The sequence below is a fragment of the Cupressus sempervirens genome, chromosome 5, assembly GCF_028749045.1.
Source record: "Cupressus sempervirens isolate cs-2001-9-10 chromosome 5, ASM2874904v1, whole genome shotgun sequence".
NCBI classification, from domain to species: Eukaryota; Viridiplantae; Streptophyta; class Pinopsida; order Cupressales; family Cupressaceae; genus Cupressus; species Cupressus sempervirens.
The window spans coordinates 236348878-236420966 of NC_143122.1; the positions used below are offsets into that span (position 1 = coordinate 236348878).

Sequence of the window (72089 nt, forward strand, 5' to 3'; positions counted from 1 at the left end):
TTTAACAATTATAGTAGTGATGAAACCTCTTAACATTCATTTTGTAAATCCTCTAACAAGGTGGCATTTCTAGATTGAAGTGTCTTAAGACCTCTAACAAGGCCAATCCTAATAGGGTCGTTCAAATTCTTTAACAGGGTCACACCTAACAGTTTATTTTGTAACCTTTAATAGGGTTGACTCTTAACAAGGCTCACTTCAGAAGAGTGAAAAGTTGTAAGTAGTTGCATTGGTGTTTTTCCCAAATTGGGTTTCCATGTTAAGTCTTGGTTCTCTTGTGTTCATGTTATTTTCTTACTACTTTATCTTTCTACAACTAAGTTACTAAAGTTAAATACACATTAATATCTCAAGATTACTTTGTCAACTGAGTTATAGTGAATATCTAGTTCTAATTGAGCTAGGATTTGAGTTAATAAGAAGTTTTTATTGGCATTTAAGGGATTTGGAGTTGTTTTAGTGGTAACTGATTCACCCCCACATAGTTACTCCTCTTATATCTCCAATAGTAATATCAAAGCTAAGGGGATATGGTTTGAAGGGGACTCACTAAATATTCTAAATTGTCTTTCTAAAGCTTTAGTTCCTTCATGGTCCATTGGCAATATCATCAAGGAAGAAAAATATCTTTTAGTTAAATTTGATAATGTTTACATATCCTACTTATTTAGAGAGGTGGATACAGTAGTAGACTCATTTGCCAACATGATAGTTAAAAAGGGAATCATCTTGTCATAAAGCCATGTCAATGAGGTTAATTATGAAACTAAGGGGCTTATTAATAATGATAAGATATGATCAAGAAAAAATGGAGTCCTTTTATTTATTTCTATTTAGAATGAAAGCATTTTGGGAAAAAAAATGTAATAATTTTGGGAAGTGTTTGAGCTGGAATGGTGTGATAACAATTTTATCACACATTTTATGGGTAGTTTTAGTTTCATTTCTTCTTGGTGAGGCTTCATCGATTGTAAATAATTTTGAGAACTTGGCTCTGCAACTTGTTAAACATGATAGAAAATTAGGAAAAGGGAACCTAATAGCTATAAGAAATGGATGAAAGAGAAGGAAATGTGGGAGAAATCAGTAGAAGGAGGTCTCACTTCTTATATGGAGAAGATGAAAATGGTGAAACTAGAGGTCATAGATTTTTTCTTAAGAAGTTGGAACAATGATGAAGAGAACCTAGGAGGGAGAAAATTGCAACTCAATGTTACGATTATGGTAGAAATTATAAGGGTCAGTGAAAAAGGTAAGCTTTTCTTCTAGAATCTTAAGTATTCTGAAATGACTGTTAAGAAATTCCCCAATGAAACAAATGGTTATTTGATTAAAGGGGAGGGTGGTATTAATGTTATTGTATCTATTAAGATACTATTACCACATTTTGTTTGCCCTGCCAAGTTTCAAAATTCAAATGTTACTTGTCCAATGGCTAGTTCCCACAGTTAGTATTATTTTAATGCGGCCCACAAAATTCTCTGCCGTTAGATCGAGGCAGATCAACAAATGGTTCCATCGCGCTATGGGAAAGTTGCGTAGGATTTACGATGGTGACATAATGCCTTGACGACACGTTGCGTTGGTGGGTCCACTTTCAGCGAATGCGTCCCATTGTTCAGCGGTCAGAAAAGTTCTGCGGCACCATAGGCGCTATGTCACTATCGCACGTTGGCTGGGAAATCTCCATAGTGACATAGCGCCCGCCCAGCCAGAAGATGTTTTACGGTGAGTCCCAATATCGGCGGCAAGGTTCGCAGTGACAAAAAAAATCAGCGGTAGGAATTTCAGGCAATCAGTTGGGTCCCATTTGTACTTCACCTGTATAGTCAGAAGCTCGGTGCCATGGTGGCGAATCAGAAGGAGCCATGTGCAAATCAGAGGACATGTCATCGGCTAGGTGCTATGGTGCTATGGGAATTTGACCTTGATTTTCTCATAAGGACATGGCGCCTAGCTGACACGTGGCCCCCCGTGGGGTCAAGTCTTGGAATCTACCAGGTCAGCGCTTCAAATGACCAATTGAGAGATGTTGAGTGTATGAATCAAAACATAATTGCATCGTGGGACTAGGTTGCGAGCGTTTTCAGTGGTGTTAGAGGTTAAGATCTCCACCGTCAGATCCGCAAAGATCATTGACAGGCACCATCATGCTATGGGGAAGTTACATGAGGTTTACCATAGAGACATGGCACCCTTTCGCCACGTGTTGGCAGGGCCCAGTTACAACAGGGTATGTCAGACAAATGTCGCCAGGTGTCATTCAGGTGTAGGGCATTCTGTAGAGGTGGCGCCAAATACGACGGGCCTACGGTGAAGCAAGCATGACACATGATGAGTCTTCACGATCATCAGATCTGCGGAGATCGATGGCAAGTGCCATTGCGCTATGGAGAAAATGCACGCTCTTTACATTGGCAATATAGCACCCTATTGATGCTTGTCTCGCTGGCCTGGTCAAGGCTGGCGGTTAGCGGCTAGCGATTATGGTTAATAATAACAGTTCAAAGGTGGCGCAGTTAGTTAAGTAAAGGTAGTCAACCATGGTAAGACTCCCTAGGTGGCAAAATAAAGAGAGATGATTGGCCAAACTGGTTTGTATAGCCTGGTTGACTTTTTGACTTTGACAGATTCATGACACCAAGAATGATAAGAGATCAAGTTTTGTCGCGAATCTGATCGTGTGATTAATTGCCACCAACTCAGAATGAATACCAGATGCAAAAGGACACTCCATCCATCCAATCAATCCATCTATTGTGTCAGGATCATTCATTGGCACCACTTTTGTCTACTCGAGGCATTTCTCAAAAAAATATCAAATTTTTACTCAAAACCACCAGATCTTTGATCGGATTTTTAGGGCAAGAAGTTGTTACCAGTACTTGAGTAGTTAATGCAGAGCCAATGTCCTCAGTTATGCCTGAACTATAAAGGCAATTTTGTAATCTTTTCCAAGGGTTGACTCTTTCTGATTTCTCTGATATTGCTCTGCAACTCTCAGTGTAACATTCCCTATGCCTCTGAACTGAATGATTCTCTATTTTATCTCCTTCAGCCATTAATGTGTATGTGCATCCCTTTTGCCTCTCATTGGTGTATTATTGAGATTTGTAGCCTACATACTGTATCTATTTTTGCCTACTGGGTAATATATGAGTGAGATTCCTCTTTCCTTGTGTTATTTAGTTTGGTTTCCTGATCTGCATGTGGTTATTAGATCAAAACAAGTCTGTATGTGTATATCCTTAGTTTCATTCTGGTTCAATAGTGCATACATGGGCAAAAATGTGTCTGAACACTCTATTTTGGTGCATCACCTTCGTAGTTTAGGTAGGGTAGAGTTGTTTTTTGCATCTCCTTCTTCCCCTTTTCCTTCCGAGAGTAGCTAGGTGCACCCTAATGATAAGAGGAAGCCCGCCTTCTCCGAAGACTCAACCTCATAGTTCAAGTCCTACAGCTTGGAGGTTGTTTCCATGTTTCACTAGGTTGTCCTCATGCATAGGCCTTGGCCAAGGGTGCAAAACTAAGTGACAATAGTTTTTGGCACGCCCTGTGGGACTACAACAAAAAGATCAAACAAAAATTTAAAGACCACTTGTGTCAAAGAAGAAAGAGTTTCAAGATTAATACTGAAGAGGTAGTGCTGGCTTTAGTATTCAAGCCTTCAAGAGGCCGATTCTTCAAAGTACTTGGTGACTCTGAACATCAACAAATCTGGTTCCAGGCCAAAGTTGCAGAAATTCATGCCCAGAGCTGAAACAAGGGCATCTTCTAGAGGTAAATTTCAATATCAAGAGCTTTCTCTTTCAAATCCTAGAAGAAGGAGGACTAGAACTTCATTATCACCAGCTAGGGGTGTAATAACAGTTAATATACCTGTAAGGTCTGTCTCTACTCCTCCTACTGTTCGAATTCAGCCTAGATTGCCATCAACACTCATCAATAGAACACTTGTTTACATGGCACAGCCAAGAGTTCATGCCTTTGCCACCTTTAATGGTGGAAGTCCTCTATTGTTAGCCCAAAGACATGATATACCAGTATCTGCACTAAAGAGTATACCTGATTTTACTGGTGAAACTTCCATCTCCCCTTTAGAGCATATCCAAGAAGTAGCAAATGTCTGTAATATTCATGGTATTACAGAGGATGATGTTGCCGTTAGACTTCTAGCCTCATCTTTAAAAGGAAAAGCATTACATTGGTATAGAGGCTTAGCTCATGGTTCTATAACTAATTGGGATGAACTAGGAGTAGGATTATGCAAACATTTTGAGGATAGAAGTGACTATCTGTCACTTTTAGAGCAGCTAACTACAATAAAAAGAGCCCCCCATGAATGTATGACTGATTTTAATTATAGATTCCAAAAGACATGGGATAGAATACCTACTGTAGTGAAACCTACCCTTGGTAATGCCTTCTTGCATTACCTTAGAGCTTTTAACAGTGATATTGCCACTACAATCCAAACTATGGGAGGAGATACCTTTCCTAATGCTTATGAGATAGCCATAAAAGCCGAGAACATCCTGATACCAGGAGGAAAGTTGGCCCTAAGGCCCCCTATGCCTTTGTTTCCTAATGTTCCCAACCACCAACCAGCAATAGCCCCTCTTCCTACAACTTCTACATCACAAGCCCTTACTCTAGTTCCCCAAGCTTCCACATCCTCAAATGGGATAGATGAACACAAAGAAATGCTCCAAGGTCTAGTGTTGAATACAGATAAAAGAGAGAAGACTCTAGATAAAAAAATTGCAAGAGCAGGCGAGGGAGTTAAAGGACCAAGGGAAGAGATTAGAGGATAGTTTTTCTCTAATACAAAAAATGAGTAACAAGGTGGTGGCCTTGGAAAAGTAGCAAGCTCAAAGTGGCAAGCCTGCTCAATTGCAATATCAAGCTCCAAGTGGTGGTAGGCTTCCTAATCAGTGGAATGGCTCGTTTGATCAGGGTAGGCAAAATAGGCATGCTTTTGCTTCAAGCTCAAATCAGAACAAAGCTATAGTCCTTCTTGCAACTATTCTCATGCCTATTGCATGTGCCAGAAGGCAAAATCTTATATGGCTCTAACTGTACAAGAACCTGCAGCAAAGCAGTCATACAAGGGGGATCATCCCAAGGAGGCCTCATATATTCAAGGACGTGATGATTGCTCTTTCATGAATCATCAGGTTGGGGAGCATTGTAATGTAATCCAGGATTTTGTTTCTCATAACACAAGAAGCAAGAAGAGAGCTATGGAACATGCTGCACCTCCTTCTCCTAACTAGGCCTCAACTTCAAGTGCTACACCTCATGCACATGCAGCAAATGAACAAACAAGTACTTCATAGCAGCAAAAGCAAGATCCAAGAAAGAAGGATGCAGGTAATCCTTATGTTGCTCCACCTCAACCTCTCATAAGTGCAGCTCCCAAAGTTTCTACCAAAGTTCCTAATACACCTTTCAGTGTGGTGGAGAAAATGAAGAAGACCAATGTGAATATTTCTATGTGGGATGCTGTTGCTACCATACCAATGCAGAAGAGGATGCTGCAACAAGAATTAGAGAAGATTGAACCCAAGGATCAGCCATCTACCATGGAGAATGCCACAAGTCTAGTACAACCAGCATGGGAGGTGGAGACAAATAAAAAGGTTAGACCTCCTCCATTCTATGTTTCTCTGATTATAGGAGGCAAGTTAGTCCACAATTGCATGATAGATTCAGGGGATAGTAGCTCAGTAATGCCTAGGTGTGTTGCTGATGCTTTAGGAATGAAATATGAGCCCATTGTTAGGGATGTGTTACAATTCGATGGTAGTACTGTCAAAACTATAGGTATCCTTAGGAATGTGGAGATGGCCCTACATTCATGCCCTGGTTTCACTTTGATTCAAGATATATCTGTTGCTGAAGTCAAGCCCTATTTTACTATCTGTCTTTCAAGGGACTTCACTGCTTGAATTGGTGGATTCATATCTGCTGATTGGTCATATATGTAATTTAAGACCAGATATGGAGCCAATGCCTCAATTAGAACAGAACCTCAAGCCCTTCATCACACTGAATCCTACACCCCCAACTTCATCAATATGAATTGCCCTATTCTAGAGATGGATGAAAATGGCATAGTAAATGAGCCTATCACTTCCATAGTAGAGATTCCTAATTTCTTCTTGGATGAGTGGGCAAATTCATATCAGTTTGAGCCTACGTTAGAGACTCTTGAGACAGGCCTTAGTACATATTGCATAATAGAGAAAGATGCCCAGGTTCCTGATCTTGTTGGGACTAATGATGATATAAATGGAATATGGAGTATGTATTTTGATGGATCAAGGAATAGAAATGGATCAGGGGCTAGTGTTATGCTCATCTCTCTTGCACAAATAAGATACTACTTCTCCTTTAGGCTCCAATTTAGCTACACCAATAATGTGGCCGAGTATGAATCTTTGATTCAAGGTCTCTTGCCCAAAAGAGAGGAATTCAAACCTTGAAAGTATATGGAGATAGTGAGTTGGTAGTCAACCAAGTGAGAGGCCAGAATATCACCAAAAATGGCCTACTCAAGTCTTACAAACATAGAGTTTGGGATTTTCTTGAGGGCTTCAATGCATTCAATATTCAGAGCATTCCTAGGAAAGGAAATAAACATGCTAATAGACTTGTAGTAGTGGGTGCATCTTATGATTTACCAGGGAATCTTGAGGAGGAAAGGAAGCAAAAAATAAGGGTGGTAGTGAGGTCTGCCATCCCTGACAACAACACTCATTGGAAGGTGTTTGATTCTAATGAACAAATTGTGAGTTTCTTGCAGAATGAGGCAGAATTCTCAGAAAGAAATCAGTCAAGACTACAAGATCAGTATGGTGATCAAATGCTTCATCTCAATTCTAACAAGTTGCCCAAGGGTCTCATTACCTTGGAGAGTGTCTTTAATCCTGATGATCAAACAAGAGGCAAAGGGATGAATCTAGCTGTAGAAAAGGATGGTTATGCCCCAGTTATAATTGCTAATGGAAAATCTCTGAATATGGGGAAGGTATGTTTTGAAACTGAGCAAGAAAACTTCATTCATTTATGTCAAGAATTTAATGATGTATTTGCTTGGACATATGACAACTTAAAAGGATTCGATCCTAGTTTGTTTCAGCATACCATAGATTTAATTGATAAGGCCAAACCAGTAAGGCAAAAATAGAGACCAGTGAATCCTAAGATTGAGCCCCTAATGAGAAAAGAACTATCCAAGTTGATAGAGGCCAATATAATATTTCCTATCAAACACTCATCATGGGTAGCTAACCTTGTCCCTATAAGGAAGAAGAATGGAGAAATCAGATTGTGTGTGGACTTTAGGGATCTCAATCAGGCTTCTCTTAAAGATCACCATCCTCTCCCTTCCATGGAGCAAATCCTGTCTAAGGTCAGTGGATCAAGGAGATTCTATTTTTTTGATGGATTCTCTGGTTATAACCAAGTGCTGGTTAAAGAATCTAATAGATATAAGACAACATTCACTACTAAATGGGGCACCTATGCTTATTGTAAGATGCCATTTGGATTAACAAATGCAGGTGCCACATTCCAAAAGGCAATGGAGATGGCCTTTAAAAAATTAATTGACAAGTTTGTCTTAGTATACCTTGATGATATAACTATATATTCAAAAAATGTAGAAGATCATTTTAATCATCTAAGGCAGGTATTTCTGAGATGTAGAGAGTTTGGGGTTTCCCTCAACCCAGCCAAGTGTGTCTTTGCTACAAGCCAAGGAAAACTATTGGGACACATTGTATCTGAGGATGGGCTGACCATTGATCTAGAAAGAACAAAGGCAATACTTGCCCTTCCTCTTCCTAAACACAAGAAGGGGCTGCGAAGTTTCCTTGGTAGAATAAATTTTGTAAGAAGGTTTATTCCTAATCTTGCTACCATGGTGAAACCTCTTACATCCATGCTTAAGAAAGACATGGTGTTCTCATGGACCAAGGATGAGAAGGGGAGTTTTGAAGAGATCAAGGCAGCCATAGCCTCAGCCCCTACTCTCATGAACCCAAATTTTGAGAAAGATTTCATCCTCTATACTTTAGGTGGTGAGTCAAGTATCTCTGCTGTCTTGACTCAAACAAATGGCAAGGATGAGGAGCAGCCCATAGCCTTCTTCAGTGAAGGGCTCAAGGAATATGAAGATAAGTATAGCTTTGTAGAGAAGCAAGCCCTTGCAGTCATCAGAGCCTTGAAGAAATTCAAGCACCTCTTATCCCACAATAGGATCCATTTGTTGGTGCCCCATGCCAGTGTAAAAGATTTTATGTTAAGCAAGGATATCAGTGAAAAGAGAGCTGGATGGATCACTAGGGTAATGTAATATGATGTTGATATTCAAATTACCAAGCTGGTAAGAGGGAGAGGATTGTGAAAAGAAATGTTATCAGGTCAGGATTCTGATGAAGATGCTGCTATGGTAATAAAAGAGCAGCAGGAGGAAGGAAATGTTAATGGTCCAAAGAGCTAGATAAATGATATGAAGAGCTTCTTATCAGGGGATGGATACCCTCAGGGATTGGACAGAGCTAAAAGAAGACAATATATATTGTAGTCCATTCCCTATGTTGTAATTGATGGTATCCTATTCAGAAGGGATTTTAATGGGACCCTGTTGAGATGCATTGAAGAGGATCAGGCTGAAAGGATGATTAAAGAACTTCATGATGGCCCTGATGGTGGCCATTTCTCTACAAGAACAACTGCTATGAAGATCATGAGGGCTGGCTATTATTGGCCATCTCTGTTCCATGATTGTTATAGGTATGTGAGAAAATGTGAGAAATGTGCTTTCTTTTCAGGCAAACAAAGGCTTTCAGCTCTCCCCCTTCATCCTATTTAGGTGGATCAGCCCTTTACCCAGTGGGGGTTGGATTTTATAGGCCCTATTAATCCTCCATCTAGTGCAGGTCATAAATGGATTTTGGCTGCTACTGATTATTTCACTAGATGGATAGAGGCAGTTGCCTTGAAAGATGCCACAAAACCATCAGTGGTTGAGTTCCTTGATGGGATTGTATCTAGGTTTGGTGCTCCTTCTACTATCATCTTAGACAATGCCAAATCTTTTGTTGAAACCTAGATTTGTGCATGGGCAATGAATCATAATATCTACTTGAGCACATCATCAAATTACTATCCCTAGGGTAATGGTTTGGCTGAGTCTTCCAACAAGAATCTGATCAGAATCATGAAGAGGACAATAGAAGACAACCAGAAGGTCTGGCATAAAAAATTAAGAACTACTCTGTGGGCTAATAGGATAACACCCAAGAGATCTGTTGGAATTCACCTTTGTGCTGGTATATAGTAAGGAGGCCAGACTCCCAATCTCATTGGAATTCCCATCCTTGGAGTTGGCTCATCAGTTGGAATTAATTGAAGATAGTGTCATGTCAGTAAGAATGGAAAAACTGATTGAACTGGAAGAAAAGAGAAACAAGGCTATGCAAACCCTGGAAATGCATCAGCAGTAGATGAAAAGGAGTTTTGATAAGAAGGCTAGGGCCAGAACCTTCAAAGAGGGAGATTTAGTTCTGAAGTGGGATTCAGATAGAGAAAAACCTGGAAGACATTCCAAGTTTGATGCACTATGGAGTGGTCCCTATCTAATTGCCAGTTGCAAACAGGCTAATGCATTCTAGTTAAGCAGGCCAAATGGAGAGATTTTACCCATTCTAGTTAATGGGATCTATCTAAAGCCCTATTTCTAAAAATTTGTGGATTTTTGTACATAGTTAGTCTAGTTTCTTTTCTATTATTTCCTGCTTTTCAAGAAGTACGCGTGCACATGGTTTCTCTCTTTGAGTTGCCATCTCCCTATGAGGTAGCAGATTTTGACAGTCTCAGGTTGCAGAGGAAGTTCTATTTTGTTTCCAGTTGCAGTTGCAGAGCTAGGGTTTTCAATCTCTCACAGGAACAGTTAGGGTTTTGCAAGTTCTCATATTCATATTTTTTGACCCTGTGGCCCAATAGATTTTGGCAGGCATTGGTCATGCATCGAGCAGGCTCATGCCCCCTGTGAGTCGCCAAAAATGTTACCACATTTTGTTTGCCCTGCTAAGTTTCAAATTCAAATGTTACTTGTCCAACAGCTAGTTCCCACAGTTAGTATTATTTTAATGCCAAGCCTTATAATATGTTTTGCGGCCCGCAAAATTCTCTACCGTTAGATCAAGGCAGATCAACGAATGGCACCATCGCACTATGGGGAAGTTGTGCAAGATTTACGATGGTGACATAACGCCTTGATGACACATTGTGTTGGTGGGTCCACTTTTAGCAAATACGTCCTAGTGTTTGGCAGTCGGAAAAGTTCTGCGATGTCATAGGCACTGTCGCTATCGCACGTTGGTCGAGAAATCTCCATAGCGACATAGCGCCCAGTTGGCCAGAAGATGTTTTACGGTGAGTCCCAGTATCGACGGCAAGGTTCGTGGTGATGGAAAAAATTAGCGGTAGGAACTTCAAGCAAGCAGTTGGGTCCCATTTGTACTTCACCTATACAGTCAGAAGCTTGGCGCCATGGTGGTGAATCAGAAGGACCCACGTGCAAATCAGAGGACATGTCATCGGCTGGGTGCTGTGGTGCTATGGGAATTTGACCTTGATTTTCTCATAGCGACATGGCACCTAGCTGACACGTGGCCCCCCGTGGGGTCGAGTCTTGGAATCTGTCAGGTCGACGCTTCAAATGACCAATCAAGAGATGCCGAGTGTATGAATCAGAACATACTTGCGTTGTGGGACCAAGTCATCAGTGTCATCAGTGCTGTCAAAGGTTAAGATCTCCATCGTTGGATCCACGAAGATTAATGGTAGGTGCCATCACACTATGGGGAAGTTGCGCAAGGTTTACCATAGCGACATGGCACCCTTTTGCCATGTATTGGTGGGGCCTAGTTGCAACAAGGTACGTCAGACAAATATCAGCAGGTGTCATTCAGGTGTAGGGCATTCTGCTGAGGTGGTGTTAGATATGATGGGCCTGAGATGAAGCAAGTACAACACATGACAAGTCTTTGCGATCATCAAATCTTTGAAGATCGATGGCAGGCGCCATCGCGCTATGAAGAAAATGCACGGTCTTTACGTTGGTGACATAGTGCCCTATTGATGCATGTCTCACTGGCCCGGTCAAGGCTAGCAGTTAGCAGCTAGCGGTTACGGTTAATAATAATAGTTCAAAGGTGGCTTGGTTAGTTAAGTAAAGGTGGTCAACCACGAGAAGACTCCCCAGGTGGCAGAATAAAGAGAGATGATTGGCCCAGCTGGTTTGTATAGCCTGGTTGACTTTTTGACTTCGACGGATTCATGAGACTAGGAATGATAAGAGATCAAGTTTTGCCATGAATTTGATCGTGTGATTAATTGCCACCAACTCAGAATGAATACCAAATGTAGAAGGACACTCCATCCATCCAGTCGATCCATCTACTATGTCAGGATCATTCATTGGCGCTGCTTCTGTCTACTTGAGGCATTTCTTAGAGGAATATCAAATTTTTACTCAAAACCACCAGATCTTTCATCAAATTTTTAGGGTGAGAAGTTATTACCAGTAGTTGAGCAGTTAATGCAGAGCCAATGTCCTCAGTTATGCCTGAACTATAAAGGCAATTTTGTAATCTTTTCCAAGGGTCGACTCTTTTTTATTTCTCTAATATTGCTCTGGAACTCTCAGTGTAACATTCCATGTGCCTCTGAACTGAATGATTCTTTGTTTTATCTCCTTCAGCCATTAATGTGTATGTGCATCCCTTTTTCCTCTCATTGGTGTATTGTTGAGATCTGTAGCCTACATATTGTATCTATTTTTGCCTACTGGGTAATATATGAGTGAGATTCCTCTTTCCTTGTGTTATTTAGTTTGGTTTCCTGATCTGCATGTGGTTATTAGATCAAAACAAGTCTGTATGTGTATATCCTTAGTTTCACTCTGGTTCAATAGTGCATACATGGGCAGAAATGGGTCTGAACACTCTATTTTGGTGCATCACCTCTATAGTTTAGGTAGGGCAGAGTTGTTTTTTGCATCTCCTTCTTGCCCTTTTCCTTTCGAGAGTAGCTAGGTGTGCCCTGATAGTAAGGGGAAGCCGGCCTTCTCTGGAGACTCAACCTCACAGTTCAAGTCCCACAGCTTGGAGGTTGTTTCCATGTTTCACTAGGTTGTCCTTGCACATAGGCCTTGGACAAGGCTGCAAACCTAAGTGGCAACAAATACTTTCTAGAGTCATGTTTTTATTGTTGTAATGGAATATATTTTGCTTGATGGGAGATATGATAGGGCCCATACTTACAACTTTTTACTTTTAAACCACTTCAGGTACAAAAAGGGTGTGTTTTCCTTTCTATTTATTATGTTCTTTGTCTCATAGTATTAGTTCTTTGAGGCCTGATCCCAAAAAACCCATAATGCATGAGGGTTTGATGAGAATGGTTTATAGTGATGTTTAAAAATCTATCCCTGATCTAGTTCTGAAGAACATAGTGGAACACAGTGGTAAAAATTTAGGACCAGGGGAAAAAATGGGGAACAGTAAAAGGATTTTAGGGGAATTAGGGCTGGAATCCCCTAGTTCAAACAAAATCATGAACACCAAGGTTAATTATGTTGAACTTGTCTATGAAAATGAAGAAGATAGTGAGTATGAAGTAGAGAAAGAAGAGATTGAAGGACACGATAAAGAGAAGATGGAAATGGATAACTTAGAAGAAGTTGAAAATTTTGAGTCTATAGAAAGACTATTTGGAGGTGGCAATGTCCTAAGATCCCCTCCCTCTCCATGTTCTACTCAAAATGAGATAACGTCTCCTCTACCAAAAGATAAAGATATTTGTGTTACTCAAGATGAGTTGAGTACCCTGTGACTCCTAAAATTAAAGAAAACTTATCCCCTCATAATAAAGAGGATCATGAAGAAACTAGATAAACAATTAGTCTTGTTGATTATGAAGAATCGATTGATCATGGTGTGTATATCTCTCTGGGAGATATTGAAGGGAAAGAGAATGAAGGCCTATCTCCTAGCATGAACCAATTTGAGCAAATGGATAAAGCCTTTTGGAAGGAAAAGGAGAAGAGGAAGGTGATAATTCTTATGTTTCAAGTGGTGGACGAGGAGGAGATTGATGTTAAGTTGAATGAGGATGACATCAAAAACCTAGTTGCGAATCCTCCCCGTGGTATTCTACAAATTGCTAAAGCGATTTCTCTTTATTCATTAAGATTGGACAAATGGACTTGCACTCTCAAAAAATGCTAAATTTGAAGTATACAATATTAGTAGGGAAATTTGAGGAGATGTAGAGAAAATGGACGATCAAGGGTAGAAAGAGAAGGTGGGTGAGTAGAAGGGGAAGATGGAGATAATAGAAGAGATGAGCAAGAAGATTAAAAAAAATGGAAAAAATGACTAAAGATATACTAAACAAATTCTAGGATTTGTTAGATACTACAATTGTGTGTACAGACATGATACTGAGCTACATAGATTAGGATAAGGAGGTGAATGTTGTGCTCAATCTTGAGGATTTTGTGAAGGAAGATGTTGAGGCTAGACCTAGGAAATGTACCTATTCCAACACAAAGAAGAAGCAGAAGAATGAGACCCAAACCAACCAAAAATACATCAAAGAGGTCATAAAGAAGATAAAAAGAATGCAAAAAGAATTGAAAGATAAGGTAGAAGAATTAGCCTCTCTTTTTCTACCTTATTGTTATCCCTTATTTTTTTTTGCTTTAGTTAGGTTATTAATTTTTTAGTATTGTTGGTTTTGGTACTAGTTGTTGCCAGGTTCTACTAGCTGTGGTTGTTAGTGTGTCTATTGGTTAGATTTTTGTTTCATTTTGGGACTTAAATTTTATATCTTTATGTAAAATAAATGGGGTTTTCAGTCTGTTATAAAAAAACTATTTTAGCATTGATAGAAAACATTGGTATTGTCACATAAAAGAGAAATAGTTTCATCAAACAGTATTTGAATTTACTTCAATGTTTATTATCTATAATATTTGAGTCTCACATAAAGAAACAACAATATATTTAACTTTAATAGTACACATAGACACAATATTCTATTTCTTACTTGACCAAGAAATCAACCTAGGTTTAAGGAAAAAATATACCTCCACTTGTTCTCCTCCTTTCTTCAATACATCCATCCAATCAACATATGCATAAGCCATCAATGTAAAGTTTTATTTTTTGGGGTATCACAGTCCAAAGCTTCACTGGAATCCTATTGAAATATTTCTATAACACAAAAACATGCATGATATCAAATATGATAGAAGCCAAATATAAAAGTTCATCAATCATTGATATGCATTTACTTTCATTAGCCTTAAAAGTTTATAAATGTAAGTAATATAAATTTTATTTTACTTTAATTAAATTTAGAATATTTAATTATATTATAATTAATTAAATTTAGAATATTTAATTATATTATAATTAATTAAATTTAGAATATTTAATTATATTATAATTAATTAAATATAATATATGAGTGAAATTTAAAACTATATAAAATAAAGATTAGAAAATTTAAACATATTATGATTTAATATTGTATAGATTTATATGATATTAAACATTAAATTTAACTTCAATTATAAAATTTCTTTCATAAATGTAATAGGTAACATAAACTAATTATATAATATCAAATACTTTACATTATTATGTAATTAATGTCACTTTTTTTTGGAAGGCAATAAATTTTTAATAGAAAATATTCTTAAATATTAGTTACAATTGTTTATATGTAATTACCTATCACTTTTTTGGAAGGTAATAATTTTTTTAATACTAAATATTCTTAAATATTAATTACAAATTTTTAAAATATATTTGATTAAGATTTGGATTGAAATAAATAAATAAAATTTAATTTGAAATAAATAAATAAAATTTAATTTTTAGTTAAACATCTACTAAATCAATTATTAGGAATTCTTAACTTTTAAATTATTCTTTATAATTTGGTTGGTAGAGAGAAAAAATGTTCAAAACAAATTGCAATATTTTTATTTTATTGTAGAATTATGGTTTATCATAGTTTTAAAACATTTCTAGAAATTAGTTAGAAATAATAGAAACATTGATACACATATTTTTATTTTACTTTTCTATTAGTATCTTATTTTATTTATGATGATATATTTTTTAAAAATAGAAAGAAAAAAATTGGTCAATGTGCAAAATATGGTGGTTGAAAGAATATTGTTAGATTTTTATTATCTTATCCTATTTTATACAAATAAAAAGGAAAAAGTTGTGAATGTGCAAAATGCAATGGTTGAAAGAATATTATTGGATAACTAGAGAATACATAATTGCTAGGAAGTAGATGTACACTAGCTTAATATCAATTGCAATTTTTTTTAGGTAAGCTTATTTATTTTGAAGCTTTCTTTTAACATATAATAAACATATGGACACACAAACAACAAATTCATATTAGATTCTAGTGTCAAGAAATTTATTTGTGTTATTTTGGAGATTACTTCAACCAATGTTCTATTGAATATATTAGATAAATATACCATAAAAATGTTATAGCATAAAGATAATAGAAATTACAAAAATGTTAAAAAATATGTTGAAAATATTTACATTCATAAATTGTCTATTGAAAATTCTCTTAATTTTAATAATAACTGCAACTAAATCAATTATACTGAAAATTATTTCATATATATATATATATATATATATATATATATATATTCAATTAATTAATAATTAAAATGTTATTTGTATGTTTGAAATGGAAATGACTCCCTTCATGCTAATGGAAATAGAAAGACAACATGATGCATTTAAAAATGGAGGGAGGATAAAAGATACAATTACACCGCGTTCTCATGTTGTTACTTAAATCAATTTTCAGCTTAATTTTAAGTAGTAATGTGTTCCCATGCATAATAAAAATTGTAGGAAAAGGAAAATTTAGAATCTTTTCCTACTTTTGTGGAGCAGCTATTTTTTAGCAAATGACAATAAGTTGTGGGAAAAGAGGAGGGGGAGGGGGGGGGGGGTTTGGAAATACGTTGAGTGCTTATTGAAAAAAATGACACATCTTAACCACAAATTTTTCATCCTCTTTTTATTTGCCTATATTTTACTTTTTAGAATTATTTGCAAGAGAAATGATTAAAAATTGATTTAAAAATATTTTTTAGAACAATGTTTAAAATTATGTGGAAAATATTTTGATTGATGGGGCCACAAGCTCCACAAATTGTGCCACAAAACAATGAGCAACTGCTGCTAGTAAAAATAAGCTAAGTAGCCGCAGCCATCTAGGTAGAGAAATTGTACAATTGACCACTTTTCAAAAAATCAAAAACATTCAATCTTCATGATCTTGATAGTTTGTAGTCGAAAACAACAAAAAAATTGGTAAAAATATACTACTAAATTTTTTTTAAAAAAATCAAATTTGACTTTATTTTGTCTTTTGTATGGTTTGGAGATTAGCCTGTTCCTTAAAAATGAAGGGAGGAAAAAAAAAATTAGAGAGGGAGGGAAGGTGAAATAGAAAAGACAGAGTGATTGGATAGAAATAAAGATTCTAAATTTTTTGAACACATGCTGCAAGAAATGATAGAGAATGTGTGAGTCTATTTCAAATTTAGCGGCGAGGTTAGAGCTACTGTGGTTTGATAGAAACATGTCATTCCATTTGCAGCCTCTCACGTTTAGGAAAAGATATAATAGAGAATGGAAACATCACATTCTAAAATGAGACCCTGTCGAGAAATGTGAAACAAGGCTGCCAAAATCCAATGGCAAACAAGTTTTAGATCGTTTTTAGACATTGCGGACCGTAGATCTGCGACGTCGGATTGTGCATTTCAAATTTAAAAATCCCTTCAGCTCTATTAGATAATTGAGCTGATTATGGATTGGATAACAAAATTCTATCATTTATCTCCTCTCTATAATTTAGCTGTGTATTTGGAAACTAATACCTATAATTTGGCCCCTCCGTATAAACTTAGCCCATTATTCACTGGTTCTATAAGAGTTATAGCAACTGGATATTGATTTCTTCTATAATCAAGTAACAACCTTCTCTGTGGAAAGTATCACTGAAAATGGAGGTGTTCATGGTGATGCTATTACTGGTTCCAGTTCTGGCAGTTAATGTTGAACCAGAATGCCCAATGAATCTCGACTATATTACTAGAATTCAGTGGAACCCATCAACCTGTCATTCAATTCAGACCTCTGAAGACCTTGAAACGTGTAGTGACACATTGAGAAGTTTGTTGGGAGTTGGGTTTGCTCAGCTGCTCTAGGATGAATTTATTTTTTATCTCCCCGAAAATGCCTCCACCATTGCATGCCTCACACAACTTCAGAAACGGATGACCTCTATGGGTCTTCCATCAAATTTGGTTTCTCTCTATTTCAAAAATATATCAGATTTTGTATCAAGCCCTCATCTTTGCGGTGGCATAAAAAGCAAAAGGGACTCAATGGAGAAGCTGGGGCCGACTCCATTAATGGACGAAGCCTACAGAGGAGACCTTTCTGTCTCCACTGCTTGCAGCGTATGCCATAATAGCAGACAAGTCATATTGAAGAGATTGGTGGGGAGAATTAAAAATGCCATAGCTGAAACTAATTTGCAATGCAACTCTCTGGCACTTCTGTATGCTGTTCACGTAGCCAATGAATTTGGACCCATGAGCCAAAAAGGCGCAAGCTGTATTGTGGGCCTTCCCTTTCATCCCAACAAGTGGAGAGTTTTTTTGGAGATGGTTTTATATAGCTGTGTGTGCACTGCCATGGCTATCATCTTGCTCTACACCATAGGAATTAGTTACTGGTGGTGGGTCAGCACAAAAATTAGGCATTTTCTAAGAATTCACAGAAGTCTTCTAAGGATCCACATTGGCCTAGTGTGGTTGGATATACTACCAATCAAGGACGCAACCAAGAATTTCAGCTATGCCAATTTAATAGAGCAGGGCAATTTTGGAATGGTGTGTAAGGGAAGACTTGCTGAAGATCATGAGATGGTTGCTGTGAAGAAAATGAAGTGCTCTTTCCATGAAAACTTGCACCCAGTGCAGTTAATCAATGCGCGGTGAATAGAGGAGGCAACGAACAATTTTAGTACCACCAATTTGATTGGGCAGGGGAGTTTTGGCATTGTGTACAAGGGAAAACTTCCCAATGGTTAGATGATTTCCGTAAAGAGACTGAAAAAGTTCTCTATTAATGATTTTTGGAACGAGGTGGAGATGACGAGCAGCTTTCACCACCGAAAGTTGTTGGCTCTCCATGGTTTTGGCATTGCCAGTGATGAAAAATAGGGCTGCCATGAGCAGTTTCTCATTTATGACTACCTCACTAATGGCAGCCTCGGTCAACACATCTTTGGAGGGAAAATTAGAAATGGGAGAGGACTGACGTGGGATCAGAGGAAAAAGATAATAATCGACATCGCAAAGGGGTTATGTTACCTGCACTCTGGTGTTTGGCCAGTGATATACCACAGAGACATCAAGGTTGATAATATTCTACTGGATGATGACATGAATCCCTGCATTGCAGATTTTGGGCTAGCCATAAGGGAAGGGTAGTCTCTAATTGAGTCAAAACTAGCAGGCACGCACATGGTTATTTGGCGCCGGAGTATTGCCTGACTTGACTGTGAAAATTTTAACTATTGGAGTCACTGATTATTAATCTCCTATCATAAATGATTATTAAACTGCTGAAAATAAATTCCCAGCTAATATCAAAAAATAACACAACTGCAAATTCACATATAAAATATGAAAAGAAATGCGCAACACAATGAACACAATATTTTTGGACAAATTGTCCCTAGAAAAACCCCTAAGGGAAAATCAGTTCTACAGATGAGGAATTATATTAAACCTCAGAAAATCAAGAGATACAAAATTCCTTGCCTCTTACTGGCAGAACTCTGACAACCTCCAAATTTATCCTGCTAATATTCCCCACTGCTATTCCCACGCTAACACTACGCCCTTGCTAACACTGCAAGACTGTTTGCTAACATTGCAAACATTTCTCCATACTTCATGTTCTCCAAATGCCCCCTAGACCCCCTTTTATACTACTCTCGTTGGTAAACCAACAACCGAGATTGATTTACAATTGACGATGGAGATATAAAACAACTTACCAACCCTAACAAAATTGGTTTCTAGTTACTTCTAAAAGAAGTCAATTATTTAATAAATAATTGTCCTTGCTCTAACCAATTTGTTAGCAAAAATAATTAGATACTAAATAATAGCATATGGACAAACAACTGTCCAAGCTAACAAAACTAACACTCCCTCTTAGCAAGGAAGCTGCTCTGCAGGACACCTAACTTATCTCTGAAGAAGATAAATTTTTCCTTCCCCAATGCCTTAGTCAGAATGTCTGCTACCTACTCCTCTATAGGTATGTACTTTAGCTTAACAACTCCCCTTTGTACACAATCTTTGATGAAGTGATATCTAATATCTATATGTTTAGACCTATCATGAAACACTGGATTCTTAGACAACTTGATGCAACTCTAATTGTCACAATGTATCACAGTAGTCTCAACCTTTTGACCAAACAAGGCTACTAACAACTTTCGAAGCCATATAGCTTCACATGTCGCCATGCTAGCTGCTATGTATTCGACTAAAAACCTCATCCTTAGTCTTCAAGAAGTATATCCAGGTCTTTCTAGAGAAATCATCAATAAAAGTAACATAGTACTCATATCCTCTGAGAGATTTCATCGACATCGATCCACAAACATCTGAATGTACTAGATCAAAAACACCCTTAGATCTGGTGTCACTCCTTTGAAAAGATGCTTTTGAAAACTTCCCCAACAAACATCCCTTACATACATTGTCATGCTTTGTGCTCAACTCTAGAACACCTGTCACTATCTCACAAAGAAATCTAAGTGCACCATGATGAATATGGCCCATCCTCCTATGCCATAGCTCTCCAAGATCTCTAGGATTACTGTTGCTCATAGGTGCCTTAGGAGTATCAAACTGTAATATATAAAGGCAACCACTCCTAACTCCAATAGTTATGGGTGATTTCCAATCTTTGTGCTTAATGAACACATTTGTCCCTCTAAAGAGTACATTATACCCCCTATCCTGAAGAACAGATACAGAAATGAAATTCATACCTAAGCCTGGCACATATAACACATCATGAAGTGGAATTATCTTTCCATTCTCTCTCTGAATCTGAATAGTCCCTTTCCCAAGAGGGTTGAGTTTGGACAAGTTTCCCATAGAAATTTGGATGTTAGTGTCCTCCTCCTTGTAACTGGAGAAGTAATCTCTAACTCCTGTCATATGAAATGATGCCCCACTATCTATATACCAAACACACTGTGAGGTTGAGCTAACCATACAAGCTATGAGTGCAAACTCATCTTCCATTCTATTGGAGAGTTCTTCCGCACTTGCTGAAGCTACCACCTGCTTCTTACCCTTCTTCCTCTCTGGGCAATCACTGACATAGTGACCAAACTTGTGACATCCAAAGAAATTGACCTTACAAAGGTCCTTCTTCTTCTTCTCACTTTGTGAATTTGATCCTTTTCTAGATTCCTTCTTTTCTTTCCCTTTACCTGCTAGGGAAACATTCTCTTTTTCCACCTCATTTTTCTGACTCTTGTTGGCCCCATTGACAAGACTTAGTCTAAACTCCTCCTGAGTGAAATCAGTCAATAGTCGATTCCAACTCGATAAAGTATCTCATCCACTAATAACTTGAACAAAGACACTCCATTTTTTAGTAAACCCATTTAGGGCTATTCTCACTAGCTCGTCATCACTAGGACTATCTCCAACAGCTGCTAACTCATCCTTGACAAGTCTGATCCTGGTGAGGTAACTTGTGACATCTTCTTCCTAATTCATTCGGGTATTCTTTAGCTTCTCTCTAAGAATCAGCTTCCTATTGGTGGTAGCATTCTGGTATAGATTCAGAATGGCATCCCACATCTTCTTTGCTATATCTAGCTCTGCGATATGTGGAACAATATGATCCTTGACACCATCAAGGATAATCCTCCTCGCTTTGGCATCATCCTTCCTATATGCTACAAGCTGTGTTGCATCTGTTGGTACAGGTACAACACTTGTAGCATAATCCTTGATAACATTCTCTTCCAACAATAAAGAAATTATGGCCTTCCAGACACCAAAATTTGGGGCACCATCCAATCTATCCTGATCTCTCAAACCAGTTGAAGCCATCTCAAGGGTTTAAAGCAATAATAAATCTAAAGAGATCAAAATTTCTTTCTTAGGGCAATACTCTTCTACCCTTAAATTCTCTGATACCATGTGAAAAATTTAACTATTGCAATCACTGATTATTAATCTCATATCATAAACGATTATTAAACTACTGAAAATAAATTCCTAGCTAATATTGAAAAATAAGACAACTGCAACTTCACTTATAAAATACAAAAATAAATGTGCAACACAATGAACACAATATTTTTGGACAAATTGTCCCTGGAAAAACCCCTAAGGGAAAACCAATTCTACAAATGAGGAATTATATTAAACTTCAGCAAATCAAGAGATACAAAATTCCTTGCCTCTTACTAGCAAAACTCCGACAACCTCTGAATTTATCCTACTGATATTCCCCACTGCTATTCCCACACTAACACTGTGCCCTGGCTAACACTGCAAGACTGTTTGATAACACTGCAAATGTTTCTCCAAACTTCATGTTCTCCAAATGCCCCCTAGACCCCCTTTTATACTACTCTCATTGGTAAACCAATAGCCGAGATTGATTTACAATCGATGGTGGAGATATAAAACAACTTAGCAACCCTAAAAAAACTCATTTCTAGTTGCTTCTAAAAGAAGTCAATTATTTAATAAATAATTGTCCTTTCTCTAACCAATTTGTTAGCAAAACCAATTAGATACTAAATAATAGCATATGGACAAACAGTTGTCCAAGCTAACAAAACTAACATGGACTACTCACAGATCATTGTGATGTCTACAAATTTGGAGTTCTACTATTGGAAATCAGGAGTGGCAGAAAGGTCATGGATATAACTTGCTACTTCCATATTACCGACTGGGTATGGAAGCTTTTCAAAGTGAATAAAATGGATCTAGTGATAGACTGGAGAATGCGGGAGAGGAAAGAGTTGAAAACAATGGAGAGATTTGTGAAGCTGGGCATTTTTTGTGCTCATGTGATTGTGGCATTGAGGCCGAGCATGGCAGAAGCATTGAAGATGTTGGAGGGAGAGGCTTCTATTCCCGCAATGCTAGAAAAGCCTTTGTCTATAGTAAATCACAAACCAGAGGCCGACGGCATGAATTTTCTCAAATTTTTAAATCCTTCCTTCAAATCTTCTGTCAGAGAAAAATAGGAATAGGTGGTCGTGTATGCATTCTATCCGTATGTGATGCATTCTCCTATAGCTACTGTTTTGTGGCGGCGTAGCCTGAACTGGGAAAATATTTTGTACTACCTCCATAAAGAAGTGTATAGAAAAATGAATCTCTGATGTGAGTATTTCTTCTCTGCGTTTACAATTGCAATGAGACACTTGTATGATGGCATATTTATTCAATGTACATTTTCCAGACTTGATTTCGGATCATGGGATAACAAAACATGCTTTTACCTTTTTGGGTTGGTGAAATTTAGTTCATGAAATTAGGTTAATATACAAAGCAATTGAAGTGATTTACTCTTTGTCTGCAAATGAAATTGGTTTTATTTTTGCCTTGTTTGCAAATGTTTTATTTCTTCTTATTGTATTTTTAATCTTTTGATATACGAGTTTAATATATAAAACGTGTCATTTCGACTAGTTCTGACCTTTTGAAACTTTCAAGCTTTGTATGTGAAGCTAGAACTACTAAAATGATAAAGAAATTCCATAGCAGGTAACCTACCATTAATATCATTCTAGAAATGAACAAGTATGCTAAAATATACGTATACGCCAACCTTGCATGGAAATTAATATATTTCAATGCATTCTTAGTATGTAAAACTCAAATGGTCCAATACAACCCTGTGTGTTCCCTACATCTTTCTAGTCTTGTCTATTTATCTATTATTTTATATAAAACTTTTCTTCTTATTTCTTACTATTTTGGGAAACAAATAGTTTGTTTGAATTATTATAAGGTATTTAATTTTTGGTGTTTCATTATGTCAAATTTATTGATTAGAATTTTAGTTTTAAGTAGGGGAGAGGACACAGTACTTGAAAACCCTAACTTCACGCTTATCAAAACTTCATGTAAAAATTTCAAATCGCTCCCAATTTTTTACAGTAGCTTACATGGTGAGTCGCCTACTTATGAATAAGGTTTCAAGTCCACATCACCTGTTATGATGCCACATCAGCATGCTTTTCTCCAAGTTATCCAAAACAGCCCAAAAAAGAAGTGAGACCAATGGTTGTGCATAAAGGGTACCCATAGTTGAACAGCTGATGTAGCATCACATCATTGGTTAATTTTTATAACTAAAGGTACATTTTATTCAATTTTAGGTAGTTAGCATTGTACTAACAACTTTAAAGTCACAAGTATTGGTACAATGTTGTCAAAAAAATTGGACACTAAGTCAACAAGTGTAGGTATCAAGTGAACAACTCCATTCACAACTATTGGAACTCGTTCAAGTACTAGGTCCTCTCTCCTAGTTGGAAAGGATCAATAATGTCATATGTTGACATATTTTTTGATATAATGATGCCAAGTGGGATGCCAATGCATTTTTTAAGAAATATATTTTGAATTAGATTTTTAACATTTTAGTATGTTTTTATAGATGGCAACTTTCATGCTTTTTGACATTCTTAGTTTACTTGTAAACTAATTATGTTTTTTTTTATAGATAGGAGTTTCTATATTTTTAAAACTTTTATTTTCTTTCAAATTTATTTTTCATGTTTCTAAAAGTTATAAAAAAAAGAAATGCAACTGAAAGTGTTGTAATTTATTTTGAATAATAAACAAGTTCAAGTTTCATGAAAAGTATTGTATATTTTTTCTATATTTCTTAGGTATATAATGCTATGTTATGGATAGAGATAATTCTTTGTATTTCTTTCAAATTATTTTGTTTAGAGGCATTCATGGCCATCTAAATTTTGAAAATATATTTTTAATTTTTAAAAACTAATTGATAGTCATTTTTTGTTTTTATTAGTATCTTTTTAGATTGTAAAATGTCTATTCCAATAATTAGATATTTATTGATTTAACTAGCACATGCATCTATAAGAAACCCAAGGAATACATGGATAATAAATCAAAAGTAAAATTGAAATAAATTTTACTAATATACTAAATTATATAATAATTAAAATTTTATATGCATTTTAATAAAAAAAATTATAATTCCAGTTTTGCTTTACACACTCTTTGAAATATAAAGTTTGTACAATGAGTAGTTTGGACTCATGATAGATTGAGTAAGATGATATTACCGAGTTTTAGGTTTGCCAAGTTTCTTATAGAAGGCATATTCTATATCAACCTTCCATTCAATATGTCCTCTTGCTTCCTATACATAGGGAAAGCTTGTTGGATAGTGATTTCTTGTTGCATCATTTGAGAAGAGTCAATCTCCCCTATGGAATGATAGATTGATAGATGTTTTTTAACATCCATGAGGCTAAGACTAGCCTATAGGAAAATCTTCCAACTAAACCATAAATCATATTTTATCATCAACTTGTTTCAAATTTCATATCAAACTCACTTGATTTAATTCAATCTTATCCCGATGTAAGAATTTGGTTCCTATATGTGTTTGTCACTGGGTGATTAGTAAAGATTTATTGTTAACATCAACCCAACAATTTAATTTCTAGAATGGGGATGAGTATATTATCAAAATAAATAATTACTACAACCAATTGGTTGACACAAACCAAGAAGAAGATATTAGAAACTTATAGAATACATGTGTGGTTTTTCCCATTTTTCCACAACCAACAACTATCATCTACATCTAATTGCATTTAATAAATGCTGTTGATTAAGAGTTAAAATAGGTTTCTTATAAGGGTCTTGAAACCCCAAGAGTTAAAACCTTAGATCCAACAATTCAATACAAAAATAAAATAGTACCTAAAAGAACTAGTACACCCAATACAAAACCAACAAAAAAAACCCTACATCCAAGCAACCAAAACAAGTTAATAAAATAAAAACAAACACAAGAAACCAAAAGATAAGAACTACCAGTGTGCCTGAAGGCATGACAATTCCTTGACTAGCTCCTCTTTGAGCTCTTCAATTCTATGGATGGCTTCTTTAATGTAGATTCTTGATTAGGAATAGGGCTAGCCAATCAACTTCTTCTTTCTCGTACTCATTCTGATACATTTCCCTAGACTTGTTGTATCCCCATTTGCTTTAGTTGCCTCTAGACCATGAACCAATAACTTACTAAATTTTGATCCACCTTCCCCACCATCTTACTTAGGTAATCCATAGTCACCTCCATTACCCCTTGACTACTATTGGTAACATAATTAACCAAATTCTCCATTTTGTTGATTCTTTCCTTTAGGTCCTCAAACCCTTTATCTTTATTACCCTTATCCCCAGCCTTAACCTTCTCACTCCCATCCACCACTATATTTTGGATCTCTTCCATTTTAGCCTGAATAACTCTATATTTAAGGTTTAGTGTCTTAAAGGAGTTCAAAGTCTATTTCTCCAACCATAAAGTACAAAGAGAAATACATTTCAGTGTTTGTAAAACCCCAAAGGGACGGTTGACTTTAACATCTCTAAAATTATCCTCCAACAATTTAATGTTAACCTCATCTAGGTCCAACATTTTGAGCATCAAATAGTTTCTCTCATTGTTGTCCTATTTCTTACCCCCATCACCCTCCTCACCTTCAATCTATTCTATTCTTTTATTTAATTTCTCTGCAAAGGCTTGAGGATAAATCTAGACACATGTTCAATAGATTCCCCATAATCCACTATGTGGAGGGCCTCTTTTTCAATATCCTCTTCAATCTAATCCACAAATTTTTCTTTCTTCCTATCATTCTTCTTAGCAAGAGGGATATTCCTTCTATAGAGACCAAGAAGACATAGGCGACTAAGTAGTACTAGAGGGCATTTACAAAAAGGGGGGAATAAGCGGACACCCTTTTTTTTTTTTTTTTCTGAAATCAAGTAAACCTAAACTTGGATGTGAGGTTTGAGAGTTATCCACTCAAAATGACAAGACGTGTAAAACATATAAATTGTAGTATTCTGAATCTACTTTTAAACTACTAGAGTTTTTAAAAAATGGATAAGATTTGGTGGGTCAAAATTTGTGCACACAAAAAATAGTTCCTATTTTTTTTTATAGAAAAAATAACATAGCTATTTTCATGTGCATCACAAAAGACATAGTTATATTCACTATTTTGTAGATCACTTTGGTAGGATGATAGTTAATAGAAGTTGTATATTGTTAAATAATTTTTGGATGAGAAATTTTTTTTTATAGTATGAGTTATTGATTTGACTAGATCCTAAAATTTTGGTACCTATTCATGTGCTGAGCATAACATACACCAAAACAATTGAAAATGGAAACCTTTTTTTTTTTTTAAATGTGTATAGAATCAAGTGTAGACCTATAATATATAGTTTATTTTCAATATTTTAAAGTATGTTAAAAGTTATTAAAAAAAGGTAGACATATGTCTATGAGGAATGTCAAGGCATTAGTAAAAGTAATTAAAGTTTACCATGTTAGTGTTGTCTATAAATAGAAAAATTTATATTGTTAGAAAGCTAAGAAGACGTGTAAGATTATGGCAGAAATTTTAGAGATACCCACTTGACCATTAGAAAACTTGATGAAGCCAAAGAAAAGAATTCATCTTAGAAGGTGAAAAATGTCTAAAGGAAAAAAATTCGAGGGAAAATAGTCTCCCAAGCCTTTGGGTCATTTTCCTATGCTATCACCAAGCCATAACCCAATCAAGTTTATAGGATTCAGATAACCTGACTGGGTTATGAAAATGAAAAAGTGCATCCAAAACCCAATCGGATTATTCAAAACCTAATCGAGTTATTGAAAACCTGATTGGGTTTTGAAGAACTAAATGTAGGCTTCACTCCAAAGGGTATAACTTTCACATACAGAGTTTGATGGACTCCATTAAAAATGTATTGAAAAGCTATTGAAGAGATCTACAACATGGTGTAGATAAAAAAATTCTATATCATCAAAATTTTATTTACCATCAATTTTAATTAAGCATAATATAAAATAGGTGGTTAGTATTTTCCAAATGCGTAACCAATAGGTAAACACAAATGATAACATATTTTTAATTCTCTCTCTCTCAAACACACATACAGACACTCAATCAGTAACTAAATAACTCCTAATATATTATCTCTCTTACTAACTCCTAACCTCTCACATTCTTTAACTAACTCATAACCCCTCCCTCCCTCTAACTTGTAACCTTTAAGTATTCTCTCTCTCTCTCTCTCTCTCTCTCTCTCTCTCTCTCTCTCTCTCTCTCTCTCTCTCTCTCTCTCTCTCTCTCACACACACACACACACACACACACACACACACACACACACACACATCCAATTCTCTCAATATTTCTCACTCTCTTCATCCTATCCCCAAATTTCTCTATCATATGTCCCCCTCTCTCCATCACTTCATCTCTCTCTGACTCTTTGTATCTCTCTCTGACTCTCTCTTATCATTTCCTGTCTCCCCCCCTCTCTCTCTAACCCCTTACCCATCTCTCTATGACCTCTAATTCCTAACCACCCTCTCTCTCTCTCTCTCTCTCTCTCTCTCTCTCTCTCTCTCTCTCTCTCTCTCTCTCTCTCTCTCTACATGAAGCTCCCACTTCAAGGATTAGAGGCTAGGGAGAGAGATAGAGGGGGGTTAGGGATTAGGGGTTAGAAGGAGATGGGTAAGTGGTTAGAAAGGTGTGTTTGTGTGTGTGTGTGTGTGTGTGTGTGTGTGTGTGTGTGTGTGTGTGTGTGTGTGTGTGTGTGTGTGTGTGTGTGTGTGTGTGTGAGAGAGAGAGAGAGAGAGAGAGAGAGGTTATTAGTTAGTTAGAGAGATATCTTAGGGGTTATTTAGTTAGTGATGAGTGTGTATGTATTTTAAAGAGAGAGGGGGGGTTGAGGTTAGTTGGAGAGAGAGGTTTAAGAATTATGAGTTAGATAGAGGATAAGAGTTTGTAAGAGAGAAAAGTATTAGAAGTTAAAGAGTGAAGAAATGTGTGTGTGTGTGTGTGTGTGTGTGTGTGTGAGAGAGAGAGAGAGAGAGAGAGGATTATGAGTTATATAAAGAGAGGTTAGGAGTTGGTGTGAGAATGAGAGAGGTTAAAAGTTAGTAGGAAGGAGATTAGGAGTTAGTGAGTGAATGAGTGAGTGAGTTTGTGTGTGAGAAAGAGATTGAGGGAGTGAGAGATGGAGAGAGGTGAGAGAAATATAAAAGCCATGATAATACTCTTACCTACGTATTCACTCCATGTTTGGAAAATATTGACTACCTATTTTAGACCATTATTGACTCTAATGGATGACAAATAAAATATTGATTTTCTACTATTATTCTAGTTTCATTATGTTGTATGTCTCTTCAATAGCTTTCCAATGTATTTTGAACGGAGTCAATCAGAGTCTGGATGTGAAAGTTATGGCTTCTAGAGTGAAGCCTATTTTTATTTCTTCAAAACCCGATAAGGTTTTGAAGAGCTTTTTCATCCTAGAAACCCAATTAGGAATTATTTTTTATATATTTTTACAAGTCTTGGTAATCAAGCCTAGCCACCTTTTGAAATTTTATATAACCCAATTAGGTCATTCATAACTTGAATGAATTATTGATGTTTTTGGTTTTTTTGTGGTGTCCACTAAATTGTACACCATCTTGGTGCACACACCCTCAATTGTCTCCATAATATTCAAACCCTGATAAAAAAAAGTGTCCTTAATCTCTTCTTCAAAATTTCCCCCCATCAATTCTATTTCCATCTCCTTATAGTGAACCATTTTCTTCTTTCTTTCGGTCATCTCTAGAGAAACATCTTCTAGAGATCTGCCATTATCTATTTCCCCTTACCATTACTACTACCAAGACTCAAACGGTTTCCTTTAATTTCCATAATAGATGACACTAAATATTGCTTGTTATTTTTTAACATATACTAAAAATTCAAATGCGTAATCCCTTTATACAAGTTAGGCTTGTTGGGCTTCTTTGTAAAGGCTTTGATACTCTGTGTTAATGAACAAAGCAAGTAAAAGTGAAAGTTGACACTCATCTTATACCTAAATTGGTTCGACATGATGATATGGTAGGTATGGGATCTATCACAGTGCTTTTCAAGTGTTAAAGTGAAAGTTGACCTTCCTCTTGTACCTAAATTGATTTGGCATAATGATATGGTAGGTATGGGATCTATCATAGTTCCTGTCAAGCATTATATACTCGATAATAACTTTTAACACCTTTTTCAATGCAAGTTTAATAAAAGAAACAACATACACCTACCTTTATTCCTTTACTAGTTCCCAACATCCTCTTTTAGAAATATTCTAATAGAAACATCCAAAATTTACTTGTTATGATAAAAATGCATACCTTTGGTATTCAACCCCATAATGTTCAACATGACCTCAATGTTTAGCTATGATTTCCTTTCGGCCATCATGATCATTCCAAAACACCAACCATTGATGAATTGTTATGCTATCTTTGACTTGGAGTCTTTCATCCTATTCAAAGATCAGACAATACCAGCATTTTTTAGTTTCTACTAGACCATTTTTTCTTTTATCCATTTCTTATAATTCCATGACTCTCTTATTTTTAGTTTGTCTCCCATTATACTAGACTCATAGACAAAACTCTTCAAACACACTCTCAATGCAAGATTCTCAGAAACAAAGGAAGAATGATAATACACAAATGAAAACTAAACACCCAAAAAGTGAGGCAACTATACCTTTTCTTTGGCTTTTTACTTGCCAAAGTATCATCATCATTAAATTTAGTCTTCTATTACTTTCCCTTCATTGTTAGATAGATTTGATAAGTCAATAACTTTACTATGCATCTTATCATGATTTATGAGGGATTTTAAATTTTCATTACCACATGTGCTCCATCATTTCAAGAAGTGATAGATATGTTACTAACCACCACATTTTTTAATACGTCACTGATCCTACTTGCTTCTCAACTCCATAAACTTACTTGATATCTTCAACAAATTGAGGGCATAAATACGGAGATTTGCAAAGTTGACTTGATTAGCTAAAGTTTTCCAGCTTGACTCAACAAAGCACCTTTCTAGCTAGCTATTTTTTATTAAAAATATCAAATAAAGAAGACCAAAAATAATCTAAAGGCTTGAGCCCTAGTGGAAGAGCAAGGTAGAATTTTAGGTAGTTATTAATCTTACACCCCAAGATATTCATAATCTTCACTTGTCTAGGGACTAGAGTATGGATAAATATCAAAGATTTTTTTCCCCAATTGATCAGCTGATCAAAGGTCTTAGTATAGATCTAGAGGATATCTTTGAAAGCCTTAGATTTCTTGAGAGATGACTCACCCATCTTCAATGTATCATCATTTAAAAATTATTCATGAGAGTATACCATATTAGACAAAGATGGTTTGAGCTCCACTCTCTTCCTAGTTTCAACTCTAGTATTCATAAAACAACAAAGTGTCTCCTCCATAATAACAAAAAATAATGGTAGAAATTGGGTCTCCTTGCCTTATCCCTCTTGTAGGTTTCAAAAAATTAGAGGAAGATCCATTAATAATAATGACAAAAAAAGAGTTACTAATAGCCAATTAACTAATTGGATGAAGAGATTGCAAAAACTAAAACACCTCAAAAATTTAAATAGAAAATATATTTTATAAATTTTATATCTAACTATGGTTATATATTTATGATATAATTGGATATTAATAGAATGGTTGGGCCAACTGTCTCTTTAGTGCTCCAATTTGTAGTAATCTGCTTGTTATGTGTTAGCAATATTTGTCATACTATCTGAGCCATGAGTAAGGAATGATGTGTGTTATCTTTTTGTTTAAGATAGTATTTGGAGCTGAGGAAATCAAGGAGATTATTGCAAGGGAGTTATCTCAAGGATGTTTTTGTTTAAAAATTTACTAAAGTCAATACCATTTGCGTACAACAAGAAAGATAAAGTGCTAAAGGAAGTTTGTGCATATTGTACAAGTTTTTGAAACTATCCCTTATAGAGCTTGTATAGATTTATTTTTGGGGTGACATTAATAAGTTGATTTGAGTATAAGACTTAATTCCAAGGTTTCTTAGAAACCTATAGAATACCATGTAAGATCTTCACTAAATGACACATCTTTTCCCCTTTAAATGACAATGACATTTTGAACATACTGAGAGCGTGGACTAGTAAACTTTGTAAAGTTGACTTTAGAAGTTAAAGTTTCATTGCTTGGTTAAGAAGGGCCCCTTTCTAGCCTGCCAAATTTTCATTTAATCTATTAACCAACTTAGCCCAGAAGGCCTCTAGAGGTCTCAGCTCTAAAGGAATCCACAAATAGGAGGCATGCAAGTTCTCAATTTTACAATCTAGAATTCTAGCAATCTTCTCTTATCAAGGGATAGGAGTAAATTGATAAAAAAAAAGATAGAGCTTTTGTCCCAGTTGATTAACTAACCTGATGCCATTCTATACACCTAAAGGAATTATTTAAAGCTTTTATCTTCTTTTATAATTTCCTCCCCCATCATAATCATGTCATCCAAAAACTACTCATGAGAGAAAGTAAGGTCATAAGAAGATACTTTGAAGCCAACTATTGGCCCTTTAGAGACATTAACATTGACTGATCTACCAAGGGTCTCCACCATGATCGCAAAAAAGAATGAGAGATAGAGGGTCTCCTTGTCTCAACTCTTTGAAAGGTTTGAAGTAATTAGAAGAGGACCCATTAATAATAATCGTACACAAGGATGTCCCAACCAACTGGGAATCAAGCTAAATGAAACAACCCCCCAAAAAACAATTCTTCAAAACTTTAAGCATAAAGTCCCAGTCAACTTTGTCATAAGCCTTAGATAAATCTAGCTTACGAAGAAAACCTTGAGAACTTGAATTTTAGTAGAATGAATCACCTCATCGAATTTGATAATGGAATCCAAAATTTTCTTGTTTGATACAAAACCATTTTGTTGAGGCAAAATAATAGAAGGAAAAATAAACAACAATCTAGAGGTAAGGATTTTAGAAAACACCTTATAAATAGAGTTACACAAACTTATCAGCCTAAAAGCTTCCACCATTCTAGTACCCTCCTTTTTAGGGATCAAAACAATGAAGGTAGAATTGAATTCTTTAAGCAATTTCTTGGAGCCAAAAAAATTCTTTAACTACCGCACTCACCTCTAACCCAATTGACTTCTAGAAGTGTTGAAAGAAGAACATAGGAAATTCATTGAGCCCTATGGACTTATGTCCTTCAAAAGAAAACATCACTTTATGAATTTTATCCACAGATGGAATAGAAACGAAAATTTGGTTATTATTGTCATCCAACAAAGAAGGAATAGCCGCTAGAAGCTGGTTCTAAATTTTGGGGTAAAGATTATTATCTTTTTTGAATAGTTTATAAAAGAAATCCACAAAAGACTTAGAGATTTTCCCATCCAAATTAACATCTCTTTCTCTACATATATATTCAAGATTCATTTTGAAGTTCTATGTTTACACATCTTAAGATGAAAAAACCTTGTTTTGTGATCTCCAACCTTCATCTAGAGGGCTCTTGACCGTTTTCTCCAATAAATCTCCTCTTTGGTAATAAAATCATGATACTTCTCCAAAAACTCCTTTTCCTTTTCTATATAACCATGAGAATCCCCTTCCTCTTGAATAGACTTTTGAACTTCATCCAAACCATTTTTAATAACATTTTTTTTGTAGAAAAATATCCCCAAAGGTCCCCTTGTTCAAAGATTTGACTTTTTTTTAACATGATTGAATTTTTTAGCTATCTTGAATATGGATGACCCTTCAACATTCACATTCCACCAATCCTAAATGAGATTATGAAAATTGGGGTGTTCCATAACATCCTTTCAAACTTGAAATGAAAATTATGCTTAACAGCTAAGGGGTTAGCCAATGGAGAAATCAAGAAATGCTTGGACCTTATCTTAGTGATAGACAAAATAGAATAGTGGAATCTATTAAACCAATCACCCAAAATAAGATCTCTATCAAGCCTTACCTGAATAAGGTGCTTACCCTTTCAATGATATTGGACCACATGTAGGAACAACCTTAGAGATCCACATCCAGAAAATCATGTAGATTGATGAAAAGCATAAAATCCAGCCTTCCATCTAGATGAGCTTGGGTAGAAATGTCCCCCAATTTATCATTATCATTCAAGGCTGAGTTAAAATCACCCATAACCAGCCATGGGATTTCAATGATAGAATTTTTGAAAGTCCCCAACCTTTCCTAGAAGGCTAACCTCCCATTTTTGTAATTGGGAGCATAGATATTAGAGAGAATCTAGGAGAAATTATCTCTACTATGAGAAAAATTAATAGAAATGATATTGTTTTCAGCCAAAAGGATCTCACCTTTAACAATAAAATTATTCTATAAGATAACCACACCTCTTGAGGCTCCTTCAGAATCACACCCAAAAACTTTTTCATTCTTAAAGAGAGATAAGACCTCAACTTTATCTTTAGTTATCTTAGTTTCTTGGATCAACAACACACCCGATTTGGGTATGTACAGGATCATGGTGTGCCAAAAAGTGACAATGTGAAAAAAATAGAGTTTGGAAACATCTAAAAGTGTTTCAAAATTTTCTCTAACTTTTTTCTGCCCATCTTGATACCAAAGCTGGAAAGTAGGCCCCCAAGCCTTATCGGGTATCTGATTAGATATTAGATACCCGATATAAAATTAGATATCCGATAATATTAGGTATCCGATATCAAATTAGATACTCGATGACTATGCTATTATTAAAAAAAAAAAAACTTGAGGGTTGCTATTTTGACAGCGATTTAGTGTTTTTGAGCTCAGATATCTGTTTTGCAATTGGATATGTGATAAGTAGGTTTTTTTTTAATGTTTTTAATCAATTTTAGTATAAATTTATTAAATTTTACTATAAATTTGTTAGTTTTAGTTGAATTATTTAGAATTTAGGTATTTTTTGATAGAAATTGTTAAAATTTAGGTTTTTTTAATATAAATTATGTTTTATGAATTAATAGGTTTGGTTGACCAAAATGATGATATTGAGGCAAGGAATACTGTTCCTCGTAACACCCCACCAAATGATCTAGTGCCCTCACAAAATCGTCCACCAAATGATCCTTTACCCCCTCAAAATCCTCCTCTAATAGAGGATTTGATATTTGAAAATCTCACCGAATTGAGGGCTTTGTGAACAACATATAATACTATACTCGCATTGGCTCCTATGTTATCCATGTTAAACACCATAGTGGATAACATTGAAACACTTACCGAGGAACAAAATGTTTCCCTTTGTTGGTGTGATGAAATGCATGAGATGTTTGATGATGGGTTGGACTATGATGAGGTTGTGACCCTCAATATAAGTAAAGATGATTTAGTTGCCCTTTTTGCAAAACCAAAAATGAGTTTACTAGTCAACCACAAAAAGCCCAAACTATTGATTAAATGGTGTACAAATGATGCCATACATGTGAACTTTTGGGATCATTGGTGGATGGTTTTTGACATCCCTCCACATAGCAATTTAGAGGTGCCATTTTATTTCCTTAGAAAATTGTATGCAGAATCTATGTTGGGACTCAAGGTGAACTATTAGAGCATGAAGCCCAACATGGATGTAGGAGGAGGAGCTCCTCAGGATAGACCCTCTTCCCAACGAAAGAAAGCTGGCACTTTTGTCCCCCCTACTAATGTCTCCCCCCTCCTCAAGTGCAACATCTTGATATTATTATAGAGGCTAGCTCTTACACCATTAGAGCCATCCATAAACTAAGTAGCCTATTGATATCCCACGCTAGTTTAGTCTTGCCTCCCCGTGCTGATGATGGTGGCGTGAGTTCATATCAGCTAGCTCATCACATGTTTGTGTGCATCATACTTGCATTACATGCAAGAATATTTGTCTAGGTGCCATAGGTGATCTTCTTGAGTATTAGTCTGTATTAGATGAGGATACACCAGATGCATGTGTAGAGGCTACAAACCCTGATGCGAGAGAGGAGAGGCATGCAGAGGCATGAATTCCTTTTGTGTTAGTACATGTATAAATTTTTTTGTTATGACATATGCGATTTAAAGTTAATCTTTATAATAGAGTACTTTTAATTTTTAAGCCATACTAACTTATACATGTATGTGATCTTCATTCATGTTTAGTTGATCATTGAGGAGGAGTTGAGACATCTAGAGTAGATGATGCCACACTCTCAGCTATTAAATTTAGCCTTGAGATATCTACGGTATATTATATTGTGTTTTCATTTTTTTTTCTATTTGATATTGTAGCATATATGGTTTCTAATCTTTCTTTTATCTTGCAAGTACCACCTATTCCTAGGGGACAAAGTGCAAGGTAATTAGGTGCTTTCTATTTGATTAAATATTGATGCATTCTTGTAAAATTTTTGTGGTAATGAAATTTAATTACATTCTTTATTGTATAGGGCATGGCTACTGGAAATGAGCCTATACAAATTCCACGTCATAGATGCTCAGGCATTTCCATTCGCACTGAGAGCCCCATTGTATGTATAAGTATCATTTATTTTTTATTTTCTTATTTTCATAAATAAATTCAAAACTGATTTTTTTGATATTAACAACTAGTATTTTGTATCTCATAGGAAACTCCTAGTGCACACGAGGTTGGACGGGAGAGTTTTGTATCTTTGATGATGTAGCCACTACATCCTGAGGAGCCTACACTAGTAAGTTGTAGTTTGAATTCTTGATTATATGTTATAAATTTAGCATGCTATGAATTATAATGTTATAGTTTATGTTGTAGATTCATTTGTCAAACATATTTGAACATAGGCCACAATTAGCGAGGTACAAGCATTGCGGAGGGCATACGAGAGAACTCCTAACCAGCACAAGAGGTTAATGAGAGAGTTATTTATGATGAAAGTTTAATAGTATAAATATTCATTTGAAAAAAGATCATTATGCATTTGAGTAATTTAATGTTAGATGCAAAGAATCATATAAATTTAGTAGTCTAACTTTGGATTTTTATTTTTTGTTTATTTAGGAGGCATCCGATCCACCTAGTGTAGTGAAGAGGTACATTTTGATCATCCACTGGTAGCCTAGGATAGTATAGTTGTCATAGGATGTGTAATGAGACATTTTGAGATGGCATATGCCACATTATTTACAGAAACATTGATATTATACACATTTTGATGGCATGATAAGCCACATTTTGTATATGGATCTATGTATTTTGATTTATATTTGTGTAATTTGTCTATGGATACATGTATTTTAATATATATTTTTGTCATTTATGTGCACAATGATATACATATTAATTTAGTATCTAGTATTGTTCAATTTATCGTGGATCATGTGTATTGTTCATATTTATGGAATATCATTAATTTTGATCATGTTTGTTATATTCAATTCAATTGCAATAATTTTTTAATAACATTTAAACAAACTTTATTATCAAATTTGGATGCAATGTTTAATTTTAAGTGCTATCATGACATAAACACACTTATTAACCTCCTACACAAGGTTCAGATAACCCCAAATCTAATTTTAAACTCCACCTTCAACCTTGAAACTAACTCTTGGCTTCAAATCTAATCTTAACACACTTAAGGACTCCACTCCTCAACCGTGGATTCTATTCCCAACCACAAACTCATTCCTAGACTCATAATCTTTGATAACTACCCTTCACTTTGTTACTATCCTCACACTACAACTTTTCAATTTCAACATAACCTCAAAATATCCCAACTTTAGGGACTTGATTAGATCAAACCTTTTTAACTTGGTTCCCCAATACCATATCCATATGAATAATAGCTATACATTTCTCACATTGATCAGATTACCCATACTGATCCACTTAACAAAACTTAGGAACCCAATCATCCAAAACATACCTTCTTGTTGTCCTTTGTATAGACCCAAACACAATCGTTCATAACTTTTGAACCATACTTCATTTATTCAATCCAACCATCAAGTAATGCATTCTATCATTATGGAAACTGGCTTCATTAATGCATGTTATCATTTGACACCTTGTATAAGTGTTTCCAACATTGTATGGTCGTGCTCAAACCCCTAACTAACTCTTTGCCTTCATTTTCACTTTGCAAGAAAAAGTTGCAAAAGTTGCAAAATTGAAATTTTTCAACTCTTGCAACTTTTGCAATTTTGAGAAATTTTTCCTATAACTTTAAATTCTTAATTAGAAAAATTCAGTAAACTTGGTAAGGGGTTATTGATAGCCTACATGAGCTTTGAGTTACGACCCTCAGAAGATTGACCTCAATATGCACTTAGAGCACCTTGGAGACTCCTCAGTACAGGGTGGTCATGGACGATGGAGGGTCTTTGTGGCTAGAACAAGGGTGTCATTAGGGTTCACCCACCCATCTAGAGCTAATGGCACTAATGATTTGATGCCAAGATCAATGGTTTCAAAGTTATTCTATGGTGCACCTATGAACTAAGGCACTTACGAGTTTTGGCAATGAGCGAGATCACTGTGCCAAATCCAAAAAAAATGCGATCTCTTGAAAATGAGATAGGTTATTTTAGGCCTTGACATGACCATCCTATAGCATTAAATTTTTCATTGATAGCCCTCATGAATTCTAAGTTATGAACCTCAGAAGATCAACCTCGAAATGCACTTAGAGCACCTTGGAGACTCCTCGGTATCGAGTGGCCGTGGATGATGGAGGGTCTTTGTGATCGAAACTAGGGTCTCAATAGGGTTCAATCACCCATCTAGAGCTAATGGAACTGATGATTCAATGCCAAGATTAGTGGTTTCAAAGTTATGCTGTGGCGCACCTATGAACTGAGGCACACTATGAGTTTTGGCATCAAGCGAGATCGCTATGCTGAATCCAAATGGAATGTGATCTCTCAAAATTGAGATAGGTTATTTTAGGCCTCAATATCATCGTATTGTAAAATTTGACATTTCATTTATATCCCTCATGAGCTCTGAGTTACGACCCTTGGAAGATCTACCTCAAAATGCACTTAGAGCAACTTGAAGACTCCTCGGTATGGGGTGGATGCAAATGATGGAGGGTCTCCGTGCCTAGGACAAGGGTTTCACTAGGGTTCACTCAACCATTTGAAGCTAATGGCACTAATGATTCGATGCCAAGATCAACAATTTCAAAGTTATGCTCTAGTGCACCTATGAACTGAGGCACATTACGAGTTTTGGCATCAAGCAAGATCGCTATGCTGAATCCAAATGGAATGTGATCTCTAAAAAATGAGATAGATTATTTTAGGCCTCAACATCACCATCTTTTAGAATTTTATGTTTCATCAATAGCCCTCACGGCTCTAAGTTACGACCCTCAGAAGATTGACCTCGAAACACACTTAGAGCACCTTGGAAACTCCTCGGTATGGGGTGGCCACAGATGATGGAGGGTCTCCATGGATGGGACAAGGGTGTCACTAGGGTTCACCAACCCATTTGGAGCTAATGGATATGGCAATTTGATGCCAAGATCAATAGTTTCAAAGTTATGTTGTGGTGCACTTATGAACTAAGGCACATTATGAATTTTGGCATCGAGCGAGATTGCTATGCTGAATCCAAACAGAATGTGATCTCTCAAAAATGAGATAGGTTTTCTAGGCCTTGACATCACTGTCCTATAGAATTTGACGTTTCATCAATATCCCTCACGATCTCTGAGTTACGACCCTCGAAAGATTGACCTCAAAACACACTTAGAGCACCTTGGAGACTCCTCGGTACGGGGTGGCTGTGGACGATGGATGGTCTCCACGGCTAGAACAAGGGTGTCAACAGGGTTAGTATTAAAATCAAAAACATTATTTTTAACCTCTCTTAAGTTTTTGGCATTTGGCACAATGCAAGTTTGGTGTTAATATGTATTAAAATCATCATTTTTTAGGTCCCACCACATAAATTGCATTAAGTAAAATCATCTTTGTTTCTTACATTAAATTAGCAAGTTTCAATTTACAATATATCAAGTGTTTCATCATTATTACATCAATATACAACGACCAAAAATCATATTGTCAAAAATAGTAGTGTTGAAAATTGTAGTGTCAAAAATAGAATAGATTTTTCTTCATTCTGCTCCTTATTTAGCTTTTTATCTTTATGCATGGCTACTCTTCATGATGTACCTACATTCCAATATCATAAAAAATATTAGTAACTTATTTTATTAAACACGATAATCATCAGTTCTATTAGTAAATAGTTTTTCTCGAATGGTTTTATATTCAAAATGGAGAAAAATGCATACCAACAGATTGAATTCCTATAGAATGTTAAGTAATTCTCTGCTTAAAAGTTTTATTTTTTTAAAGTAAAATAGGCATAGCTACCTTTATTGAAAAAGAATAGTTTTTTGATCTTTTACCCCAAAGGAAAGATCTTTTCAAAACATAATCTACTGAAAGTACTGAATCAACTTATTCTATTTCATCAATATAAAGTAGATTTTAATGCTAAAGAACAACTTGATCTTAACTATCAATATTATCCACATAATTGAAAGTCAAGTAAACAAGTAGGCAGATCAAATGAAATTCACTTCTCAAAATTTGAATAAGCAATCTCAGAATGAATGAAAAACTAAGCAAATGCTTTTTGTATAAATAGTATCTTCAAAAATATAGATTCAAAGAAGTAGACATTAATATCTACCTCCAAAAGCCTTTAGCAAAATCAAACTATAGAGTTCTATTTATGTTTGTTGAAAATTTGAAATGCTATCTTTGAAAACTTAATATTAAACCTAAAACAAAAATAGTTTTGTCTATCAGTTTGTTGGAGATTAACCCTATGCCATACTAATTATTACGTTTATATAAGGCATGGGGCTGGACAATTACAAAAATTGCCCTGCCAGGGGCAAAATAGTTTTTTAGTTAACACAACTATGTTAACTGAAATGCAAGAAAGTAAAAACTAGAAAGAACAACTAAGCAACTATCTATAACTATGTATTCTGATCAAGTAGCACCATCCACACTAACTACATTCCTCACCACTTTCCATGCTTCATAGGTGGTTAAAAATGTAGAGATAATGGATTGATGAGGAAGGCCAATGTAAGTGAGTCATTGTTTCCATATTTCTTTCTCCTTCTTCAATTCCACTATTTTATCCTCATGCATTTCCAAGTGTTTCAGATTGATTATCAACATGGCTTCAATGTGGGCCATGTTTGAAAAGTCCTGCTTAGTTGGTATCTTCTTATCTTGGAGCTCCTAGAATTTCTTCTAGACTTCTTTAATCACTTCCTCTACTTGGGCAATGGAGTCATCCTCTTTACCTACGAAGTGTTTTCCAAACCATTTGAGGTCTCCTTGAACTATCTGGTGTACAACCTTGAGTTCTTGTAGGCTTTCTTTGATTTAAATTTTTCCTTGTATCAATGCTTCGTTCCTCCATTCAATACAATCCTTGATTCCATACAAGGCTTTCTCATGTAAACTAGCAACAAGATATTGGGCTTGAAATTTCTACAGTCCAAACTCTTGGATATCTTCCAACCATATTGCCACCTTTTCCCAATTGCTTCTTTCTTTCTCGTACCCTTCAATTCTCAACTCTACCTTGTTGGTGATGGCGGAGATCTCTTTCAAAGTCTTATCCAAGAGACTTATGTGTTTCACAATGTCAGCTAGGACACCTTGCACCCACTGCTCTGCTGTCTTTGCAATTGCTTTGTACTTTTATAGATTATCAAGGGATTGTTGGGTTGTTACAGAGGACACATCGACAGTTGCTGAAATTTGACTGATGGGCTTTGCTTCAGGGTGAAGGATGGCATTGATATACTGTGCCATGTTCTTTATTGTCTCCTTCATCTCTTGTTTATCCTATCCATCCTTCCACACCCTGTGTGGAATTTTCTTATTAGAGGCTTCAAAGAACTCCATATCCACTTCACGGTTTCCTTTTCCCAAGTCAACCTTTGTTATCTGGCAATCCAGAGGGGTTAAAGATTCCCACAAGCTTACATCTGGTGGCATGGCTATTTCAACCAACCAGTGCCCTAATTTTTTGTCAAATTTGATTCATGATCCTATCTTGGCTTTCTTCACCTTAGGTGTTTTCCCCAAACATTTACTAACCAAATCATCAATTGTCATTGAAAGAGGCAACATGCTCCACTTCTTTTCAATAGAAGTCTCCAACCATTTGGGAGTAACCAGTTCCTTATTGGCTGTAGGGGAGAACTAAGCCAAGGCAAGATTACTGTCTTGGCTATCAGTATTTATTGGTGACTTTTGGGGTTCTGATACACTGTCTACCACAGGTGATTCTTCTATAGTCGCAAGATCAAGTTTCACTATATTCTTGCCTTTTTTTTATGATGCTTTCTTTGTGCTCAAATGAGTCACCCTTTTAGACTTAGGAATTTTTTCTTGAACTTTAAGTTGAAGTGATTGTGGAATTGCTTCAGCTTCAACTTCAACTGAACTTGCAACGAGACTATGAACACTTGGATTAGTGATAGCTTTTTTCTTTTGGGAGGTCTTTTTACTTTTCATTTTTGAAGACTTTCTAGATGGATTAGGGGTAACAACAATTTTTGATTTTATCCAATGTTCAATCCTAGCCAGCACATCTTTAGTGTGAGAGAACAAATCATCTTCTTCTCTTCTTCCCCAATCAATCTTAGGAATAGGCATGCATTCAATTTGGTCAATATAAAATGGGTCAATCACTTCTTCTGAATCTTCATCTTTTAGTTTGCATGTGTCAAGATCAACATTAAACATATTAATTTGCTTAATTGTTAATCTTGACCATTGCCTTTTTCTTACTTCAAACTCATCAGGACAATTTTCCTAGTCTTCTAACTATGGAATGTGAACAAAAGAAATTGCATTTTTAAAATTGTTCCTGACAAATCTTGTGTAATCAAAATTTTCTTGAGGGAAGAAAGGTTTGAAACATAGACGGGTCAACGATGCTCTTGTCAACATGGCTTGCTTTAGACTAGGGCATTTGTAGTGACCAATTTAAATGGGAAAGAGAATAGAAGAGGACCTCTTGGTAATTTCAAAAAACTTCGCGACTGAGATAAATTGTCTACATATTTAAGCTAAAATAATAGAGTCTAAGCAATAACGAGGAAGCTTCAATGGTTCACCTCAATAACCACCCATCCTGATGTATGTGAACCTAGGGAATTGAATATAAAAATAGCCATAGACTTGTATAGCTTGCATTGCTTCCTTAGATAGTGTATTATTTTCATGACCTTGAACCTCAAAAATTAGCCTTACCAAAAATACATCATTTACTCTTCTGAACTCTTTACACAAAGTAGCTTCCTAGAGATCACTATAGTATTGGTAAATGGGCATTTCATCTATCCATGGTGAATGTGGAAGGCTTTCCCATTGTTTAGATGCTGCCAAGACATAAACTAAAATGGAAGATAGGAAAAATGGACCAAAATTATTGACAACCACTAAACCCTTGTGTAAATTCTCAGTAACTAGGTCAGCCCAATCAATGAGCTTATCCCCCTCAACAATCTTTTGGATGAAGAAATACATCAATGTCTCCCAATGAAAGGCATGCTTGTTTCCTTTGACTTTGTTCAACAAAAGCACAATGTCTAAAATTTCTATGATGAAATGTTCAATGGTCAATGGTTTGGGCAACCTTGAACCACCTTCTGTTGGTTTTAGGAGCCAAGACTGGGCTACTTTATTGTCATAATTATTTTTCCTTTCAGCATACAAGTGTTCTACCTCCTCAAATGTCCATGGTTCATAGGGTTCCTTATGAGGGATCCTAGGGGCTGAGCAAATACTGGTCTTATTGATTTTGACTACAACTTCTCCTAAAATTTTCTTGAAAAATCTTGTGTGAGGATCATAGTGGTTTGCACATTCTATGATTAATTGTGGGCATGTAATAGCTGCATGAAATGTGGCAGCTTTAAGTAATCCACTATTAACTACTTTCTGATATATAGGACCTAACTAGGCATTTTTGGGTCTTTTAATGATATCGATCAAGCTTTTGTTAACTAGGAATGTGTCACGAATCTCAGGTAAAGAGCTAAGGAGACATGGTTTTTCCAATTTGGGCATTTTGGGGTGAAATAATGTTTATGGGGTGACAGGGTCTAAAAGACACAAACAAAAACCTTTCAAAACAAAAGCAAGCACAAGAAAAATTATAGAGAGTGATGGCGATGCACTTACAGTTTGACAAAGTTTATCCTATGACACATTCTCCCTACGAGATGACATCGAGATTTCCTTTTAAAAATGGTGAAATGAGTAGTGAAATGGCTAAGTAATGCATTTAAGGGATGACCTATGAAGAAAATGTCAGTATAGATATGGAAAGTAAATATAATAATTATCATTTGTGTGCTGCACAACAGAAAAGACCCTTTGAGTGATTTGTTATTAATGCCCATCAAATCTATACACCTATTAATGGTCCATGTCATCATGAAATGAAACATTTTCCTTTTCTCCAACTCTTGCCATGTCAAGTCACATGCTTCCTTAACATCCTTATTTATTATTTTGCATGCCTTGAAAAATATCATCATTAGGGCCCATTTCGCTTTTTTATTTCAAGGATTGAATGCCTGCATGAAAAAATAATGTTACTATACAAAAATGATATTGAAGTTGAAGTTGAAATTTGAGATGATCGAACTTCAACTTTGACTTCAACTTCATCACGACTGACTCACGAGAGTGAATGTGGACTTTGATACACAAAAGACAATAAGGAATATGAATTTGAACTTGAAGTTAATTGGAACTTCAAGTTCAACTTCACGATCAAGAAATGACTCATGCATGAGATGCCTAAAGACACGAGAAAAATATGAGTGTGGTAACAATTGGCTCCAGCTAGGGAATGAGACTAGAAGAATCATAGATGAACTCAGGATCTTTGGCTTTGCAGACTAACTTGAAAAGGAAAAAAATAGAAAGACGAAATAAAAGAAAGAAAAAAACCCAAAAAGCTTGTTATTTACAATGAGAAGAAGACCAAGTTTAGAATTGGTAAGTTTGAGGTCCTGTCCATTATAAGATAGGGGAAAATCATCTCCATTAAGATATTGCAGTTTGAATTCATTAGAGCCCAGTTCTTTAGATATTACAAATGGGCTTTTCCATAAGCTCTTGAACTTGGTGTGAGCTCCTTTAGGTTTCTTTCTCTTGTCCCACAGTAGTACTTGATCCCCTTTCATGAATCTTCATGGCTTGGTTTTTTGATCAAAAATTCTTTTGACCCTTGCTTGATTGTTGGTGATGTGATCTACCAACTCCCTTCTTTCTTCTTCTATTTTCTGGAGGTACAATATTCTCTTTTGAATGGGAGAATGAAATATTCCATCTTCAATTTCCTTTTGTAAATTTAAAGTGGCCAATTCCAATGGCAAGGACAATTGTGCTTCAACTCCATACACTAGTTCAAAAGGAGCCATGCCAATGACTCTTTTTGGGGAAGTTCTATTAGCCTAGATTGCTTCATATAACTTCTTATGCCAATCCTTTCCCTTTTCATCTACTAACTTTTTTAGGATATTGATCAAATTTTTGTTCGTGGACTCTGCTTGTCCATTGCCTTGAGGAAAATAATCTGAAGCATGAGACAACTAGATATCATGATCATAAAAATACAATTGAATTTCTTGAGAAGAAAATTTGTGTGCATTGTTAGTCACTATTTTGTTTAGTGTACCAAAACAGGTCAAAATGTTTTCCATCAAGAATTTACACACTACCTGCGATGTTGTGGCTTTAATAGGAACCACTTCAACCCATTTAGTAATGTAATCTATAGCAGTGAGGATATTTGTGCAACTTCATGCACTTGAGTTTGGTTTGATAGGCCCTATAAAATCCAATCCCCACTGTTGAAAAGGTTCTTCTATAATCATAGGTTTTAAAGGAAGAGCAGTTAATTGTGGTTTTCCAGTAAACAATTTACATTTCTCACAATTTCTCACCCAATTGTATGTGGCTCTAAAAATACTTGGCAAATAGTATCTGCTTCTTAGAATTTTGAAGACTGTCACTATTAATGAAAAATGTCCCCATTGGCTCCATCGTGGAAGGTGTACAGTAGTTTCTCCTGCTAATTAGCATCAACACACCTTAAAAACATGCCATCTAAGCCTTTCTTATATAAGATATCATCAATAATTACAAATTTGGCTACTCTGAAATGATGATTCCTTCAGTCTTTTCCCTTTAAATGGTCTAGGCATCTCCCATTTGTCAAGAAATAAGCTTGTTAGAAAACCACTCATCTTTCAAGCCAACAAATAAACAATTGGGACGTGTTTCTTCCTTTTATCCTTTTGCCATAAGTTTACATAGTCCTTACCCTCGAACCAACTTGGTTGGACAAATATCCAATTCAAACTCTTGTAATTTTGCTACCCAAGTTGCTCGATTATTCACCGCTATGTCTTGCTATGTGAGGATGCTCTTGACTGCAGTAGATGGTACATAAACTAAAAAAATGTGAATGTAAAATATAGTACCAAAAATATTTCACTGCTTTGACAATAGAAAAGGCTTTTTTTTCATCTAAGGAGTAATTCAACTCATGTTTCTTCAATGGGACACTCATAAAAGAGATAGGCATCTCTTCTTCTTTGTCATTCTTTTGAAGCAATATTCCTGACATGGTATGATTTGATGCGTAGCAGTACATTATAAAATCCTTTTTGAAATTAGGATGAAAAAGTGTTGGAACTTTAGCAACAGCCTCTTTCACCTCTTTGAATGCCTTAGATGCTGGTTCATCCCATTTGAAATTTTGTTTCTCACTTAGCAACTTGGCCACTGGTTTGATAGTCTCCACAAAGTTAGGTACACATTTCCTAAGGAAATTGATCTATCCGAAGAAGGATTTAACACCATTACAATTGATAGGAAGGCATAGCTAATGAATAGCTTTTACTCTCTCTAGATCAATTTTGATTCCCTCTTTTGAAACCATGTGCCTGAGTAACTAATTTTCCCTTAGTTACAAAAAAAATTAATTTCTTAGAGTTCAATGAAATTCTGTGTTTCCTTTAATTTTTGAAAAATTTTCCTCAAATATTTTAGGTGCTTTTTCGCCTTCTAGAAAATACTATCATGTCATCAAGATACACAGTTGTATATTTATTTAGCAGGTGACCAGAGGTTGGATTCATGGCTCACTAAAAGGTGGCACCCACATTTATTAAGATGAAAGGCATCCTTTTATAGGCTAAAGTGCCCCAAGGTGTTGTGAATGTTGTTTTGTGTTGATCTTCTTCAGCAACTTCTATTTGATTATAACTTAAGAAACCATATAAAAAGGACATCATCTATGAGCCAACAACTGTCTGAAGAATTTGATCTATTATAGGTAAGGCACAAATATCTTTCAAGCTTTCTTGATTAAGGTTTCTAAAGTCAACACAAATCCTTATCTCTCCATTCTTCTTTCTGACTAGCACTATATTCACCACCTAGGTGGAATGATGAATTGGAAAGTTGATGTGAGATTTAAGCATTTTATCTATTTCTTTGAATATTGCATTAGAAACCTTTGGATTATATGTTCTCAACTTTTGCCTAAAAGGAGAAGTACCTAGTTTTAGAGTGATATGGTGTTTGAATTGTCCACCTCATAAAGTTTTTAAATCTTCATAAGACCAAGCAAAGACATCAATGTACTCTATAAGAAGTTTAATGAATATTTCTTTTCATCCTCTCTATAACAGGTTCCCAATTTGATAATTTTGGGATCATTTTTATCTCCCAAATTGACCTTTTAATAATCACCATTTGTACCATCTTTAGGCAATAAATTCTGGGCTAGGAAAGCATCACGCCTATCAAAGAGTCTTTCAAGCTCAACTAGGCCTTTAAGTATTACATTTCCTTTTAACTATAATACATCACTAGATTTCTCATCAGTAAGATTAGGACAAAACTCTATGTTTAGAATCTGAACCTTCAAAATAATTAGTAGAAAATTTCTCAATATTTTGTAAAAAACCATTAATGTGAGCATCATCCTTGAATACTTGCCATGAATTGTTATTTTTTGGGACACTTGGCTTGTGAATGATCTCAACTAAATATTTTTTATTTATGAAGTTAGGATGTGGAATCAACAAAGGGGTTGATACTGCTAGAGAGTCTACTTTGTCATTCAGTTCTCTAGGAATTGCTTCAATCGTAAAGGCTTCAAAATCTTCGATCTCATCCCATAAATGATTCCTATAGTGTTTCAATCTTTGATTCTTTATTGAGAACATATTTTTAACTTGCTTAACTATTAATTCAGTATCTCCCCTTGCCTTTAGCAGGAAGGCTTTGTATTCTGCTGTGTTATTGGTATTTTCAAAAGCAAGCTTGTAAGAAGAAGGAAAGTTCTAACCATTAGGGGATATCAGCACAACACCAGCTCTAGACCTATTTGAGTAGTAGCTTCCATCAAACTCTAAAGTCCACAGTGAGTCTTCAACTTCTGATTTTTCACCTATTTTTTCACTTTTAGACAAAATCAAATAGTTAGCAAAATCAGTCTCTTGGTAAAGGATCTGAGATTTGGGATCATAAGATGGAAAGACTATGTATTTGGATTTGGTTTTAGGTAACAAACTTAATTTTTATTTCCCCATAGGTATAACAACTTGAGACCAATCCATTTTAACTTCCCCTCCCAAGTCTTGATAGAAAGTTCAGCTAAGGAGCATACCATAACTAGTAGGAATGTCTGCCACTAGGATAGTGAGTTTAATTATTTTCTAAGGATAAGCTACTAAAGAAACTTGGGCATCCTTAATCTAACCTATTAAAGGGACCTACTTGGAATCCATAGAATAACACTTACCAAAGGTTTTGGTTAAAGAAAGATCAAGAGATTTTACTATTGCAGCTGGCATTATGTTGTCAGAAGCACCTAAATATATGATGCAATTATTTAGCTTAAAACCATGAAGGAAGAGGGATACATAAAATGGGTCAGGTTTTTGAGAAAAGGGAACTTCAGGGCTAACTTTTTTTGGTTGGAGTATCCCTTCCCAGTTATTAGATGCTTGGATTTCAAGTTTCTTTGCCTAAGGAGTTTCACTTGTTTTCTTGGCAGACATCTCATTACTCTTTGAGACCTTGACTTCATTAATTTGTTTAGTTGCTACATTAGGGGAAGATTGATGAACATATTCAATCAGTTTATTGAGCTCTCTAGGGTTCATTCTTAAATACTCAATAGGGGAAATTTGTATTTTGGATCCTTTATAGAACTCAACAATGTCAAATGTAGAATCAAGATTAGACCTCTTCAAGATTTCAGGGGTTCTTTTTTGTATTGGTGATGAATTGTTTTCACTTTCCCCCCTTGTCTTTAATTCCTTTGCCTGAGTAGGGGTTGTATTATTTTTAGAATCATTAGCTTTAGCGGCTCTTTGTTCATGGGTTAAAATAGAACATGAAGCCTCTTCCAAAGTTAAAATGATGTCACTACTTTTGTCAGAATCATATTCATATTTGAGGTAATAGCTTACAGAGTTGCCAGGTTCTTTAGAAGGTGTTTCCTCTATTTTTACATTAGCTGTGGCCACTTTCTCTACTTCAAGTTGCTGATATCTTATATTCTTAGGACAAGAACTTCCTTCATGAGCATTTGTATGATGAAAAACACACATGTTATTTTTATTAGGTGGAGCTTCAATTTGCAACCTTTGTTGATTTGCGGGTAAAGAAATCTATTTCCCTTGAAAGCTAATTTGACCTAGATATTTTCTTGGAATAATTTTGTAATGAGTATTCGTCTTAGGAATTTTCTTTTTAATAGTCATCACATCATTCATGAGCTTTTGAACTAATGGGTCTAATTTTTTAGAGGTAGATGGTTGTGACTTAGAAGTTTGCATTTCCTATTTCCACTTCCCTATTGCTAAAAGATCATCTTCTAATTCAATAGCTAGCCTTTGAGCAGCATCAACTTATACTACTCTATCTCTCCTAAAGTGAAAATTGATATCTAGAAGCATTGCATTAATAAAGAAACCCTTACGGTTTTCTACATTAGGTCTCTTGGCAATAGGAATTTTATGAATTATTTTATTAAACTTTGCTACAAAATCTCTCATGGGCTCATGTACTTCTTTTTTTCAACTGGGTTAACTGGAGTAGTAAGGTATGTTCATCATTAGTAGATTTAAATCTATTTTCAAAAGCATTTGACATATCACCCAAGTTAGTAATGGACCCTTGTGGGAGATGATGTAACCAATCAGTAACATCCTCAATTAAGGTTTGCACAAATAGACTCATAGCTATGTCCTCATGAGTGACAACAAGAACTGCACATGCAGTGTTGAAGGCATTGAGATGTTCATCAGTGGATTTCTTCCCATGTCCATTAAATTTGGGTAATACTTCTCTGGTACCTTTAGCAAGAGGGTTTAGGTTAGCTCCAAGGGCTAGGGGACCTACTTGTGCACCCCACGGGTTAACAACCATTCATGGTGGGATGAAATTCAAAGGTTGAGTATTAGAATGAGAAGGTATTAATGTCCCTAGTAAGATTAGAGCTTGGAGGCTTATGGTTATAGGAGTTGGCTTCTTAGGAGATGTTGGTCTACTTTTTCTCTTAACAAACTTTTTGCGCTTGTTAGAGAGATCAAGAGAAAAATTAAGAATCTTCACAAATTCATAGGATTGATCAATAAATCCCTTCCTTTCTTCAGTTCGAGTATACTTTTTACTAGCCAATTTATCACAATTAAAATAAACATTGAATACTTAGATTGGTCTTGGAACTAATCTGTCAACCACTGCTTCTTCATTAGTGACAGGTACTCCTCTAATGAGTTCTGCCCTTTCTTCTTCTCTCTCAAGTACCTGATTAACTTTTGTAAACTATTCTAGGCTTGTTTTAAGTTTCTAGGCTTGTGCATTTAGATCTAAAATAATTTGCTCTTGAGTTTTATCAAACCCTAAGCCTGGTTGAAGTACTGGGAAAATATCATGATGAGATAAAACCATTTCTAGTCTTCCCCAACGGAGTCACCAAAAACTATTAGTAAATAGTTTTTCTCAAATTGTTTTATTTTCATAATGGAGAAAAATGCATACCAACAGATTGAATTCCTATAGAATGTTAAGGAATTCTCTACTTAAAAGTTTTCTTTAGTAAAAAAGGTGCATCTACCTTTATTAAAAGAGAATAGTTTTTCACTATTTTACCCCAAAGGAAAGATCTTTTCAAAACATAATCTGTTGAAAATGCTAAATAAACTTATTCTATTTCATCAATATAAAGTAGATTTTAATGCTAAAGAACCACTTGATCTTAACTATGAATATTATCCACATAATTGAAAGACAAGTAAATAAGCAGGCAGATCAAATGAAATTCACTTCTCACAGCTTCTCAAATTTTGAATAGGCCATCTCAGAATGAATGACAACCAAAAAAAAGCTTTTTATATAAATAGTATCTTTAGAAATATAGATTTGAAGAAGAAGAAAGTAATATCTACCTCCAAAAGCCTTTAGCAAAATCAAACCATAGAGTTCTATTTATGTTTGCTGAAAATTTGAAATGCAATCTTCGAAAACTTAAGATTAAACCTAAAACAAAAATAGTTTTGTTTATCAGTTTGCAAGAGATTAACCCTATGACATAATAATTATTACATTTATATAAGGCATGGGGCTAGATGATTTACAAAATTATCCCACCAGGAGTAAAATAGTTTTTTAGTTGACACAATTGTGCTAATCGAAATGCAAGAAAGTAAAAACCAAAAAGAACAACTAAGCGACTATCTATAACTATGTATTATGATCAAGTAGGACCATCCATGCTAGCCACATTCCTCTCCACTTTCCATGCTTTGTAGCAGTTCAAAAATGCAAAAATAATGGATTGATGAGGCAAGCCAATGTAAGCGAATCGCTGTTTCCATATTTCTTTCTCCTTTTTCAATTCCACTATTTTGTCCTCATGCATTTCCAAGTGTTTCAAATTGATTATCAGCATGGCATTAGTGTGGGCTATGTTCAAAAAGTTTTACTTAGTTGGTATCTTCTTACCTTGGAGCTCTTGGAATTTCTTTTGGACTTCTTCAATCACTTCCTCTGCTTGGGCAATAGAGTCATCCTCTTTACTGTGAAGTGTATGCCAAACCATTTGAGGTCTCCCTCAATTATCTGGTGTATGACCTTGAATTCTTGTATGGTTTCTTTGATTTCAATTACACCTTGTATCAATTCTTTGTTCCTCCATTCCATACAATCCTTGATTAAATACAATTCTTTCTCACCTAAACCAACTATAGGACACTCAGCTTGAAATTTTTGAAGTCCAAACTCTTGGATATCTTCCAACCATATTACCACCTTTGCTGAATTGCTTCTTTCTTTCTCGTACCCTTTATTGCTTAGCTCTACCTTTTTGGTGATGGTGGAGATCTCTTTCGAAGCCTTATCCAAGAGACTTATGTGTTTCATAGTGCCATCCAAGACACCTTGCACCCACTCCCCTGTTGTCTTTGCAACCACTTTGCACTTTTGCAGATTATCAAGGGATTGTTGGTTGGTTGCAGAGGACACAACTACAATTGCTAACATTTTGATGATGGGCTTTGCTTTAGGGTGAAGGATGGCATTGATATATTGTGCCATGTTCTTTATTTTCTCCTTCATCTCTTGTTTATCCTATCTGTCCTTCCACACCCTGTGTGCAATTTTCTTATTAGAGGCTTCGAATAACTCCATATCCACTTCATGGTTTTATTTTCCAAAAAAAACATTTGTTATTTGGTAATCTTGAAGCGTTAGAGATTCTCACAAACTTCTATCTAGTTGCATGGCTATTTCAGCCGACCAGTGCCCTGCATTTTTGTCAAATTTGATTTTCGATTCTATCCTAACTTTGTTCACCTTAGGTGTTTTCCCCAAACATTTACTAACCAAATTATCAATTGGCATTGAAAGAGGCACCATGCTCTGCTTCTTTTCAATAGAAGTCTCCAACCATTTGAGAGTTACTAGTTCCTTATTGCTTTAGGGGAGAACTAAGCCAAGGTGAGATTACTCTCTTGGCTATTAGTATTTACTGCTAACTTTTGGGGTTCTTGTACACTATTTGCCATAGGTGATTCTTCTATAGTCTCAAAATCAACTGTCACCGCATTCTTGCCTTTTTTTGATGATGCTTTCATTGTGCTCAAATGGGGCACCCTTTTAGCCTTAGGAGTTTCTGCTTGAACTTGAAGTTGAAGTGATTGTAGAATTGCTTCAGCTTCAACTTCAACTAAACCTGCAATGGGACCATGAACACCTTGGTTAGTGATAGCTTTTTGCTTTTGGGAGGCCTTTTTATTTTTGGTTTTTGAAGAATTTCAAGACCTATCAGGGGTGACAATTTTTTTTGATTTTATCCAATTTTCAGTTCTAGCCAACACATTTTTAGTGTGAGAGAATAAATCATCTTCTTCTCCTCTTCCCCAATCAATCTCAAGAATAGGCATGCATTCAATTTGGTCAATATAAAATGGGTCAATCACTTCTTCTAAATCTTCCTCTTTTAGCCTGCATGTGTCAAGATCAACATTAAACATATTAATTTGCTCAATTGTTAATCTCAACCATAGCCTTTTTCTTACTTCAATCATCAAGACAATTTTCCTAGTAGTCTTCTAACTATGGAATGTGAACAAAAGAAATTGCATTTTAAAAATTATTCCTGACAAATCCTTTGTAATCAAAATTTTCTCGAGGGAAGAAAGGTTTGAAACACAGACGTGTCAATGATGCTCTTGTCAACATGGCTTACTTTAGAATAGGGCATCTGTAGTGGCCAATTTAAATGGGAAAGAAAATAGAAGAGGACCTCCTGGTAATTTCAAAAGACTCCATGACTGAGACAAATTGTCTACACATTTCAGATAAAATAATAGAGTCTAAGAAATAATGAGGCAACTTGAATGGTTCACTTGAATAACCACCCATCCTAAGGTATGTGAACCTAGTGAATTGAAGATAAAAATAGCCATAGACTTGTATAGCTTGTATTGCTTCCTCAGATAGTATATTATTTTCATGATCCTAAAGATCAAAAACTAGCCTTCCCAGAAAGACATCATTTACTCTTCTGAACTCTTTACACAAATTAGCTTACTGGAGATCACTATAGTATTGGTAAATAGGCATTTCATCTGTCCATGAAAAATGTTGAAGGCTTTCCCATTCTTTAGATGCTGCCAAGACATAAACTAAAAAAGGAAGATAGGAAAAATGGACCAAAATTATTGACAGCCACTAAACCCTTGTGTAAATTCTCCGCAATTAGGTCAACCCAATCAATGAACTTATCCCCCTCAACAATCTTTTGGATGAAGAAATACATCCATGTCTCCCAATGAAATGCATGCTCATTTCCTTTGACTCTGTTCAACAAAAGCACAATGTTTGCAATTTCTTTGATGAAATGTTCAATGGTTAATAGTTTGGGCAACCTTGAACCACCTTCTGCTAGTTTTAGGAGCCAAGACTGGGCTACTTTATTGTCACAACTATTTTTCCTTTTAGCATACAGGCGTTCTACCTCCTCAAATGTCCATGGTTCATAAGGTTCCTTATGATGGATCCTAAGGGTTTAGAAAACATTGGTCCTATCGATTTTGACTATCACTTCTCTTGAAATTTTATTGACACATCTCTTGTTAGGATCATAGTGGTTTGTGCATTCAATGATTAACTCTGGGCATGTAATAGCTACAGGAAATGTGGCGGCTTCAAGCAATCCACTATTAACTACTTTATGATATATAGGACTTGACTAGGTATTTCTGGATCTTTCAATTATATCGGTCAAGCGTTTGTTAACTAGGAATGTGTCACAAATCTTAGGTAAAGAGCTAAGGAGACATGGTTTTCCCAATTTGGGCATTTTGGGGCAAAACAATGTCATGGTTTTCTATGGGGTGATAGGGTCTAAAAGATGCAAATGAAAACCTTTCAAAACAAAAGCAAGAACAAGAAAAATTATAGAGGGTAATGGCAGTGCACTTATAGTTTGACAAAGCTTATCCTACGACACATTCTCCCTACCAGATGATGTTGAGATTTCCTTTTGCAAATGGCAAAATGAGCAGTGAAATGGCTAAGTAATGCATTTAAGGGATGACTTATGAAGAAAATCTTAGTACAAATATGAAACGTAAATATAATAATAATTATTCATGTGCCACGCATTAGAAAAGACCCTATTAGTGATTTGTTATTAATGCCCATCAAATTTGCACGCCTATTAATGCTCCATGTCATCACGAAATGAAAGATTTTCCTTTTCTCCAAATCGTGCCATATCAAGACATGTGCCTCCTTAACATTCTTATTTATTATTTTACATGCCTCAAAAAATGTCATCATTGGGGCCCATTTTTCCTTTTTATTTCAAAGATTGAATGCTTGCATGAAAACATAACGTCAGTATACAAAAATGATATCAAAGTTGAAGTTGAAGTTTGAGATGATTAGAATTCAACTTTGACTTTGACTTCATCAGGACTGACTTAGGACAATGAATGTAGACTTTCATACACAAAAGACAATGGGGAATGTGAAATTGAACTTCAAGTTAATTGGAACTTCAAGTTCAACTTCATGATCAAGAAATGACTCCTTCATGGGACGCCTAAGGACATGAGAAATATATGAGTGTGGTAATAGGTTCATTGAATCATTATGAAGAAAATAAGATAAGAAGTAAATATACCTAGTTGAATGTTCCAATTTGGTCCTATCTCTATTTTAGGGTCTCCAACAAGGCTTCATGATCAACATTAGTAATAGTAAAAAGTTCTTTTACTTTTGGTTCTCCTTGATGCTTCAACAACTTTACATTTGTTGCTATAATAAGATGTAAATATATGATAGTTATTTTTTGTTTCTAATAGTCATCGACTATAGGAATTCCATTCCTTCTATGCATGTATGGCTGTAGCCATGTTCTAGTGACAACCATTGAATTAGTAGGATATGTGAATCCATCATCATATGTGATCAGTTATGCAAGCTTTTGCTTACCTTTTACACAATGTGCTAACCAATAATTGGATTTCTCATCATTCCCCTATGGTGCAACCAATGCAAAGACATGTCCTGGCTAAAGAAGATCTAATAGATGGGTATGCTCAAGTGAACTTTTCATGTCATCATTTCTGATAGAGGGTATGATAGACAATGGAGTAAGATAATGTGGCACCCATGTGTCCACCCACTCATTCGACTCATAGTGATCTCAATCACACTAAAAAAAATTAGGACAAAAGCAAGCTAGCTATCGGGTCCAAATGGTCCATGTACTGGAATCAATGCTCTAGAATGAATGCATTTTCAATAAGTCTCTCACTGTAGCACAATCTAATCTATCACCTCTGGACCCTTCCTCAACCAACTAAAAGAATCTACATACTACTAAATTAAGAGTCCCCCGCTGTGATAATGCTAAACTACACCAATCAACAATGCTATGAACATCAAGAAGATTTTCTCCTAAAATCTTTAGTTTCTCCTTAACTAGAGCTCTCTTCACACATAAACCTGCTCTATCATATTCCCCTTTCCCATGGCCAGACTCAAAATAAACTCCAAATATGAGGCACCCCCCTCTCTATGTGCATCCTACACAACCAATAAAATATGCGAGCATTATTGAATTGACCTATACAGTTATCTAACCAAATGATATGTCTATCCATAACAATTGCATGCTCCTATAAGAAATCAAAATAATTCTTGAAACAATGTTGCACAAACTTGTGAGAGTGAGATCTATCATCACTCATATAAAAATGATACTCTCTACTATCTTTTGCACTATCAGGGGCATGTCTATATGTTATGTGGACGAAAATAGCAATTTGAATTGAGTCATAATACTGAGATTGTGTCTCATTTTGAGGTTGCAATGTGCAGTTCTCAAAAAAGTCAACAACTAATACAATAGTGCCAATTGGAAAAGTCTCCTTACACATTCTAAATTGTTGATCCAACCACTGAGACTTGTGACTATGTCTTGCATACTTGTAGAAAAGATTTGTCTTGAAATCTGAAATAAAACTAACCACACTAATTTTTTTTGTAATCAATTCACATCTAGAGCCCTCATCCCCACTCTTCAATGTGTATTTCACCACTTCATATAGCTATTTTTTTACTATTGTCTTTCCAAGATCTTGTTCGCACCCCTCATGGAAACATCTGTCAAACTTGAATAAGCCACCACATTCTAAATATTTCTCATTTAAGAAAGCAATTCTATAAAAGAAACAACCATCAACTCTATGACATAAAAATTGATCTAGCAAGCCTCACCACAATTCTCCAACATTTCTTCACTATGCAAAGTAGAATGGACGGAGCGTAATAGTTCATGGTGTATAGAAAACTCGACATGATATGTGCAACAACATGTATTTTGAATTTTAAGTGGCATACAATAAAGTGGCTTCAAAGATTGAAAAGCCCTTTGTGATATATGAAGACTTGGATGACTTTCTCTAAATTGTTTGAGCAACATAGTTTGACTTACCTCCAGATAATGTTTAGGAGGTGGCATGTGGTCTCTGATGCCAATTCTCAACTTTAACATGTCTTTAGTTGGGTGATACTCTTGAGCTAGAGTGCCAAAATTGTGTAATTTCTTTCTTCACATCATCAGATAGCTTCTTATCAGAATGTGGATGTCTCCCACCAAAAACCCATGTTTCATTTTGAAAAGGATAATTAATTCTCTAGTCTACTAAGTGCTCTTCTCAAAGTAGTACAATTTATATTCAAGTCAATACAAATTTGTCTCATATATCTACCCTTTCTCAAATGATGACTTACCAAAGCGGTTGTAAGAACCCTTCGAGCAGCTCTCTTATCCTTCTCCCTGCTATTTTTTCCAATGCTATTGAGAGCACTAAAAAGATTCTTCACAATAATGGCATTTCTTTCCAATATTTTATTTATACAAATCTTCAATTTGGAAAGCACAGGTATCATCTTTTGCATCTTTAATAACTGCATAAAAAGCTAACATTGCTCCACCACTGTCTTGTTGCTGAAAAAAATCTTATATAGTCTTGAAGCCCATAACCAAATGGTTCTTTCTGATATTTTCCCTTCCAAATTGGTAATAATAATTTCATCAATTTCAATCATCCATTTTGGTGTTCTAGAACCTTCATGTCGATTATAATCAGGAGATATGTAAGGTTCCTATGCATTGTCATGTTCGGCATGGTCAATCATGCAATTTACATTATGACTTGGTAGCATTTTATCCCCAAATTTTTCATTCTCTAAATTTTCAATCACAACATTATCGTTATCAATTGGTACATCTTCATTCCCCAACTGCACATATTCATTATCTGACTCTATGATTTCACCTTCAACCAATTCATCGTCAACTTGACTCACATTTAACATACCTTGTCTTTTCATTTGGTGATTTACCTTGTCCCTTTCCTTATATGCCGCAATGTCTTCATTGGATACCTTCCTTTTGCATTTAGCCTTTCGATGACTATTGCTCCTCATTCAAATGACAATATTGAACACCTAATGATATATTATGAAACTTTTTTTGATCATTTGAGCCCCAAAATGTTAGTTTTCTCAAAACTCGGGAAAATGGCCCACAAAAAGCAATGTTTTTAGGTCTGCAGTGATAGGGAATATATTGGGAAAATCATGCTAGTGTAATCGAATATTCGATCTAATATCGGATACTCGATAATAAATTGGATATTTGATTTCAGATCGGATATTCGATATTCATGCCAATATTTTGGAGGGAATTATGGGCAATGTATGATAATTAATATTATATAGGATTATTATTATGTATTATATATTATTACGACCTATGATTATTATGATCTATGATTATGACCTATTATTATTATTAATAAATGTGATTATTATACTATATTATAATTAAATATAATAATATATGTTATTATTATATATAAATATTATATATATATATGACATTATTATATTGTATTATTATTATTTTTACTATTATTATTAAATATAATAATGTAATATATGTTATTATTATTATTATAATCTATAAATATAATATATATATTAATACATATATGATTATTATATTATATTATTATTATTTTTACTATTATTATTAGATATAATAACATAATATATGTTGTTGTTGTTGTAGTTATTATTATTATAATCTATAAATATAATATATATTAATATATATGATTATTATATTATAATATTATTTATTTTATTATTATTATTATTAAATATAACAACATAGATTATTATTGTTATTATTATTATTATTATGACCTATGACCCATTTGGTTGGTTCTCTAATGCATTGAGAGGCTCGATGCATTTCATGACAACCTATGTTCCTAGGGGTCCTAGGGCCCCTAGGGAAATATTTGGTTGGTTCCAATTTGTCAAGATGGTCATAGGTTAACCTATGACCCCTCTCGACACATTTCATGATAACCTATGTCCCTAGGGGCCCTAGGGCCCCTAGAGACGCATCTAGTTGGTTCCAATGTGTCTGACATATTTCATGACAACGTATGTCCCTAGGGTCCCTAGGACTACTAGGGATGCATCCGGTTGGTTCCAATGCGTTGACAGGGGTCATAGGTTAACCTATGACCCCTCTTGACTCATTTTATGACAACATATGTCCCTAGGGGCCCTAGGACCCCTAGGAACACATTTGGTTGGTTCTAATGTGTCAAGAGGGGACATTAGTTAACCTATGACCCCTATCAACGCATTTCATGACAACCTATGTCCCTTGGGGTTCTAGGGCCCCTAGGGACACATTTGTTTGGTTCTAATGCATCGAGAGGGGTCATAGGTTAACCTATGACCCCTCTCAATGGATTTCATGATAACCTATGTCCCTAGGGGCATGCCTATGACCCCTCTCGACGCATTTTATGACAATGAATGTCCCTAGGGGCCCTAGGACCCCTAGGGACACATTTGGTTGGTTCAAATGCATTGAGAGGGGTTATAGGTTTTGCATTTCATGACAACATATGTCCCTGGGGGCCCTAGGACCCCTAGGGACACATTTGATTGGTTCCAATACATCAAAAGGGGTCATAGGTTAACCTATGACTCCTCTCAATGCATTTCATGACAACATATGTCCCTATGGGAGCTAGGGCCCCTAGGGACGCATTTGGTTGGTTCCAATGTAATGGGCACCCTTGGATGTCCCAAAAAAAAACTAAACCAAATTGTTGAAAGGAATTATGTAAAAAAGTTTGCATTCAACCTCTTATTTCTCTGTTTAATGTTTTAAACCCCTTATAACTTCGAAAATCAAACGTTTATTTGTTTGTCGTGTTTTGTGCATGGAATTGGTATCATACAACATAAACAAGAAAGAAACTACAATAATATGCAAAGTGGAAATGAACTGCCGGTAATAAAATGTTATTTTCAGAATTCATAAAACCAAATACATGGCAGATTTATCAACTCACTAATTACTTCAGCAGTATTGACGTAATACTCCAGCCCATGCTTTCGAACTTGCTGCTATAGTGCTTTGTCCTTCAATCAGTCCACTACCTTCGTAATATCATTCCCTCAAAGCGGCATAAGCGTCGAAAAAGTAGTGAACAAGATATGAGAAAAATACCAAATCTGCATGTAGCTGGAAATGCAACTAAATTGCTTGATAATGAAACCAATAACAAAGAATTCCAAAGGCCAAACCCTAAGGGAATGACGTCCAAAATGTTACAAGAGAGGATAGACATCCTCAAATGCGAAGAACGAAGCTGCAACTCACACACCAATTTTTTCTCATATTCAACCCTGGCTAATGAAGCCACAAATGCTTCCTTTTATTCTATTTCCAAGGGTCCACTCAAGTCATATGGGCAATGTGGGATAAAAGATGTTTAGTATATAAAACATATATTAAAATACCCCTTATGTCTCCCTTGGGTACACATCCCCATAGAATAAATATTAAAGTAACACTTTAATATTTTACAATTAAATTATACGTTACTTTAATAAAACTTCAGGCATTAAAATGTATTAGCAATCGGACTCCGAATAATGCAAGTGATAGCTCATCAAAAAACTCTCACCAAGGAGTATCAAATCCAATCACCAAAATTGACTTGTACTGTGTCCTGCTGACTTACTAAAAATAAAAAGTATGCCTGAAACTGAGTAAATCAACTTCGTTTTGGCCCAAACTGGAAATGACTAGGCCAAAACACTCCAAGATCCCATTAAACCCTTCATTAGCCCTCGGGACCATGTAGAACAAGGCTAATGCACACACACTTGGTCAACTGCTAAAATAGGGACATTACATCCAATGATCGAGAGGGGTCATAAGTTAACCTATGACCCCTCTCGACACATTTTATGACAATGTATGTCCCTAGGGGCCCTAGGGGCCCTAGGGATGCATTTGGTTCGTTCCAATGCATTGAGAGGGGTCATTGGTTAACCTATGACCTTTGTCGATGTATTTCATGACAACCTATGTCCCTAGGGGTCCTAGGGCCCCTAGGGATATATTTGGTTGGTTCCAATGCATCAAGAGGGATCATAGGTTAACCTATGACCCCTCTCGAGCCCTAGGGACATAGGTTGTCATGAAATGCATTGAGAGGAGTCATAGATTAACCTATGACCCCTCTCAATGTATTTCATGACAAAATATGTCCCCAGGGGCCCTACGACCCTTAGGGAAAAATTTGGTTGGTTCCAATGCATCAAGAGGGGTCATAGGTTAAACTATGACCCCTCTTGATGCATTTCATGACAACGTATGTCCCTAGGGGTCCTACGACCCCTAGGGATGCATTTGGTTTGTTCTAATGCGTCGAGAGGGGCCTTGACACATTTCATGACAACGTATGTCCTTAGGGGCCCTAGGAACCCTAGGGACATATTTGGTTGGTTCTAATGCATCGAGAGGAGTCATAGGTTAACCTATGACCCCTATTGATGCATTTCATAACAACACATGTCCCTAGGGGCCCTAGGGCCACTAGAGACATATTTGGTTGGTTTTAATGCATCAAGAGGGGTCATAGATTAACCTATAACCACTCTTGACGCATTTCATGACAACGTATGTCCCAGGGGCCCTAGAACCCCTAGGGATGCATTTGGTTGGTTCTAATGTGTTGAGAGTGGTCATAGGTTAACCTATGACCCCTCTCAACACATTTCATGACAACATATGTCTCTAGGGGCCCTAGGGATGCATTTGGTTGGTTTTAATGCATCAAGAGGGGTCATAGGTTAACCTATGACCCCTATCGATGCATTTCATGAGAACGTATGTCCCTAGAGGCCCTAGGACCCCTTGGGATGCATTTGGTTGGTTCTAATGTGTCGAGAGGGGTCATAGGTTGACCCCTCTTGATGTATTTCATGACAACATATGTCCCTAGGGGCCTTAGGACGCCTTGGGAAATATTTGGTTGATTCCAATGCATCAAAAGGGGTCATAGGTTAACCTATGACCGCTATCGATGCATTTCATGACAACATATAACTCTAAGGGCCCTAGGAACCCTAGGAAAATATTCAGAATTCATCGAAAGCGGTCACTAGGGGCTCTAGGGACATATGTTGTCATGAAATTGGTCGAAACCTATGACCCCTTTTGATGCATTTCATGACAATATTATATTTAATAATAAAATAATATTGTATATTTTAATATAATAATAATATATTATTAGATTATATAACAATAATAATCATATATATTACTAGATTATAGATTTAATAATAATAATAACCATATATATTATTATATATAATAATAATATAATATTACCATATATTTAATAATAATAATATTTATCATATATATTACTATATTATATTTAGTTATAATAATTATTATTATATTTATAACTATACTATATTTAATAATAATAATAATAATCATACACATTACTATATTTAATAATAATTATAATCATATATAATAATAATAGTTAATAATAATAATCATAATCATATGTAATAATAATATTAATGTCCACATTTCCCTCAAATAAATTTCCTTCTGAAACCCTCTAAAGTTTTTGTCTCAAATTTCCCTCCAAATTTGCAATTGGAAAATCTTTCCTCTCAAATTTCCCTCCATATTTACAATTGGAAAACTCATAGTAATTGGATACCCGATTTGAGTTCAAGTATTCGATTAGGCTTGATATTTACCAAGCCTATTTGGTTAACCTAAAAAATGTGTTTGAGAAGGGTTTCACTGACACTTAGACTTCGGGTAGCCATCTGACAATGTTATTTTCATCAAAACTGGATGAAATGAAAAGGGTATTTTTATAACACTCGAGATTCCATGAATATAATTGCTATCAAATTCTAAGTTCAATAAGTATTTATTAGTAAATTTTCAATGAAGATGATTGTAAAGTACCGATTGACATACTGATCAAAAAATAGCTATAACTTTCAAACAGTATAACATTTTTTAAATCCAAAAGTTGCGTCACATTCTATGCTTCGCTTAGCATAAGTGGAAAAAAATTAATTTGGTAAAGTTTTCAATTAGGTAAGGTGGTCAGACACGGGAGTTTTTTCTCAAAAAGTTTTAGTCAAATATTCATATTTAATTATTTATTTGGAATAAAAATACCCAATAATATGCATCACATTTGGGCATGTGTCTACTTTTTATATCTATAATTATATTAAAAAATATTATCATTTGATTTTGCTTAAGGTGGTTAGACATACACCAAATTTTTATTTTCGCCCTAAAATTTTTGTAGTACTGCATTAATATCCAAACTTTTGACCAATTAAATATTTTTTTCTCCAAATAAGGCCTAGCAGTTTAGAAACTACATTCAATTTCCTACAGATTATTTTCTTACAAATTTTTGATATAAAGTCCAGAACCACTTCAAAATTATGTGTCAAGTTGACATAACCCTAATTTGTTGGTTTTTCACTGCCACTTAAGGCCATAGTTTGGTTGACCATGATCCTGCACATACCCATTTATGATCCCGAATCACATTCCTCGCTAAATCTTTCTTATGAGGGGTATTCAATCCCCTAATATTCTAGGAAAAATATTCATTTAGAATAAGGGGAGTAGATCTCCTAAATGGTTTTCTATTTTCCAGCCACAATATCTTGCTTACTGGGTGATTCCCAAGCTTCCTTTTCATTCGTTTTGCTAGGAATTTATTTCTTGCCTCCCACATTTGGTTTGATAAGATTCATGGTCACTTTATTGATGAAAGAAGGCATTCATTGCTTAACTATTTCTTCTATTATTCACAAACTGCCAAGGTTGGTCATAAGAGGAAAGAAAAGAGTTCTGCTTAATTGACACTTCTGACCACTAGCCCTCTAGAGAGGAACAAGTATTTGGGACCTTAGAAAGGATCTCAATTGACTTAGAGAGCTTCCAAGGCTAAACCTCAAGCTCCAAAATGTTCACAACTACCTTTACACTCGAAAGAAAAGGTCTAGGTAGCACCATTTGGAAATTTTGGATGAGCACATTAGAAGAAGGGGAACCCACCACACCCTCAACCAACTCTTTGGGGCCTAAAAAATCTTGGTAAATGTTCCCTGGCAAATTCTTCCTTAGATTCATGATCCATCAAACCATCTTCAAATAGAACCTCGTCCTCCAAAAGACCCACCCTCTAAGAAGGCATAAACTCTGATTGCAACTCAGTATCAAAAGTATTAGCCACAACCTTAGAGGAGAGGTTACCTACTTTTAGAGGTCTTTGAGGCAACATCCCACAACAAGATTGGGACCCATAAGAGAATCCTCCACACCCATTACCTTCAAAGAGACACTTGAATACTTTGATTCACTTGACTAGAAACCTCCACCTCAGAGTTCTTGGGGAGAGGACCCTACTTAGGATCCATGTTCCTTTTTTTTGTCCAAGGGGAAGATGAGTTTGAGGAGCCTTTTTAATTTTTTAGGATAGCTTTTAGCCCAATGACTTATCTTGTTTCAAAAATAAAATAGACAAAGGGAAGGCTTTTAAATTTCACCTCCTATTTGAGTAGCCCCTGCTTTGAGTTAATTGTTATACCAGATGACAAGTTTTCCAATCTACAAACATTGACACAAATACAAGTAGAGACCAGCCTAGATCTAGCTATTGTACACTAATCAAAAACCACCAATTGACCAAGGTAAGCTATGATGCCTTTAAAAATTGCTTCATTCAAAAACTCCAATAGTAACCCAGGGAGTCTAACCCAAACCAGGGCAAAGGAAAAATGGTTGTCCTCAAAGGTCCATTTAGGAGCCCATTTTTGAAAACATAGGGCCATTTTTCCAATCATCCAAGGACCCTAGAAAAGAATTATATTACAATCCTATTTATTAGAGAATTCGAAGGACATGAAGCCCTTGGGAAGAGCCACAATCTCAACTTGGCATTTCAAATACCATTTTTTACATGGGAATGAACTTCCTCAATATTGAGACAAGACTCAAGAAACTTACCTATAAGTATAAACTCCAAAGCTGAAATAGAAGAATCTAGAAGAGGGTATGTAAAATAAATCAAGAATTCCCTATTCTAGCATCCCACTTTGATAGGTTCGACAAGAAATGAAGGTATGTTATTCAAGGTGACCCCAATTAATCTCCCCCAATCTTTTCCTTACTGAACATCACATTCATAGGGTCCTCATAGCCCACATCCAAAGGATCCATGGGACACCTCTTGTTAGAACCAAAAGTTACACATGAGGAAAGTGAGACCGCAATCTCAGACACTCTAGCCGAAGTCACCACAACAACATGCTTCAAGGTAGATTTAGAGGAAACTTCTAGGGATTTTGGGAACATAATATTGTTAGGAATAAAGCTTGTAGCAAGGTAAGACACCCTACAAATCCCTCTGGAAATCCAACATCGTACTCGCCATTGCCATTTTCCCACTTGGAAATTTCACATTCGAACTAGCATTGCCATCCTACCCTTCTACCGACCCCTCCGAGCTCACCACTGTGTTTGATGACAATTGTTATTTTTTTATTAAATATCAATTTTTAGTTTTTATAATTCATTTAGCCAATAGGATATTTATGGGAGGATGTAATTGGGTTGCTATTTTTTTAATATTATTATTTTTATTTCTCCAATTGATTTTAAAAACAATTTTTTTAGTGGAGATTTTTAAAAAATATAATCATATGTTATAAAATGAATATAGATAAATAATATTTTCCCTCTATTTAAAAGATTTTTTAAAAGATTTTTTTTAATTAGAAATTATTTATAATTGGATTTATTACATGAGGTTATATTTTTAAATTATCAAGCACCTACCTATAATTTTTTTAATCAAGAACCTATCTACTTATCATTGTAAAAGTACAAAAGCGTGCAACTGCTAATTAATAAAAAATAGAAATTTATGTAATTAACAATAGACAATAAGAACATTATATATTTTTAAATAGATAAGCTAAAACAATTGAAAAAACTTATACATAGTTATATAACCAATTAAAATTTAATAAAAAAATTATACATTAAAAAGATTTTAAAAAAACACAAATCATCAAAATGAAATCCACATTAGAACACTTAAAATCTGAGTAAAGAAGTCTTAGTGAGCCATATTCACATTTTTTTTTTTGAATTCATGAAACGTAGTCACTGACTCACCACTTTTTATAGTCACAAATGTCGAAACCAAATCCTACATTTGCATTTTATTCACTTATTCTAATTTTCATATCCACTTAAAGGGTTTTTTTGGCAAGCAGAATAGGAATATAGGAATAGGAATAGTTATTCTGCGTTTGTTATTCCAAGAATAGAAAATTAGAATACGTATTCCTCTTCTCAGTTTGGTTCACCCAAAATTCGATTGGGAATATGTATAATCTTGTTTCGTTGTGCAAAAGTGGTATTGGAATAAGATTATTTTTTATTGAATTATTTAATATTTTTTTCATTATACATTTTAATGAGTTGGATTACTTTTATTTTTTTAATTTAAAAAATAATAATTTAGAGTGAAGTTAAATAATGGAATTTAAAAAAAAATTAGACACAATCAATTGAAATAGTAATGAAACTAATATAATTTATTCATCATTTTAATAGAATTAGTCACCACAATATGATCATAAATGAGTTCCAAAAAACAAAATAGTCAAATTGTTATTAAGTATGTCCACCATTTCTATTCAAAATCATAAAATAAATTACAATGTACAATAGTTTCTTTGACTTTTAACTACATTTACGCATATGGTCCCAAAAGACTAGTAAGATTGAAACAATTATATTTCCTAAGATGCCTCGAAGAAACATGTTTCCCCTCTCTCAGACCTTGCACAACTTGTAATTAGTACTTTCATGTGCTATAGATTTAGCTATGATAGATGTGGGCGGGACATCATTGACCCACTAAAAGAAATTAGAACCACTATCCTCTTGCAATACAAAATCTAAATTAGTAGTGTCCACAACAATTAGTTGATACAAAAAATATAAACATATACAAAAATTAGTAATAACCTTTCTTCCATTTGGACAATCAAAGAATTTACACTTTGGATTATTTGTTGTGCACAAGGCCTTCAATACTACATGGCCAACACCACACTCACACATTGGGAAATTTAAATCCATCAACCCTATATAAAATATGAACAAATACAAATAAAATGAAACATTCAATTAGCAAGATATATTATTTTACATACATTCATTATAGAAGAATCCAATTTATAAAATGATAATGACCTCAACTAAATATTTTATATGATCATTTGAACTTTTTCGTCACATTTTATAACCCAAAGCTGGATCAAAAAATATCTCAAAATTGAGCACAAACATATCAAAAAGAATTATTTCAACCAAGACAAATAATGAAAGCAACCTAGCACCATACTATTTCATGGGCTATTTTCTATGTTTGTTCTTTTAATGGGTCAATTGGATCTTTTGTCTATGGTTTTAATGGAACTGATTTCGAGAGAGTGTGTTATAGCTTAGTAGTAAATACTCTAGCCTTTGATGTTGTTCTAATTTTAGTCATGCATGTCTGGTTTTAATGGATCTAATTTTGAGAGTGTGTTATAGTTTAGTAGTACAAATACTCTAGCTTTTGATGTTGTTTTGATTCTAACAGGTGTTGAGTTGACATCTACTATTTGTCTCTAATGATTTTAAGCATTTAATTTTACAATTTTGGTCACTATTGTAAGCTACAGGGTAGTGTTGTTCTCATTCTACATGGTATGGCTGGAATTGGAATAGACATTGGGAGAACTACTTCTAGATGTATGAACTAAGTATGTTTCTTTGTTATTTTATTCACATTCTTCCAAAAGTAGTGAGCGCTATAAGATTAAGGAAAGCTTGAAATTTCTTAATAGTAAGGTCTGAACAGACAATCAATTCATATGCATGTTCATTGTTAATAGACCTGTCATGCCTTAAATTGCAAAATGAAACAATTGAAGTGTGAGTTTGTGAAGGTTGCCTATGTTTTCCTTGTAAATTTCTTGTTGAAATATAAACTATTGGGCTAGAGAGGACTATATTTAAAATTAAAATAGGAGAAAAAATAAGGGAGAATTTAGCTAATAAATGTGCTGAAACTTCATGCAGAGGATAGAAAGCATCCTTGGAGCCATGACCCCACTCCAGGCTTTTATTCATAAATTCACATATGGGTACTCTATTTTCCAATTCAATTCACACAATGGTTGGAAAATACCATATTTTTATGTGCTTGCCACACATGAATCTCACCAAGATTTTAGTAATGTAGAGACATAGTGTGAATTTCCACATGAATTTCCTTGTTATTTCTGTATGTTTTGAGGAAGGTCTGACCTTGTTTTATTTTTTTATCATACTTCCCCTATAGTTTGAAGGAAAATATTGAAATTTCCTATACCACTATGATGAATAAATTTCACTTGACCTTACTTTTCCTCAGATGCTCATATTTTATTAGGCATACTGCAACAAAGAAAAATTCCATGAGCTCTTCATGAATCATGGAGGCCTTGATGTGAAGCAAGCCTTAGCAATTGAGCTTTACAATTCTCCTGGGAAATGGAGAATACACTCTTTAGAACTTGGAAATTTTTTTAGTTCTGGCATGGAGAGAGCCATCCACTCTGCTATAGTTCAGCACATGTGAGTTATGGATAATTTAAAATGGGAATCAACCCTTTCAAAATTTATAGGGGCACTATTGAGATGCCTCAAATTCTTTTTGTAGATACATTAAGGCTTTTACACAATATAGTGTCTATGTTCTCTAGTAGTTGGCTAAAATTGAGGACTAGTTAGCAAAAATGATGGATTTTTAATGAATCTAGTTTAATATAATACACCTAATAAAGTTGTGGCGTAATCTAAAAGATTAAATAAAAATATCATACTACTCTACTATTGAGATGCCTTTACAATTCAAGCATAAATGTGAGTTCATTTGTAGTGTTGTTTTAATTGTACAGGGTAAGCTACAAGGTACTAATGTAAGCTACATGTTAGTATTGTTGTTGTGTTTTTGAACAATGGACAATGCTATACATATGTTCAATATCTACGCAAGTGAAGCAATTTGATTTCATAGTTTGTCATAGTAGTTTGAAACAACTATTACAATATCAAAATGACATGAAACATAAATAGATTTGAAAAATAAATTACAATATCCTTTTTGGTTTAGCAGTTCAATACAAAAGTATGACACCCTCTTCCAGCTTGAAAGAAAGAAAAAATTGACATTTAAATATTTCTTTCAAATAAAGCCATTACAATCATCCAAATTTATATCTAATAGAATCTTCCCTCGCTGAGTCATCCATCTTGAAGAACCAAATAGATCTTATTGGTTCTTGCATAAAACTATCAGATGCAATAATCATAGTCTCTCGACTAATTTTGGGGATGGCTTTCAAGGCAGCAAACAAAATTTGTAGCATCTTTCTTAATATCCTCTTTATCAAAATTTGATGGTGTGTGACTTATTGATTCCCTCCTTTATCACATGGATTCTTTCAAATATTACATCCAAAGAAGCGGCCATGCTTGCCTTCCTCCTCTTTGGCCTCCTTATCATTGGTGTGGAAGGAATGTTTCTAGTGGATGTAGTGGACTAATTTGACTAAAGGTAATCTTCATCTAAATCATCAACAACATTTAGAGGCATATTAATTTCCTCGTCATCACCTAGATTAATAACCTCATCAAAGAGGTTACCATCTTTAGCATCTTGCACCATTGTAGCCACATTTCCTTCCACCATGTTATTTCCCACAATGATCTCTAGATCATTAAAATAGGTGAATGGCTACCTCTTATACACTTTTGCAATCCTAAATTTGTTTATCTACACATTGGAAAACTTAAATAATTAGATATTTTTAAAAAAATAGAATAGGACATGACTTTGAAGAGGACATTACCTTCAAAATTTCATCCCATATGTTGTCCTTCGCATCCATGCAATGAGTTGTCTCGTTCCAAGCAAACTCACTTTTATTTCTCAACTCTTTCATTATTCTATTCAGTGACTTCCATGTTTTCAAATTATTTTTGAAGTTATCTCTTCCGAGATTCAACTTTGACTCTTTATTGAATCTCCTCTCTATCATTGTCCATGCTTCTTTCTGAAAACCTCCTTCACCTTTCCTTCCTAGAGTAACATGCTCAATGAGAAAATCTAGAAGTTTTCACTCCATCTCTCTAGTCCATACCACTTTTGGACTTCTAGAATAACTAGCAACGGGGGTAGCAATGGGGGGCATACGAACATCCTCATGTATGCTTGTCAATAGATTAGTAAAAGATATTTTTAGCTTTGAGATAAGTAATTGTTATATTGTTGCAAAATTTGCAATAAGTAATGAGTTGTTAGTATTAACAAGTACAAAACAACTACCCGTTCTAAAATAGTGGGTACAAAATAGCCTAGAGTTTTTATTTTAAATAGGTTCCAAAGATTTCTATATTAAGCATAAGAATACTTGTGATTCACAATTCATAAATCACAGTTTTAAATGACTTAATCAAAAAATTTAAAGCATAACAATAATTCTAGTTTGTAATTCATAAATCATAGTTTCAAATCACTCAATCAAAAATTTGAAAGCATAATAGTAATTCTGATTTCCAATTCATAAATCACAGTTGTAAATCACACAGTGTTCGCGTGAACTTGTCTAATATGTTCGTGCGAACATTTGTTCGCACGAACATATGAGAAAAATAATCCGCCAGACGAAAATTTAATTTAACGTGTTCGCACAAACATTTATAATAATTTGTGTTCACATGAACATACAAAAAAGGCAAAATTATCAAGATCTCAAAAGGAAAAGTGGGATTTTAATCCCAAAATCACCATTACAAATATGTTCGCATGAACATATTAACAAGGTATGTTCGCGCGAACATAAAAAGCTTATATGTTCACACAAACATAGTTAACATGTTTGAGCGAACATATGTAAAATTCTATATGCAAATTTTTCATCATTTTGCGATTTCCTTTATCCCCCAAAAGTGGTACCTAGTATTGTGGGTTCACCCAATATGATTTGGAAACTAGTTCCTCTTATGTGAAAGGCACCAATAGTTTCATAAAAATTTCTCACAATTCATTGGTGGAAAAGATTCTATTTAAATTGTATATACTTTTTTTGAAAAAAATAAAATCGAATACCTAGTCAGCAATAATTCCTCCTTTCTATGTGATATACACACTTTAAAGAAAGTATGTGATTTGTATGAAAGAGAGAGGTGTGACTTTCTTAATTCCTAGTCAAAATCTTTACTCCTTAAAATGGGTTAATCAAGGCACTAGGGTAAATAAGTTTTAATTAGTAGAAATTTATTTTAATTTTTTTAACTAATTTAAACTTATGGTTGATTAAGCATCTACTAGATGAATAGTATGCTTGTGATTCCATTAAATTTACTCTAATTGTTTGACAATGCTTGATAGAGATCACAGATGGCCCTTAACATGTTCTAGAGTATTTGGCCAACATAGAGAGACAAACACATTTCACAATGGTATGTATCCCTAGACCTGTCTTAGTTGACATACTAGTCTTTAAGTAGTTGTAACTTATCTTGAAATGTCATGAATTACATTATCTTTCTAAGAGAAAATGAAGAAGGGACTAGAAGGATTCATGGTGCATTTTTTACTATTACATTGGACATTCCTTAATGCTAGAGTTAATGGTCCAATTAACTTGACTATGATGCTTAAACACCATTGAACACAACATCTTCTCAATCTATTCAAATTTCCATTAAATCAAAAATTTATGGAATGACACTAACAAGGATGTTAGGTGTGGATTTATAAAACATTGTAGGAAACATTAAGAATAATTAAAAAATAGAGTGAGACACTAAATTCATATTGTTTTCACATACATTAAAATTTCATTCATTAAGAATGGAATTATGTCTATAATTGAAAGGTCTTTCTTCTACATTATAAAACTCACAAACATAAATAGAGGGATTTATATATAGAGATAATGATCTTGTGAAAGAGGGAGTCAGTTGTATAATTATCATGCATTATTTATTAGAAGAAACTACATGAAAACATTTTTTTTTTTAAATCCTACAAATTCCAATTAAAATTGATGGTCAAAATGTTGCATAACATAT

At 35.0% G+C, this 72089-nt stretch overlaps 1 protein-coding gene across 1 annotated transcript; it reads left to right on the forward strand.

Moving 5' to 3' along the window:
* Positions 1-17530: 17530 nt before the first annotated feature.
* On the forward strand, positions 17531-22458 carry LOC149555372 (putative receptor-like protein kinase At1g11050). Its single transcript, XM_089829371.1, has 3 exons — positions 17531-18144; positions 18421-18639; positions 22110-22458. The coding sequence occupies exons 1-3, from the start codon at positions 17531-17533 to the stop codon at positions 22456-22458; spliced, it is 1182 nt and encodes a 393-aa protein (XP_089685497.1).
* The last annotated feature ends 49631 nt before the right edge of the window (positions 22459-72089 follow it).

Excerpts from the sequence above, each read along its gene's own strand:
- LOC149555372 (XM_089829371.1), top strand. The coding sequence starts at position 17,531 with ATGGAGAAGCTGGGGCCGACTCCATTAATGGACGAAGCCTACAGAGGA. Across the intron at positions 18,145-18,420 it reads GTGCAGTTAATCAATGCGCG|CCTCGGTCAACACATCTTTG; the intron begins GTGAATAGAGGA and ends CACTAATGGCAG. Across the intron at positions 18,640-22,109 it reads GGGCTAGCCATAAGGGAAGG|GAGTGGCAGAAAGGTCATGG; the intron begins GTAGTCTCTAAT and ends ATTGGAAATCAG.